This window comes from Martes martes, assembly GCF_963455335.1.
Source record: "Martes martes genome assembly, chromosome: 10".
NCBI lineage: Eukaryota > Metazoa > Chordata > Mammalia > Carnivora > Mustelidae > Martes > Martes martes.
In genome coordinates this window covers 5,758,173-5,817,257 of record NC_137898.1, presented here as the reverse complement: position 1 = coordinate 5,817,257, position 59,085 = coordinate 5,758,173, and the positions used below count along the sequence as shown (strand labels likewise).

At 53.2% G+C, this 59,085-nt stretch overlaps 2 protein-coding genes across 7 annotated transcripts; both read right to left on the bottom strand.

The window, feature by feature from the left end:
• Positions 1–11,782: 11,782 nt before the first annotated feature.
• On the bottom strand, positions 11,783–22,244 carry LOC308351247 (RNA-binding protein 4B). 5 transcript variants are annotated; one of them, XR_013967570.1, is made up of 5 exons: positions 22,058–22,244; positions 20,949–21,372; positions 14,897–15,573; positions 13,121–13,282; positions 11,787–12,400 (listed from the first exon to the last, which is right to left on the bottom strand). XR_013967570.1 is itself a non-coding variant. In XM_080816762.1 (5 exons), exons 2-4 carry the CDS (start codon positions 21,358–21,360, stop codon positions 14,906–14,908), a joined length of 1,176 nt encoding a protein of 391 aa, XP_080672888.1. In that variant the 5' UTR covers positions 21,361–21,372; positions 22,058–22,196; the 3' UTR covers positions 11,787–13,282; positions 14,897–14,905. The 5 variants fall into 5 exon arrangements, 4 of the variants coding, with proteins under 4 accessions (XP_080672889.1, XP_080672888.1, XP_080672890.1 ...); XM_080816762.1 differs by adding an exon at positions 16,743–16,838 and having other exon boundaries at positions 11,787–13,282; positions 22,058–22,196; XM_080816761.1 differs by lacking the exon at positions 13,121–13,282 and adding an exon at positions 16,743–16,838 and having other exon boundaries at positions 11,790–12,400; positions 22,058–22,196.
• Positions 22,245–24,568: 2,324 nt separating this feature from the next.
• Positions 24,569–57,697, bottom strand: SPTBN2 (spectrin beta, non-erythrocytic 2; the record flags this gene model as incomplete). Of its 2 annotated transcripts, none has more annotated exons than XM_080817631.1 (36): positions 24,569–28,240; positions 28,437–28,479; positions 29,013–29,186; positions 29,485–29,705; positions 29,960–30,010; positions 30,102–30,177; positions 30,266–30,408; positions 30,737–30,933; positions 31,185–31,269; positions 31,542–31,680; positions 31,777–32,021; positions 32,718–33,092; positions 33,590–33,794; positions 34,078–34,208; positions 34,293–34,553; positions 34,875–34,964; positions 35,273–35,497; positions 36,631–36,894; positions 39,045–39,191; positions 39,431–39,521; positions 39,898–40,100; positions 40,751–41,507; positions 41,877–42,014; positions 43,796–44,666; positions 44,862–45,015; positions 45,970–46,272; positions 46,624–46,782; positions 47,155–47,272; positions 48,498–48,685; positions 48,821–48,933; positions 50,726–50,841; positions 51,168–51,248; positions 51,412–51,503; positions 52,341–52,514; positions 52,962–53,113; positions 57,541–57,697. In XM_080817631.1, the coding sequence occupies 36 exons, from the start codon at positions 57,695–57,697 to the stop codon at positions 28,007–28,009; spliced, it is 7,173 nt and encodes a 2,390-aa protein (XP_080673757.1). In that variant the 3' UTR covers positions 24,569–28,006. The 2 variants fall into 2 exon arrangements, with proteins under 2 accessions (XP_080673757.1, XP_080673756.1); XM_080817630.1 differs by lacking the exon at positions 57,541–57,697 and adding an exon at positions 55,107–55,284.
• Positions 57,698–59,085: the final 1,388 nt, after the last annotated feature.

Below are 59,085 nucleotides of genomic sequence, written 5' to 3'. Positions count from 1 at the left end.
AACTTGTGTAAATTTGATCTTCTGATAAGTATCTTATCAGAAGATCAAATTATCTTATCTCTTATCCCTTATCTCTGTTGCTGGAGACTCCATACTTCAGTTATTCTGGCCAAGAACTTGGTTACACCCACATTCAGTCCATTAGGAATCTTGCTGGTTTTATTTCTCACAATCTTCCGGACTGTTGGTCCTCTAGTAAGAGCCACCATCTCCTCTCCCATGGATTTCCTAAGTTCTTTCCCAGTTGATGTCCCTGCTTCTACATTATCTACTGTCTGTTCACAATATAGCAACCAGAGTGTTCCTTTAATCTGCCATCTGTTCACAGCGTAGCAACCAGAGTGGTCCTTTTTTTCAATTTTATTTTATTATTATCATTGTTATTTTAGTTAAGTAGGCCGCATGCCTAATGTGGGGCTTGAACTTAGGACCTGGAGATCAAGAGTTCCATGGTCTACTGGCTGAGCTCTCCAGGTGGCTCTCAGAGTGATGCTTTTATTTTTATTTTTTTAATATATTTATTTGACACAGAGAGAGAGAGAGACATACAGCGAGAGAGGGAACACAAGCAGGGGAGTGGGAGAGGGAGAAGCAGGTTCCCCACCAAGCAGGGAGCCGGATGCGGGCCTTGATCCCAGGACCTTGGGATCATAACCTGAGCCAAAGGCAGCCACTTAACCGACTGAGCCACCCAGGCACCCCCAGAGTGAAGTTTTTAAAGTGGAAATCAGATAGTATAAAACACCCCACCCCTCAATCCCCCTACCCCATCTAAGGGCTCTTCCTTTCATTCAGTCAGAGTCAGAATCCAGTGAAAGACCTGTAAAGCCCTACATGATCTGCCCCACTTCTCACCTTAGCTCTCTATCCTACTCCTTTGCTCACTGGGCTTCAGCTGTACCATATCCTGGACTTTTTTTTTTTTTTTTAACACTTTAAGATCCTTTTTTTTTTTTTTTAAGATTTTATTTATTTATTTGACAGAGATCACAAGTAGGCAGAGAGAGGAAGGGAAGCAGGCTCCCCACTGAGCAGAGAGCCCGATGCGGGGCTCCATCCCAGGACCCTGAGATCATGACCTGAACTGAAGGCAGAGGCTTTAATCCACTGAGCCACCCAGGTGCCCCATATCCTGGACCTTTTACAGCCAGGCCTCTTCTCCCTTAGCATTTACACTGGCTGTTCTCTACATGTTCCTTAAAGTACCCCCCCCCCCCTGCTTTTTTTAAAACAGCAGATTTGAGTTTTCAAGGTGAAAGGAAGCTGATAAGTTTTCAGGGCAGAGAAAATGAAACTGGGGCTCTGTTCTCTCTTTTCTCCATGCTCTCCATTTTAGTGGTATCACCAATTCCCTTGGCTTTTTACGTATCATCTGTATTCTGAAGTTTCCCAGATGTGCATCTCCAGCGCCCGAATTTTCTTCTCTATGCTCAAGCAGGCTGTTTGTCCAAAAGGCAATGGAAGTGTGACTCGAATTTATTCCTGTGGTTTCCTCTAATTTGGATAACTGCCGCTCTCTCCAAAAGGGTAGATGGTTTTTCTTGAGGACAATCAGTTGTCCTTGATACGTGCTTTTGAAACTCCATGGGTATTCCTTGGTCTAGATGGAAAGGGTCAGAAAAGAGGAGAAAAACTTGATTCTCACCAGTGATGGTGGGGAAAGACTTCTTGATGTAGCTATTAGAGAGACATTATGTGCTGGAAACTGGATCTCTCAGGTCTTCAGGTGAAATCACCAGTACCCCTTCCTTCCTTTTTGTTCCTTTTAATTCCTCTATGTAAACTACCTAAGGTGGATGCTAAATCTGGATGTTCCCAGAGTTCTCTTGGACCCTCTTCTGTCTACAGTCTCTCTCTGGGTTCCCTTCTCTGCTCCCCACCCTCTGCTGGGACATTGGGCAGTGTGAAGTTTTTAATTGTCAGAACTGGGGGGATGCTCCTGGTATCTAGTAGGCAGGGTCCAGGGATGCTGCCAAGTATCCTACAATGCACGGGAAAGAATTCCTCCCCCCAAAGAATGACCTAGCCCCAGATCTCAATAGTGCCAAGGTTGAAACCCTGTTCTAGGCAATTATGAATTCCTTTGGTTTTGTATACCAGTTGAAGTCGTGCTGAGCCATAGAATAGCCACACACCGATAGGGTGCTGTGCTGTGAGCATAAAATACCCAGGGGGGCTCAGAAGCTTAGTATGAAATATAATGTAAGACATTCATATTTAAGTGCTCATATCAAATTATATGAAATAATATATTGGATATATGGGTTAAATTATTAAATAGTTAATTTAACCTGTTTCTTTTTACTTTTCTAAATGTGGCTGTTAGGGCACCTGATGGCTCAGTTGGTTAAGCGACTGCCTTCAGCTCAGGTCATGATCCTGGAGTCCCAGGATCAAGTCTCACGTTGGACTCCCTGCTCAGTGGGGAGTCTGCTTCTCCCTCCGACCCTCCCCCTTCTCATGGTCTCTCTCGCGCTTTCTCTCTCAAATAAAGTCTTAAAAAAAAATAAATGTGGCTGGCTGTTAGAAGTGTTCAAATTACAGTTGACCCTTGAACCATATGCATTTGAACTGTGTGGATTCACTTATATGTAGGTTTTTTCCAGTACATACAGTACAGTACTGTAACTGTGTTTTCTCGTCCTTACAGATTTTCTTAGTATTTTCCTAGCTACTTTATTGTAAGGATACGATATGGATCATGTAAAGCATACAGAATACATGTTAATCAACTGGTTTATGTTATCAGTAAGGCTTCCAGTCAACAGTAGGCTTATTAGTAGTTAAGCTTTTGGGACTCAAAAGTTGTATGTGGATTTTTGGCTACACAGGGTCTCAGTGCCCCAACCCCCATCTTGTTCAAGGGTCAACTGCATATGTAGCTTGCATTTGTGGCTCATGTTATTTCTGTTGGATTACACTGATCTGGCTGCTGAAGAATGAAATTTACTTCTCTTGTCCCAAACCTCTCTTCTGTGCTCGGAGTTCAGGGATCCAGAGACCTACAGAGTCTTCTCCGTGGTTGTTGTCTTCTTTTTTTTTTTTTTTAAGATTTATTTTTTCAGGTATTATTTATTTGAGAGAACGAACAGGGAGAGTCAGAGGGAGAGGGAGAGGGAGAAGGAGACTCCCACTGATTGCTCGGAGCCTGACACGGGTCTCCCTCCCAGGACCCTTGGGATCATGACCTGAGCCGAAGTCAGATGCTTAACCCACTGAGCCATCCAGGCAGCCCCAGAGATTTATTTATTTATTTGAGTGAGGGTGTATGAGCGGGGGCGGGGTCAGCGGGAGAAAGAATCTCAGGCCGACTCTGTGCTGATTGTGGAGCCTGACCCGGGGCTCTATTGTCAACCCGAGATGATCTGAGCCAAAACCAAAAGTTGGTTGCTTAACCAGCTGAGCCACCCAGGCATCCCTCCGTGGTTGTCTTAATACGCTCAGATTCGATATGTCTGAAATAGAATTCCTGAGTCTCCCCACTCTGAAAGTGATTTTTCCTCCAGTCTTCCCTGTATCTTTATTTCTTACTTCTTAAAATTTTTTTTAAAGATTTCTATTTATTTGACAGCACAGTCAGGGGAAGCCAGCAGGCAGTGGGAGATGGAGAAGCAGGCTCCCCATGGAGTAGGGAGCCTGATGCAGGGTTCCATCTCAGGACCCTTGGGATCATGACCTGAGCCAAAGACAGACGCTTAACCAGCTGAGCCACCCAGGTGCCCCTCCCATATCTTTAAATAGTGTTTCCATTCACTGACTTGCTCCAAGGAGATTTCTGGTAGTCATCCTTGATTCTTCCCTTGTTTCTCATTTCTTATGTTTTTTAGCACATTTTGTATCAAATGTTGTCACTTGTGTCCGTGTCTGTGCCACAGTGATAGTCAAGACCATATGCTCATCTACCCACCACTACTACATACAGTAGTAACCTTTGCCTGGTTTGTCTTCTGTCTTCCTGTTTGTTCTCTTCAATTAATTGATTAATTAATTTTTAAAAGATTTTATTTTATTTTTTTTTTAAGATTTTATTTATTTATTGACAGAGATTATAGCAGGCAGAGAGAGAGAGGAGGAAGCAGACTCACCGCTGAGCAGAGAGCCCGATGCAGGGCTCAATCCCAGGACCCTGAGATCATGACCTGAGCTGAAGGCAGAGGCTTTAACCCACCAAGCCACACAGGGGCCCCTTTAAAAGATTTTTTAAAAAATTTATTTATTTGACAGCGAGAGAGAGAACACAAGCAGGGGGAGTGGGAGAAGGAGAAGCAGGCTTCCCACCAAGCAGAGAGCCAGACATGGGGCTCATCCCAGGACCCTGGGATCATGAGCTGAAGGCAGATGCTTAATGCCTGAGTGACATAGTCACCTCCCCCCACTTCAATTTAATTTCCATTCAGTAGCTGGGATGATCTTGTTCAATATAAATCTGATTGTTACTCCACAACTTTGAACCTTTCAGCAGTTTTCCATTTGCTTTGGAATAATGCCAGTCCTCTACTTCAGCCTAAAATGCTTTGAAATGTCTGGCCTCAACCTGACTCTAATCTCGGGACCTTTCCCCCTCACCCACCTTTTTTCTTTCTTTCCTTTTTTTTAGATTTATTTTTAGAGAGTACGCAAGTAGGAGGAGCAGCAGAGGGGGAGAAAATCTTGCTCAAGCAGACTCCCCACTGAGTGTGAAGCCCAAAGAGGAGGACAGCTTGATTCTAGGACCCCAAGATCGTGACCTGGGCCGAAATCAAGAGCTAGCCGCTCACCTGCCTGAGCCACCCAGGCGCCCCCTCACCCATCTTGTTCTAACCACACTGGCCTTCCTTTCAGGTCCTAGTTCACTGAACACTTCCTCCCTCGGGGCCTTCTTTCTGTCTGGAAGGATTTTCCCTTTGACCACTTTAAGGCTAATTTCTTATCCTTAAGATCGTATCTTCAGGATCAAGCATCAGAGAATCCTCCCTGTCAACCTCTAAGTAGATGCCCCCTTCCATTTTTCCCTACCATTGTGCCCAGTTTATGTATTTCGTGCTTAGCCCACTTTTTTTGCTTATTTATTGAACATTTTCCTCACAAAATTATAAGGTAGGGAACAGGGAGTTGCCCCTGTGCCAGGCAACAGTGCCTGATACATAACAGACGTTTAATAGTAAATGTATATGTGCAAGCTAGCATTTGAATTACGTGCTCTCGAGAACATAATACCTTCTGCCCTTGTCCCCTCCGTTCATTGCCTTAGCAGTCATAGTCACTCAGGAAACAAGTGCGCGCATAGAACCGGACCTTGGAGTAGGACCGGAGGATTGCTGGATACCTACTTTTAGGGCTGGAGTTGTGCCCTATCCCGTAAGAGTTCAGTCAGCAAAAAGCAGAGAAGGTTGAACTCTTTGATAACCTCGGCGGGCCCTTTGAGCTTTGAGATTTGATGATCCCTAAGGTCTGAGCAAGTGGGTCTGTCTTTGGGTCTCAGAGCTGGGTAAGGAATGGAAGGAGGAGTTGGAATCCTCGAAGGACTAGAGAGAGCATGATGTCCGCTCTCGTTCCTTACCTTTCTGCATGTATCGCTCTCTTGGTAGTTTGTCATTATAGATTGTGTCTTTGAGATTACGTCTACTCCGCTAATTGGTGAGCTCCAGAAGGGGTGCAACCTTCTCTTGCTCGCCCACATCACAGTTCATCTGTGATAGGAACGGCCAGTTGAGTGCTTTACATGTATTCCAAACAGCTCTTTTTCTTTTTTCTAAGGATTTTATTTATTTATTTGACAGAGCACACAAGTAGGGGGAGCGGCAGGGAGCAGGAGAAGCAGGCTCCCCAGGAAGCAGAGAGCCTGGCTTGGGGCTCGATCTCAGGACCCCGGGGATCATGACCTGAGCCGAAGGCAGATGCTTAACCATCTGAGCCACCCAGGCGCACCCTCCAAACAGCTCTTAAAAGGAAGGTGGTTATTCCCATTTTCTGCTGAAACAGGCTCAGAGGCACCTGGATGGCTCAGTTGGTTGAGCGTCTGCCTTCAGCTCACGTCATGATCCCCAGGGTCTTGGGATCGAGCCCCACATCAGGTTCTGCGCTCCTGGGGAGCCTGCTTCTCCCTTTCCTCCCCACTCATGTGCTCTCTTGCTTTCTCTGTCTCTCTCTCAAATAAATATGTAAAAATCTTTTTAAAAAAGGCTCAGAGAGGTTAAGTAACATGCGTAAGGCACAGAAAGGGGTAATATCTCAGTTTGGCGCTCCAGTTCTAGAGCCCGAATTGCAGGCTTCAGTGAGTGTGTTGAGGCTTGTGGCAGTGCACCCAGCTCTGCTCTTGGGTGAGCTCTATTGTGAGTTGCACCCAGGATTTTGGCTTCCTTGTGGGGCCCAGGGTTCTGTGCCTGTCTGATGCAAGCCTGGTTGGCCCAGCCCTCTCCCGTGCAGTGCTTCCAGGTGGGGACACGTACGAGCAGCAGTGTGGTCCCTGGAGCGCTGGCCAGCTGCCCAACTTCAACGGTCTTGTCGAAAATTCTTCGGTGTGTCTGTGGTGGAGCGGGGGACAGTTCACGCAGCCGCTGAAGCACGCCACACCCCAAGGTGGTGGGAATAGAACGGTAACTCGGGTGGGGAGAACCCTTGCCCTAACCACGCATTTTCCTAGTTCTCATGGCCAGTGCCTGGCTTCAGATACCGGAGCCAAGGGCAGTTTAGAGGCACCATCTCTGGGGTCTAGTTCACCTTGCCAAATGAAGAGGCTCAGAAACCTCCCACTGTTCCTCCTCCATGTGGATAGGATCTGCCCCTAAGACTGCTGTGTCCGTTTGCCAGCTCCTCCTCTCTAGTAGCTTCTCACTGTGGCTTTCTGCTGCAGAGCAAGCACTGGGAATCCCAAGTCTTTCCCTCAGCGCTGTGTTGGGGGAGAGGAGCCAAGTCATTTAACCTTATAAACCTCGGTTGCGTTCATTACCAGGGCAGCCCAGGATGCTACCTCACTGGGTTCTTACGGACTAGCAGAGACGATGGATAAGTCATCAAATCTTTAGGGCCATTGTGCAGTTTGAATTTGGCTGGGCTCTTCAAAGGGCCTGCAAAACTAAGGTACTGCTGATTAAAATCATCTCACCAGACCTTAACAACTCTTCCCTCGTCGGCTCCTGGGGCTAATGTCCTTTCTGGGTACTTTAGTTCTCCTCAGCAGTAGAACACAGCCCAGACCTTGAAGCCCCGAGATGGGTTATTCTGACAAGTTGACAGTTTTTCGCAGGAAAGCGTTTTGATCTCTGCTTTCCTTCCTCCAAATCTCTTAGGGCAAGGACCAGATTTGTGAACCAAATCCTGACAAGCCATGAAGCCAACCTTGGGCAAGTGGCTTCTCTTTTCTGGGCTCTCTTGCAGCCTGCCAACCCTTTCTTGCCTTTCAGACCAGCTCTGGGCGATGCGTCGAGTGCTGAGGGCCTGGTATCTTGCCGTGCCACGTTGTGTGGCTCTGCGATGCTGCTGGCCTACAGGGTGGAGGCCTTGGGGTGTACAGTTGACTGTTGCCAGCTAGAAGCCATGGCAGGTCTGTCTCTCCCCTCCCACCCCAGGGAAGGTGTTGCCGTAGAACTCAGGGAGTTCTCAACCACCACCACCTTTCTTCTGGGGAGCAACATTTAAGTCAGGCTAGGATTGATTTTGCTACATTTGTACTTGAAGTGCCTTAGGCTGCTGCTGGCGTGGCTGGGCCTTGCGTGGGTAGATGCTCAGAATCCCACCCCGAACAGTGGACCTCTCAGGAAGAAATTCATGGAGATGAACACTGGGCTATTCCTCCTTCCCTTTCCTCACGCCCATGTCGGGTCAGGGATATCCTTTGGCCTTCATTATCCCTCCATTTTCACTGTCTCTGTAAACTGCCCAGTTTATTTGTTCCAAAGGAGAGAGGTCTTAAGGCACAAAGTATAAGCAGTAATTTTGGTAGGATTGCAGAAGTAATTGCCCTTCTCTGAACCGCACCCAGTGCTTTTACCTGTCTCCTAGCAATTCACGTTCATCGTACCATCCTCTCGGCTGAGACCTTACCTCATTCATCTTCTCTGCCCCTCAGTGGGGCCTTGTGCAGAGCCCTTAGGGTCTGGTCAACAACAGGTGCTCAGCAGATGTTAGGGTGGGAGAGGCACAGCTCATTCTGTTATTTAGGGATTGGTTAACCTCAGGGATTTAAACTCTACCCCTTTGAGTGCCCCTTGAATCACATGTCCTTATGAATGATCCTCTTCTATGTTCTTTCTCCTTTTAAAATGTCACTTTTGGCTTCATGATTAGGGCAGAGACCTCTTTTGTATCACATAAATTTCACATTTATAATGCTATTCATTTTTTTTTCTTTTCCAGAGTGATTTTTTTTTTTAATAATTTTATTTATTTATTTGACAGAGGAAAGATCACAAGTAGGCAGAGAGGCAGGCAGAGAGAGGAGGAAGCAGGCCCCCCGCTGAGCAGAGAACCCGACTCGGGGCTCGATCCCAGGACCCTGAGATCATGACCTGAGCTGAAGGCAGAGGCTTTAATCCACTAAGCCACCCAGGCGCCCCCAGAGTGATTTTTTAATAAGAGAAATGAGTCTGGTCCTGTTAACCCCCCAATTTAAAACCCTTTAATGGCTTCCAGTTAGTCTTGAAGACGAAATTCCTAACAGCCTGTAAGGCTCTAATGAGCTGTGCCTGTAACGCACCTCCTTCAGATGCCTACTGCTGTTTCTTCTGCCACAGAGCTCCCTTCCTGGTTCCTCGTGGGTGCCACGCTCGGCCTGATCAGGGGGTCTTCACGCGCACTGCTTCCTCACTTGGACTAGCAACTGCCCCACTCCCCCAACCTCCCGAATCAGTCACTTTTGTTTTCCTGGTATCCTGCACTCAACCCTCCACAGTACCGATCAGAGGTACTGTAATTCAGGTACTGTAATTCAGGTTTGTCTCTCTGCTAGGAACCACATAGGCTGCCTTCATCACCCCAATCCTGACCCACAGTAGGAATTCAGTCACTGATAGATGAATTCACAGGCGCTTTTAGTGTGAGAGGCCTCATGGGACTCTGAAGTGGTCTATAATGCGAAACCTGGTCTTAGTGAATAAAAGGGATTTATGGCCACAACATGCAATTTCTCATGGTAGTAACAGATTTAGAAATAAACACATTTGTTCCTACTCAACAGTCTTCTTATATTGGCTGGAAATTAATCCCTTTCCCAGTATACCTATTTGGGGGGGGGAATGAAAGGATTTTTTAAAAAGTGATATTATTTACTTTAGAGAGAATGAGCTGGGGGGAGCAGCAAAGAGAGAGGGAGAAGCAGACTCCCTGTTGAGCGGGGAGGCCGATTCGGGGCTCGATCCCAGGACCCTGGAATCATGACCTGAGCCAAAGACAGATGCTTAGCTAACTGAGCCACCCAGGCACCCCATGAAAGGTGTTCTTCTCCCGCCCCCCAAGATTTTATTTGTCAGAACACAAGCAGGGGGAGAGACAGAGGGAGAAACAGACTCCCTGCTGAGCAAGGAGCCTGATATGGGACAGGATCATGTCCTGAGCAGAAGGCAGGCGCTTAACCGACTCAGGCATCCCGTGAAAGGTTTTTTGTTTTTTTGTTTTTTTTATAAAGATTTTATTTGTCAGAGAGAGCACAAGAAGGAAAGTGGCAGACATAGGTAGAGGAAGAAGCAGGAGCAGGCTCCCCCCCTGAGCAAGAAGCCTGATGTGGGACTCCATCCCAGGACCCTCGGATCATGACCTGAGCCAAAGGTAGCCGCTTAACCGAATGAGCCACTCAGGAGTCCCAAAAGGTTTTTTTTTTTTAAGGGAAAAATATTTTGTAGGATTCTGCAAGGCTCCCCCCACAACCCAAAGGAACTTATTTACCATCTAAACTGTGCTATACAGTATAGTAGCCACTGGCCACTTGTGGCTAATAACTAAAATAAAAAACTGAGGGACGCCTGGGTGGCTCATTTGGTTAAGTGGCTGCCTTCGGCTCAGGTCATGATCCCAGCGTCCTGGGATCAAGGCCCACATCGGGCTCCTTGCTCGGCGGGGAGGCTGCTTCTCCCTGTCTCTGCCTGCCACTCTGTCGCCTGTGCTCACTCGCTCTAACAAATAAATAATTTAAAAAAAATAAAAAAATAAAATAAAAAACTGAGTTTCTCAGCTTCATGGGCCACATTCAGTACTTAACAGGCACATGTAGCTGATGGCTATAAACTGAGGACAGCACAAATCTAGAACACTTCCAACACTGCCAAGTTTTATTGGACAGAGCTGATGCAGAACTATTTCGCAGACTCCCATTTTTTTGTCTTGCCAGCAAGACAGAAATCAAAGAATGTTAAACCGTTACTTTAGAAGTTAGCGCTCATGCACACGCGCGCGCGCACACACACACACACACACAAACCACAGAAGAGGTACCTGAGATTTTGAGGCGGCCAATAAAACCTGTACATATTTCTGTTTTGCCTGGTGCCTTGTACATTAATTACAAGGAAATCCCAGTACCTCTGTCTTTTTTTTCCTTTACGTAAAACAGACAGCCCTGCCTCTTAGGGAATGTTAAAGCTAACGTGGGCCTTGTATACTTTTACCACTTGTTGCAATGGTGCACGGACAGGTTAACCTCTTCACTGTTGTATCCTACCCTCGAAACACCAGGGAAAATTTTGCTTCACCTATGTCAGAATTTTTTTTTAAAGTAGGCTCCAAGCCCAGCATGGAGCCCAGTATTGGGGTTGAACTCATGACCCTGAGATCAAGACCTGAGCTGAGATCGAGAGTTGGATGCTTAACTGACTGAGCCACCGAGGTGCCCCTATGTCAGGATTATTTTAAGTATAAAATATGTGGGGAAAGTGCTAATAAAATTAGGTTGACATTCACAGGTAGTCAGAATTTACACACTAGTGTTTCCATACAGGTTTCAATAAATACAGCTTAAGTAGGATTGAGTCCATCACTAAACTTGTTTTTATGGGGAACTAAGCAATGATAAAATGTCCACAAATCTTTAAAAAAAAATCTATAGACACACTTAATTGCAGAATATTGTCACTGCTGATCATTTCTTAAAAAAAGATTTTATTTATTTGACAGAGAGAGATCACAAGTAGGCAGAGGGGCAGGCAAAGGGGATGGGGAGGAAGCAGGCTGCCACTGAGCTAGAGAGCCTGATGCAGGGCTCGATCCCAGGACCCGGAGATCATCACCTGAGCCACTGAGGCGCCCACTGCTAATCACTAATACCCTAATTTTCTGCTAAAAAAATATCACCTGTTCTCCCTCTTTGATGTCTCATAATGATTATTCATTTTAGCCACAGTCTACACCTAGCAGAGTATTACCACCACAGGAGACCTCTTTAAGTAGTTCGTAAGTGAATTTAATTGACTATGTGCTATGAAGTCAAACTAAGTCAACCCGATAGGTCCTTGGCAATATTCTGACTTAACTTTTTCCTGACACATGGGTTCTAACCTGGGTCTGCTAGCCTGTAAAGTGGAAAGAGTAGCTCTGGTTATAGAAAGAAGGAACCGGACCGTGAGCAGCAGCATACTTACCAATGTCTCGAGACGCTGCATGATTTTTCCTCTACCCATTGCTGAGGCCTATTACTTAGATCACACTAAATCCTTCCTTGTACATCAAAATTTCCGGTATGTAGTTAGATCACACTAAATCCTTCCTTGTACATCAAAATTTCCGGTATGTAGTCGTTCAAATTTTAGAGTTTCAACACAACTGAGAACGAACCAGAGATACTGGTGGTAAATAACAGTCAACACAAACACAAAAAGGTACTTAAGTGTTAGAAACGTTTATTTGTCAAAATATTAAAAAAAAAAAAAAAGTGGGAGGAGTGGAGTAAAACAAGGCTAAATTTCAGCTAATGCTGTACCACGATCACAGGTCAGACATAAAAAAAACAAAACAAACAAAACAACAACAACCCCCACCCCCAAAACCCCAATGGTCCTAGCAGTTTCAGAAGATTAGCTTCAATGTTAGAGTCCAGAGCTAACAGAGAAGAGTAAAAGGTCGCTTGCCACTACATGGTCATTTTAAAGGGAAAGGAGATGTTGCAGGTAGACAGGGAGAAGGGTTCAACTCCTAAGGAAAGCAAGATAAGAGGGGTTCCACTGTACAGGAAAAAGGGGATGCCAGCATAATCCTTACCTAGGGCCGCTCAGAGGCTGAGAATGTAAGGAACAGAGTGAAAGGCTACAGAAACTAGTATCAGGAGGAAAGAAAAGTCAACTTAGAAGAATTAAATTAAGAAAGAAAACATAGTTGGTCACAAACTCCTTTGTTTACTGAAACATGAAGCAATGGAAACATCCCGGCAAAGGGGACCGCGCGGAGCAAGTTCTCATATATGACCGCAGCCCGAGGGTTCAGTCCGCAATTATCCTACCTGAAAGAGAGCACAACACAAGAGGCTTACACAATGCCTGGAGAGCAGCTTGGCTCCGAGTACAAGGGCCCTGGTCCCGTCCTGTATTCCAGGGGGAAAAGAACAAAGAACAAAACAAAACCAAGTCAGACTGGATCAAACTTACATCCTGTGTCGTTACCAAGGGATCTACTCACAGCTATGTGCAGAACGAGCAGCAGAGTCTCTCTGGAAGACTGCTGTGCTGCCGATAAAATCTATCTTTCTCATCTTTTAATCCATCTTTTAGGCAAGACAACCTCTGTGATACAAGGCTACTGTCACTGCAACAAAGGGTATACACGACAGTATCAAAAACCATTAATTTAGTTGTGTCCCGAAAAAGCAGATGATGCCAAGATCTCAAATATTGCCAACGGCACTACTCTAAGTTTGTTTCATGTCACTGTTTCGTAGTAGACAGGTTTTCAGAAATGGCAATCACAAAGGGTTATCATTTATCCTGCAACATACCTACATGTCCTACTGTCCCAGAGTTAGAGCCGTAACTGCAGTAGTTCCCCTACGTGGTCAAATCTCCCTTAACCAAATCAAAAGAAGAAATCCTAAAATTCTCTAATTCTTCCACTGATGATGGGAACTCCAGACACCAATGGCTGGGGGAAAAAGAAGTTAACTCACACCAAGTTCCTCTACTTATTACAGACAAAGGGCCAAATCTTGGTCTTGATCTGTACCAACCGACTTCAAAAGTTGTGACGTTCTTGAATCAGTTCTGCTAGGGTGAGACCCAAATTCAGATCCCCAACAGTTCTGGAGTATTTCCTCCTGGCAGCCTCATTAACATCAGGCTCCTGGGACTGCAACCAACTCAGGGTTATTCAGTCCATTTGAGGTTCACACCTGGAAGGTAAGTTTCTTTAAAAGTCATCACTAAAAAGAGGTTAGTTAAACAACCACGGCTTGCAGTCAAAATTCACTTTAAAATACCTTAGCGATACCCTTAAAGACTGTAATACACTAATTTAACTGTAAAACACATTCGAGGAAAACAAGTTATCTGGTAGGTGATACCACCTTCAGAGAAATATCCCACTTCGTGGCAGATCCAGCTGCATTAAAAGTAAAAATTAAGGCAATCTACACGAGCTTTAAGATTGTGTACTTTATACACATTAACACGCTGCTGCTACACAATGGTCTCAGGAGATCGCAGTCTTGTCATGGGCATCTAGGACATAATTTACCACAGGTTCAAACCATTGTTTGCTTCTCACTACATAAAAGGGCAAATTCCTATTGCTTTAGTTTCTTCTACACATATATACCAGCGGGCTAAGTGAGGAACCCTGGAAACTCCATTTAACTTCCTGAGTAGGTTCTTGAGCAGGCCTCCTAGTCGAGTGATGCTCAATTTCAAGGTACAAGGAAAACCATGAGAAGAGAAAGTTGTCACGATGCCATTTCCACTCAGATGAAATTCATCCAGATCCTACTAATTATCCTTGCCATTGCAACATCTTTGGTGTACATTTTCTAAAGTAGGAGAAATTAAATTTCTGGGGTCAGCACCAGTGGGATTTTATACACATTCACAAATTACCTGTTTTATCTAGACCCTTACGTGTTCCTCCTGAACAAAAACCAAAACAAAAATTGCTGGGGAAAAAGAAAAGGGTTGGGGCTCTAAATGACAGTAACAGGGTATGCCGAAATACGGTTTCAAGGGCTCAGGCAGGTAAGGTGCTCTGGATTACTAATAAGGAAAGGACTCCATGGGACAGGGGCACCGAAACATTTTGCTTTCAAGGGTCTTAGAACACAACACCAAAAGCTTACAGGGCTTTATCTGGCTTATAGATCTAGGATATTAGAAGAGTTTCCTCTGATCAAAACTAATGACCTAAGTAGCAGCTCTATTAGCAAGTGAGAAGTCTAAAGCTGTAGTTAAAATTCTCACTGTGACGTTCATGACCAACTCCTGCACCTGTATTCTCCCACTACATCACAATGACTTTTCTAGTGGGAAGAGAATGGTTTTGGAGCCCACCTCGCCTGAGTTTGAATTCTGACAGCCTCTCAATTATCACATGACTTCAGGCAAAGTACTTAACCTCTCTGAGCCTCTGTTTCCTTCTCTGTAAAAGAGAAAATATCTTAAAGGCTTTTTGTGTAGATTAAATGCTGTAACAGACGAGGGCACTCAATAAATGTTCTCTTAACTATGTTTCTGTAACCCAGATGGCTTACATTTGATTAAATAATAATCTCACTAACCGAGTTTGTTGTTGTTCTCTCCGAAGGAGCCAGCAGGTCGGAGTCATACACTAAAAAACCTCAACAGGCCAAACGAACCTCTGGCCTAAGTTAGAGAAATATTTAAGACTAAAATGTAAATTTCTATCTCGTGGCTACTGTCCTGCCAGCAAACAAACAGGTGGCTTTAGCCTCCTCTATGCAGCACAGATCTCTTTCAAGGAAACTCGAGTCTCTTAACCACACCGACCCCACTCTCACCTCCAGTTTTTAAAAGGCTGAGTACCGCGCTCGGTCCACATACTGCTCCCGCTCATACCGGGCCATGTCATACAGAGAATTCCGTGCAGCGGCTGAAGCCTGAGACAGCTCACTCTCTGGCCCGTAACCGTAGCCCTCTCCAACTGTGGGGAGCACAGCGGCAGCGCGACGCAGGGGGCTCCTGTCCCTTCCGTAATAGGAGGACGTGTTGGCAGCGGCGGCAGCCATAGCAGCCGAGGTGGCGGCGGCACCTGAGTTCGGCAACAGGTGTCTGTCGTAGGGATCAACAGAAGTGGAGTTGAGGTGACTGGTCACAGCCGTGTTCTGGACTTGAGGCAGATGGGACATGGTCTGCTCCGCGTAGTTGTACGCAGAAGCCGCCGCCGCCGCCGCCACCGCCTCGTAAGAGCGGACCCGGTAGCGCTTATAGTAGTCGAGGGCTCCGTACGCGTCGTTGTAATACATGGACTCCCCGTAGCCCATGGTGTAAGGCGTGCGCACCGCTCCGTACTGTTCATTATACTGCTCGGTGAAGTCCGCCACTCGGCCCGTACGATCTACCGGACACTCTTTGGACCAGTGCCCCTCTTTCCCGCACCGGTAGCAGCCGCTCTGGTCTCCCATCCCGGGGGCAGTCCGAAGCCGGCTGGTGGACAACTGCACGTGCATTCGTTTGCCTTGAGGAAACAGACGTAAGAAGATTTATTATAACTCACTGACGTTCTTTAATCCTCCCCCACATGAAAGCCAGCTGGTGGAAGACACGCAGACATACACGCGCTCCGGCAACCCTAGGTCAGCAGTCCCCTCCGAGAGCAGGTGAAGTTGTGATGCGGATGACAGCTAGAAACTGAGTCCTCAGAGACCAGGCAACACTATTTCCATCAGGGAGCCGGATTCCCTACTTCTGTGTCCACAACTTCCCCTTCCTTTCCTCTGGCCCCCAACACAGAAACTGAAAACTTTCCCACTTACCACTGCTAAGACTGATTACAACTGTCATGACTCAAGACCTGCCAATTCCTCCAAAGCAAACAGTCAACAAAACCTCAGTTATGCCACATTTGAAAAGCATCTTACCAGCCTCTCACTGATTTACTCAGGGCAGCATAAGGCCCCAGCATTTACTGTAGCTTAAAAACCACGGCAACCTGTCCATCTCGTTTCCTCCAGCCATTTTGACAGGTGTCACCGGAAGGCTATGCTGGATACACATACCATACACTGCTTCCCCTCAGTCCCTCTAGGAGTTTATGCAACCCTCCGGATTTCAACCCCACCCCTGTGTTTTTCAGCAAGGGCGATCCATGCCTATGTGGAAAAGAAAACTTGACCAAGGTCTCTCAACAGCAAGAATTAGGAAGATACTGAAGCAGTACTACTGGGTTTTTTTAGGGACAATGTGTACCCACGTAATTCAGCATTTCATCCTGCCATGTAACTTACAATCCTTCATAGGGGATTATCTTGTTAGAAAAATGCAGCATTTGCCCTAAGAGCCTCTGGGCACCCATACAAACAAGCAACATCCATTCTTCCAGAAAATGGCCAGCACCACGAACAGCTAAGAGAAGAAACAATCTCTGCCCTGGGCTTGTGCCCAGGGACCCTTACTGATCAAAGCACCCAAGGTCTTTAAAAGCAGTTTGAGGAAAGGAATCTTTTTGGCAGGATTCAGTCCCAAACTGCCTAAGACTTTGGAGATCAAGTCAGTAGTTCTTGAACTGCATGTAGCCAAAAGACAGCCACTCCAGATGCAGAGAACAGGGACTTCAGGTCACTCTTGAGGGCTGCTCAGAACAAATCCCCCCTCCGCGATCAGCAAGTTGCTCTCTCTTTAACAGACCTTGTTCTGGATGCAGTTCTGGAGGCCTCGTGCTCCACCATCCTGTTGGAAACGCCCGATTCAGGACGGCAGCCAGAACAGCGCCATGCACTGACCCTGAGAGGGGAGCGGGTTAGTGCAGTAGTATCACTTTAGTCAAACGCAGTTCTGCCCAACGTCTAAGATTCCTACCACCCCAGTTTCTAGTAGTTGCCACCTCCAACTTAAAACCCCTTCTTTAGCAGAAACGAAAGTGTTCAGGTTTTTACTTCTAGCTGTCAGCAGAGAGGCGGCGTCCACCATCATGACTGGTAGTCAACAGATAACAAATCTCGGAATGCAGCATTTAGCCACCCATTGTTTCCAGAGATTTAAATACTCCCATCCTCATTCTTAGAAGTTATTGGGCCGCCTGGGTGGCTCAGTCATTAAGCGCCTGCCTTCGGCTCAGGTCATGATCCCAGGGTCCTGGGATGGAGCCCCACATCGGGCTCCCTGCTCAGCGGGAGGCCTGCTTTTCCCTCTCCCATTCCCCCTGCTTGTGTTCCCTCTCTCGCGGTCTCTCTCTCTGTCAAATAAATAAATAAATAAATAAATCTTTTAAAAAACAAAAAGTTTATTAAGGGTCACATGCTAACTATGCTTAGAACAGAAACACAGGGTTTTTGCCCCAATTTCTATCTCTAATGTAGAGTTTCCTATGATATAGACTGGAAGACCAACAGTTACTTGGTTTTCAAACATGCACAGTGACTTTAACCTCTGTGATAGACACAACCTGTTCCCATTCTGAAGTCGGAGGAATTCTGCCAATCTAAAAAGCAGAGACCTAGAAGTACATCTAAAAAAATTTTTCAATTTAATTTGCTTTTTACTTTTATAGATTCTGGCCCAGTTTTCGTTCTTGTTGTTGTTGTTGACAGACAAAGCCCAGTGATTTTTCTTTGGTATTTGTTACTACATCCAATCTTCATTTCAATTTTACTGAGAGAACGCCTAAGTTTATAAACATCTATGTTTATAATCTACCTCTGTAGCAGCTGTGAAAAGGATTCAGGTAAAAGAAATTTTTAACTAGAACTAAAAAAAATCTGTAATAGAAGTGATAGTTGCCCCCCCCATCTCTCCTAGGTTGTAACTAGGTTTTTAATTTAAATCCGCTTAAGTTATTATAACTGAAAAATACTGTGCTTCAATTACTCTATTACCTTAAGGAACCAGGGCAAAGAAAATTGAAAGATTAAATTCCAACACTCTGCTACACTTGGAGAGGACAAAAGTTTAAAGATTTTCTGAGACCTCAAAAGTTACTGAAATATAATACATTATATGTTTATTAAAATAAAAAAATTAAAAAAAAAGTTACTGAACTATGTTGCCAACATTTCCCAGAAAAGCAGCCTAATAGAAGTGTTTTCTTTTGAAAGCTGGGACAGAAAAGATTATTAAAATGCTGAGAGATGGGCAACCTGGGGTCCTCTAAGTGCTGGGCTCCTAGCATGTGCCGGGACCCCAAGAAGGCTGGGGGCGTAGTTGCTCCCCAACAGCACTCCAGCTTAGTGCCTGTTTGTGTATGGGGAAAACCAAGACACCTGACCTCTTACACATCATTTCCCAATTCAGTTGCTTGAACTGTTACTTGGGAACAGCTTTTTTAGTTAGGGTGTTCCAATGCAAACTGTTTGCCAACTCAACAGTGGTTCAGTTCACTGCTGCTTGTGGACAGGAAACAGGTCTTGAAGGACCCAGGTTAACTCAGGTTCTGCTGCTTCCTTTGATAAGTCCTTTGATAAGGACTCCTTCCTCTGATAAGATAAATGCAGAAGCCTAAATGGCAACAATTAATAAAGGTTCGGGGCGCCTGGGTGGCTCAGTGGCTTAAGCCTCTGCCTTCGGCTCAGGTCATGATCTCAAGGTCCTGGGATCGAGCCCTCATCGGGCTCTCTGCTCAGCTTCCCCCTCTCTCTCTGTCTACTTGTGATCTCTGTCAAATAAATAAATAAAATCTTTTTAAAAAAAATAAATAAAGGTTCAGAAGACGTTCAAAGTGGCACTTTTAAGAGGCCGCCTTCATTGGCAGCTGACTAAAAAAGCTTTACAGACAAAGGTGACAAGCTGGTATCTTGATTATATTTTCTGTAAAACTGCAACATATTATCCTATGCTAAACTTTCTCTGGTCAGCTGGAAAAAAAACAGAGCTGGTTATAAAAAATATCTATATGTATAACTCCGAGTAGGGTGCCTTCTCCAGAGTGGACAGGCTAAGAACATGAAGACCAAATCAAGGATTCTTCTTTTCCAACGATGACATTTTAAAGGATTTCATGGATTGCTGTCACTCCAACATCCCCCTCCCAGAGTAATTAAACTTGCTTTATTAAAACACACTCTTCCCAAGCCAACTCCCCCCAGTTAACTAACTTCTGTATGCACACTTTTGCCCTTATCCTTTTACTCAGTTGTTGTTAAAAAGGTAAGGACATGCAGTACTACATTACTGTGACGTCTCTGCAGAGTCTGGACCCGGCTTTAACTGCATTCTTCCCACATTTTGTTACCTGTCAAGAGAGAACCTCTATTTCCCCCCAACACTGTCCATTCATGATCCCATCGCCGTCAAGTGAGCAATAATTAAGAATATTCTTAAATCTGTTTGAGGTGCAACAGCTTTCCAAAATAATAAAAGAAAAACAAAGAGAGGTAAGTGAGGAAAGCTAACTATCACATTTTTCAGTAAGCTTCCAACCATAACGGAAACACTCTCCAGTTGTTGCAAACAACACTCGCCTTTCATCACGGAGTACTTCCCGTCCCTCTACTTTCACATCTATTACCTCAGTCTAGCCTCACTACCATCCCGTGAGGGAGGTACTGCAGGGATCATTAATTCTACTTCGTAAGTGGCGAAAATGAAGCACAGAGAGATTAAAACACTGGTCCGAAGTCGCACACCTCGTTAATGGTAGCAAGTCATCTGTGACTTTTGCCCTATGCTTTAGAGAAGAGCTAAAGGCCAGGACACCACTGGCTGAGCCCAAAGAGATCTGACACGCTCTTTGTAATCTACACTATTTGCAAACTTTCTTACCCTTTTCTAGTCAACTTTTCCTCTTCTGGCATTTCTTTTTTGATTGTTTTCTAGGTTTAGCAGAGCACGCTTAAGTACTTCTCAACGAACCTTTTAGCGGCACTCGGAAAAAATGGTATTAACTCATGAACCCGAGAAGTGGCTGGAAATGCGGGGCTCAAGATGAAACGGTCAGCAAAAAACTGTAGAACCTCGCTGTCCAACAGAACTTTCTATAATGATGGGAATGTTCCCTCTTTACACTAACACGGTCACCAACAGACTCATGTGACTTCTGGGTGCTTCAAACGTGCGTCCAACTGAAAAATTGAAATTTAAAATGTATTTAATAGCCACATGTGCCTAGGGGCTACCATATCAGACGGCTCAGTTGTAGTCTTCCGACAACCTCGAAGTATTAAATTATAACCTGTGGAGCTTTATAATTGGTAAAATTATATAATAGGCTCCATAACACCCTTACTGGAAACTTTCAGAAGCAGGACCATCATCTCATTCAACCTAGTATTTGTAAAAATGTTCTTTTTCTTCCATTAGGGTTAAATAATAGTAGATAGAAGAGAACAGTCCAGTGCATGGCTTTGGGCTGACAGACTGAACAAATCTGAGCCCTCAAAAGATACTTCCCCAAATTCAGGTTCACCATCCAGATTTATAATATAGGGATCCCTCTAGATGTCTCTGTTCCTCTTTCCCACAACAACCTATCACCCCAGGCTGTAAAGAGTATAAATCCTAAGCACTTAAACTCTCAATATAAGGCTTTTTGATGGTAAAAGCAGATAATCCACAGACTTTTATCCTCTCTTCTCCCATGAGGTAGGGACACATTTGCCTAGGCAGGTTAAACTTCCAACAGCACTCAAATGAATGAAGACTGCGGGATTAAGTAACCCAGTTTGTGCCTCCACACAGTTGTTGAGGAACATCTTGGCAAGTAAATCTGCAAAGGGGGTGTTTGCTTCTCCAAGAGTAAACTGTACTTAACTGGGGGTAAACGCGCAATCTTTCCATTACATCCAGCTAAAACAGATTGGAAGACACCTCCCCGCCAGCCTCCTGGTCCTGTGTTCTTGTCTCTGTCTCGTCCTAGACCCCACTACTCAGTTCTGCCACCCAGACCCCAGAGCAGTTCACCTTGAAACTCTGTGTTGTCAAGGCCCCTGATGGCCTCCACTGCATCCTCCGCCCGCTCCATGTGTACGAAGGCATAATCTTTCACGATGTCACACTCGATGACCGGACCATACTCCTCAAACTTGGCCCGAAGCTCCTGGTTGGTACAAGTAGGACTGATGTTGCCCACATGTAACTTGGTTGAGGCTTTGCTCTTATTCTTGCTGGCTTCCACGTTGATGTTCACCCCGTGCAGCTTGTAGTGGTGCAGGTTGCGGATGGCATCCTCGGCCGCCGTCTTGTCCTCTATGTGCACAAAGCCGTAGTTCTTAATGATGTCACATTCCAGCACCTTCCCATACTGCTCGAAGAGGGAGCGGATCTCCTGCTCTGTGGCCTCCCGGGGCAGGTTTCCGATGAACAGCTTCACCATCCTGACAAGAGCCTGGGAGGGAACAAATAAGATGTCCAAAAGTTAGGGGTGGAGTGGGACATTTCAGTGCATTGCATTTTGGTTTAATTCTCCAAAAAAGTTCTTGGCACCTTCAAGATTCAAGACCCCCCACATAAACGTTCATTATTTTTCTCTTAATGGAGACGAAAGGTTTGTACATGAACAGGTAGTGTGAGACGTGTGTGACACCCCAACGGGAGGCTGGGATCAGCAGGCATCGCACCGTCTATCATCTCCGTGAAATGAGCATTTAAACAACAAGGTTGGCTGTTTTAGGTCTTAAAATACTCTCTTTGGGGGGCAGGAAAGAGAAGACCTCAAGGAGAGGGCAAGACCCGTCTATCTCGAGTGTCCCCGGTAACGAGGTTTTGGAGGGAAATCGGTGTCCCTCTCCTCCGTGCGGTATTACCTTCCACGATACTCGAAGAATAAAGAGGCTTCCTTGGCCCCAATCCGGGACCCCCCCAGCGACCCAACCTCCAGCTTTTTCGCCCCAACAAAGACTCGACCCGACCCCTGCCCCGCCCCCTCCGGAGACCCGGCCCCGCCTCCTCCCGTTGTCTTCCCCGGACCTCCCGCAGCAAGAGAATCCCACACCTTAGGCTGGCCCCGTCCGCCAGAGGCCCAGCCCGACCCGCCCTCCGGCTCCCCACACACCCAGAAGACCCCCTCGTACCTCCGGGTGAGGGCGGCGGTGGCGGCGGCTCCCGCGTCAGAGAGAACCCTACAAAATGGCGACGGCCGCTCGAGCCTCGGCGCGACCGGGCCCTTTCTCGCGCGCCAGCTCACGCACGCGCGAGTGCGCGCTGCCTCCTTCCCCTCCCCCTCGCGGGAGCCGGGCGACCAATCCCGCGGCCGCATACAAATGGCTGCTCCAGGCTAGGCTCCCAGCCGCCCCGACACGGGGGCGGGGCCAGCCGGTGACGCCGCTGCGGAGCGGAGGTCAGCCCGCCCCCAGCCCCGGCTAGCCAATCAGCACTCTGGAAGCCGGGTGGGGGGGGGTGGGGGCCGGCGCTCAAGCGTCAGAAGGGCTCCGGACGCAACCACTACCTTGGCGTAATCAGAAGCCCGGGGAGTCGCTAACCATCACAATGGATCGTGCTATTGGGCCCGCTGGGGCGGGGGGGTAGCTAATGACAAAGGGTTATCTCACTGGGTCCTCTAAATGGGGGTTTTCTGAGCAGGCTGGCCAGCCACTTCGGTAGCTTGGGTCAGCATTTTAGAGACACAGAAGAGCCACATTTTAAGCAAACGTAGTCCATGTTTGTAGAGCTGTAAATGTAACTCAGCGTTTCATTGCAAGCCTCTTACTGGTGAGGCAGCAGAACCAAAGATGGCAGAGCTGGGATAGCTCTAAGAGGCGTCGTATCCAGGCTGCATTTATCGGTCACATGTTGTTTGCTCACGGATATGTGTGGGCTGTTTTTCTCTCTCTAGTTACACTATTAGCTCTAATTGTGTGTCCTTCACAGTTCCCGGTCCGTGGTGACTACACCAAGGGAACACTTGGTGCAGAGGCCCAGAGAAGTTCTTTGTTTGGGGCGGGGCGGAGGGACTGCGGTGAAAAAGGGTCTCCAGGTCTACACCAAGCGGCTGGAGGTCTAGGCAGCTGGGACTCCGGGCGCTTTCTAGCATTCAAAATTCTGCTGTGGTCCAAGGGCGCCTCCTGGTGGCAATAGAGGAGCTATTAGGTGGATTAGTCACTGTCACCCTTGAACAAAGAATAGACGTTTATAGAGATTGATGGATCCAGCTTATCTCTGAGTGGAGCATGCTGGGGTGGTTGTCAGTCACCATTCTTCATTGTGGTGGCTCCATAGAAGCTTTTCTGATACCATCGGGCACAATTTCCCCAGGCTTCCCTCCTCCTCCCCAGCTACTCTGATACGTTGCTTTCACTGAATTCTTTTTGTTTCCCAGCCATTTTAGAAGAGGCACCGTCCTTCCAATTTTAATACAACTCACGATTTCTCCCACCTAATTCGATCTACTTCTCCCTTTTCTCCTCCTCTTGGTCATTTCCAGTTTCTCTCTACACTCGGACTTCTAAAACAAGTATAGGGACCTCCTTACCCATTTCTGAAATAGCTTCCACTCACCTTCGCTATTAATGTTTTCTATCTTGGGGTCCCTCCTTGTGTTCCAGGTCAGAGGCTTTGCAAATGGGGCGTCTGAACCAACTATTGCCCACCTTTGTACACGGTTTTGGCTTCTGTCCACCTCTTCCAATGCCCCAAACTTTCTTAGGTCACCAAAGCTAATGTCCTTTTAAGTTTTCACCCTTCTAAAGTTTTCATTTCGTTCAGCATTTTCTTCTCCCGTGTTTTTATACTGCTCCTTGTAGCTCTGACTGTACCGTTCTGTCTCCCTCCCCCCTTCTATTTCCCTACTCTTATTTATTCCCTTTTATCTCACTTCCCCTTCCCTCATAGGCAACCACACTAATGAGATTAATATGTATTATTTTGTTTGTGTTCTTGCCTGACATATCTTTTCAGTGCGCATTTGCTTTATCCATTTTAAAAAATGTTTTATTGTGGGGGCGCCTGGGTGGCTCAGTGTTAAGCATCTGCCTTCGGCTCAGGTCATGATCCCAGGGTCCTGAGATAGAGCCCCACATCAGGCTCCCTGGACGGCAGGGAGCCTGCTTCACCCTCTCCCACTACCCCCTACTTGTGTTTCCTCTCTTGGTGTATCTCTGTCAAATAAATAAATAAAATCTAAAAGAAAAAAATAAGACATCAGGACTACACTAATACTATCTAATCTTTATAATAAAATTTCCCCTAGGTTGTTGCAAATGCTTTTTTGCAGTTGTCTTCTAATGTGGATCATAACAAGGCCCATCGGCTGTACATTTGGGTAAATTATGTAGATATTTATGTAAATTGTGTTGCAGGGCTCATTGTTTTAGTTTTTCCACTAAATACCCGTGTCGCTGCGCATTATGTAACCAGTGGAACTAACTCGTCTAAGTAGTGCCGGGTTGTTTTCTGGAAAAACTGTACCCGTCAACCCTCACACCTGCAGCACGTGAGGGGGTCTGTGTATCAATAACTCCACCAGTGTTGGACATTGTCCAGTTTTCTAATTTCTGCTAGTGTAATGAAGTGATATAGCACTTGTTTCAATTTGCATGATTACTAATGATTTTAAGGACCTCCTCTTATTAGGTTTTTTTAAAAAATTTTTTTAATTATTTATTTGTTAGAGAGAGAGAGCGAGCGAGCACAGGCAGACAGAGTGGCAGGCAGAGACAGAGGGAGAAGCAGCCTCCCCGCCGAGCAAGGAGCCCGATGTGGGACTCGATCCCAGGACACCGGGATCATGACCTGAGCCGAAGGCAGCCGCTTAACCAACTGAGCCACCCAGGCATCCCCTCTTATTAGTTTTTTTGGGTTTTCTCTTCTGTAAATTTCCTGTTCATATCTTTTGCTCAACTTTCTTAGTGGTTGCAATCTCCTCTTTGTTGTTATTTGCAGGATTTTCTTGTATATTCTAGACAGTGATCTCTTTAAATATTTTCCATCATTCCACTAACTTATTAACTTTGTCCATGGTGCCATTCCTTGAACAGAAATTCTTAATTTTTTATGGTATCTAATTAATTTTTGTCTTAGGAGTGTGTGCTTTTGCAGTTTTGTATAAGCCATTCTTTTCTACGCCCCGAGTCACAAATGTATTCTCCTACACTTTCCTCTATTAACAGTAATGGTTTTTTTTAACTATCCACATTTAGATCAGTAGTCAGTTCAAAGTGGTGCCATCCTGGGGTGCCTGGCTGATTCAGTAGGTGGAGCTTGTGGCTCAGGGTTGTGAGTTCGAGCCCTACGTCGGGTGTAGAGATGACTTAAAAAATAAAATGTTAAAAAGAAAAACAAAAGCAGGGCTGTCCAGACAAATACAAGGTCAGCCATTTATGTAATTTAAAATTTTCCAGTAAAGACATTTAAAAAGTAAAACGAAACAGCTGAAGTTCATTTTAATACTTTGGAAACCCAATAAAGCTAAAATATTGCAACATATAATTAATATAAACAGTATTAATGAAATACTTTAAGTTCTTCTTTTCCTCTTCGGTTTTTGAAGTTGGCGAGCATTTTACACGTACAGCACATTTCGCTCTGGATTTGCCCCATTACGAGTGCTCAGCAGCCGCATGTGGCCCATGGCTACTATCTCGGACAGCGCAGCTCTAGAGTTCGCCCTCAGAGGCCATGTTTGGTGAGAAGGCAAATTCGTTTTTCTCCAAATAATCCATGTTTAGCTGTCCATATTTCGGACTTGTGGTGCCTGCACAGACTGTATTTTTGTGTTCTAATCTATCTCGTAGCCCATTTCATTCCATCTCTTTCTGGAACTTTCTTTTTCTTCCACTCGCATCTGAAGGGGTCTCTCAAGACTTACTTCCTGACCTTATGTTTATCCTTATCTGTGTCCGGTCGCCTGGATGATGCTCAAAGCACCTCTTCATGACGTGTCCGTTCGCAGTGACTGACTCCATCCTCCCGGACGGCGGTACTTGGCTGCCCTATTTCCATTCACATTTTACACACTAAAATGAGCCTTTCTTCATTTATTTCTCACTCCCATATACATTTCCTTCTAAAATGTCCCATTATCGCTTCTCCTCCCAACTCCCTGGCTTACCACATTGCAGTGGAAAACCTGTTTCCCTGGGCACTCTACAACGTTATGTCTCTTTCCTCCTTCGCACCGTTGGACCAGAAGGACAAGAGAAGCTGATGGGTCATCCTGTGTAGTCCCATGACAGATTGTTCCAGGGACATCTCCCCAACATGCCGACCGTGGAGTACTTCTGAATCTGCTTGTCTTAAGAGGAAGGGAGAACTATTCTGTGGGCTGTCTGGTCTACCAGATCTCATGTTTGGAGACCATGCTGGTTTGGGCTGTGTTGTGTGAGTCCTGGGCCTGCACACACCTGACCCTTTGTCATGATGATGGTCAGGGATCTACTCGGCCAGGGCCCTTGGCCACTTGTGCTAAAGATAGGGCTGCTTAGGGGAGGAGGTGCGGGGATGGGTGAAATAGGTGATGGGGGTTAAGGGGTGCGTCTGTCATGAGGAGCATCAGGTGATGCGTGGAAGTGTTGAATCACTATGTCGTACGCCCAAAACTAATATAATGCTGTATGTTAACTGTACTGGAATTTAAACTTAAAAAATATATATAAGTAGGGCTACTTCTCTGGAGAGATCTCCTCTGAGCCCTCTGAGGGCTCAGATACTCCTCTGAGTATGTTTCTGGGAAACAACGAAAGAACAAAGCTTTTCCTGTAGGAGACCACCAAGGCAATAATACTCTTGCCGTCCAATTGCCAAGCCAGAGACAAGGGAGAAAGCTAATTTTTTTTTTTAATACTTCACCAGATCTAGAATATATTCTGTGTTTTTGTGTGTTTACACACTTTGGATGTACCTGGTGGCTTCCCAGAGTGATGTCATCCTATGGGTCAGTGGACTGGGAACTTGCCACTTCTCTGATCCCTGTCTGACCCCCCCCTTGATCCTCTCTATTGGGCAGGAGACGGAAGATGGGGTCAGTCCTCACCCCCATGCGCTCCACTCTCCACTGTCGGGCTGAGCGGTGGCTGACACTTGCTTGGGCAATTCAGTCTTCCGTTTTTGAAAAACAGTTGAGAGAGTCACGAGTAAAGAAAGTTGTGTACCAGGGAAGGAGTTGTTCGCTGCCTTTTAACATCGATAGTGCTTGTCACCATCACCCTGACCCACGGTGAACTTCTTTGGTCTAAAAACAGGCTTGTCGTTGGTCAGCCTAGCAGACTGGAGGTCCTCATCACGGGGAGAGGAGACCAGGGTAGGGAGGCTCTCAAAATAATGTGGCTTGTTGAGGGCTGGGAGGCTGGTGGCAGAGTGGAAACCCGACATACAGGAGACCAGAGCCAAAGGCAAGAATGTGGGCACAGGCAGGGAGGCTTGTGGTCGGGAAAGCAAAGACACCCGGAAGCAGTGAGAGAAGCTGAGCTGTTTAATCACCTCCTTGGCCAGGCTCCAGGCTGTGGCTGCCCTGAACAACTCACACCGGGAAGCCACGGAGCGAGCGTCGCTGGAGATGGAGTGGCCGCTCGAGTCAGAGGAGGAGTCAGGGCGGGAAGGGGGAGCTGCAGGGGCTCTGACTCGGCTGTCTGGCAATCTCGCCCCCAGGTCCTGCCTCAGCTCTGACAGGTTCCTGGCTGGTCCCCAGGGGCAAGGGACTGCGGGAAGTGCCCTCGCTGCCACCGTGGGAGCGTGACCTGAGGCAGGGGCAGCCGTTCCCACATGGCCTACGTGGAGGGTGCAGCGCGGCCCGCACCCGGATCGGGATTGGGGCACAGGGCTGGGGGGAGAGGGAAGAACTCGGGAGGCGGGAGTGGAATTGGGGGTCGCCCGGGTCCCACCACCAGTCTGGAATTAAATAGCAGGAGAGGAGCGTTGCCCTGGGGAACACTGACTTGTCCTCCGAGACAGTTCCTGGTGATGGGCTGCCCTTGGCAATAGACCCTAGCAGCAGGCAGTTGTCCTGACAAGAGGGTGGTCCCTGTTGGCCGTCCCTGGCAGTTTCCTGAATCGAGCGAAGAAGCCGGGCCTGGGAGTCTCGCCCCCCACTACTTGTTCTTCTTGAAGAAGCTGAAGCGTTTTTCTCTCTCTCGTTCTCTGCCGTCCTTGCCGCGGAGGACGACAGGCCCCTCCGCCCCGACCGGTGACACTGGGGGCATGGTCATGGCCCGGGTCATGCCCCGGGCGGCGCTGGGCGGCGCTGGCTCTTCAGGCTCTCCGGAGGCAGAGGACGCGGTGGCGATGGCGGCATTGACCACCCGCAGCCACGAGCTCATCTCCGCCTGCACGGGGCACAGGGGGCAGGGGCTCAGCCGCAAGGCCGCTGCGGGGCTGGGCCGGCGGCGGACGGCAGGGCAGGCCTCCGAGGAGCGGGCAGAGAAAAAGGGAGGAGAGGGAAGAAAGGGGGAACCCGCAACTGGAATGTTCGGAGAAGGGCGTGGAAAGATGGGAGCGTGGGAGGAGAAGGGGCCAGCTCACCTCATCCTTGGCCTGGAATAAATACTCTTTTCCATCCTGTAAGCTGTCGGGAGAAAAAGAAACGTCCGGGCAGAGCTGAGAATGGGGGAGCCAGGGAGGGCTCAGGTGTCAGGCCGAGGAACGGGCGGCCGCGGCCCTCAGCGCCGGACCAGACACGCTCTGCACATTCTTCAGATTCCCAGGACCGCGCAGAAGCGAACCCTTCCAGTCCGGCTGCCGGGGAGCGTGGTGAGCTCACCTGCACCCCAGGCCATGCCTCTTGCTGGCAGGCAGGGGCAGGCCCTGGGAGGTCCCCGGCAGCGGGGCAGCACCAGCCCCTGCCTTCAGAGTTCCCATCCGGGATCTCGTTTTGGCTTGCCATCGTCGGCAGGCAGGCCTGCATCTTGGGGCTCCTGCTCCCCCTTAGCGTGGATTACAACCAGAACCCCCCACCTTTCCCTTATCTCCATCGCTGGCCCCAAACACCCAGCCCTTTAACTCTTTGCCTCTGCTCCTAGCTCGTGGCTTCGCTTTGCTTTGTATCCCCGCGCCCCCTGCCACCTCCCCTCCCACCCCGAGGGCACCTCGCACTCCTACCCCAGCTTGAAGACATGTTTGCGCTTTCGATAATCAAAGGCGACGCTGCCCTGGGCCCTGGCCAGGCTGACAGGCACCTCTCCGTGGTACGGCACTCCCGCGCTGGCTGCCTTTGCGTCCTTATAAAAGCCGAGGCTCCCGCGCCGGAGGACGCAGTACACGTTTTGCCACGACCTGGGAGGGACCGTGGTGCAGGTGAGGCGGGTGGCCGGTCTCTGTGGGGCCTAGAACCCCGGGACGAGCTCGGGTGTCCGAGGACTGCCAGTGCCACCCCTGTCTTTGTGCTCCTTGTCTTTCCCCACTCCAAACCCTCGCCCGAGGCCCCGCTCTCCTCCTGGGTCCTCTCCCGGTCCCCGAGGTCCCTCCTCCTCCAGGGCACCCCCTACCCATCTTCGGAGGAGGGGTTTGCGGGGACGCCTCTTCAGAAGGCGGGAACGGGAGAGGCCACCAGTGCTGGGTGGCAGCCCGGTACCTGTTGGCAGCCTTCTTGCCAAAGGCCTCCATCTCCTGTTTGCGACACAGCACCCCCTCCATCTGCTCCTGGGCAGAGAGCTCGGGGCCTCGGGGTGGCAGAGTGGCAACCCGGGCTGACTCAGACGACCTGCTCTGGGGCATGGCGGGAGGGGCTGGGCCCCGCGTCCGGCTCTGCTTCTCTCCCCGGGGCCCATTGGCCTCGTCCCCAGGGCCAGACCCCTGTGGGGAACATGGAAAACGGTCGGCCTCATAGGAAGAGATGGGAAATACCTCGCCTGAAGGTCACGAGGCTTGACCTCCAGGAGCTGGTCTGCCCGGCCCCCGCGTGTCCCTGGGGCCCCCGGCGTCTCCCGTACCCAGCATCGCCACCGCCTGGCTCATGCCCCCGTGCGCTCCCTCCCCCCCCCCCCCCCCCCCCCCCCCCCGGCCCCATCTCCCGGTTGTTCACACCCAAACCTCTGGGAGAAACTCACAGGTCCTTCTGCGAAGGTGCCCTGCTCCAGTCTCTGCTGCTCCGACAGGGGCTACAAGGACGAGAAGCTGTAAGAAGACCAGCCCGGGGAGGGGGTGGTGTGCTGAGGTCCTGATGGGGGTGCACGGGGCAGCAGGGCTCACCTGTGGGGACTCTGCGTCTGCGCAGACTCCGTTGACGCTGGCCTGCTGGGTGGACGCCGGGAGCCGGGGGTGGGTTCTGGAACAGCAGGAGGCGACACAGACGGTGAAGCCCATGGGCGGCTCAGACTCCGCCTCCTTTCTCCCCCGAGTGTCCCAGCTCTCACCCGTCCCAGGCTGCGCCGGGAGCTGTCTGGCTGTCCACCAGGTCCCCGGCAGGCCGAGCGGCGGTGGGCTCTGGGGCAGGGGGCTGTTTCCTCCGTTCCTCCTCCTCCCTCTTTCTTTTCCGCTCCTTCTCCTGCTCTTCCAGCTGTCAAAACATTCTGGGATCAGAGCATAGAAGTTCTCACTTAAGAGGACCAGGGCACGGGGGAAAGCTGACATGCCTCAGCTCTAGCCTGATGAAACAGAAAGGACTGGAAACAGAATTCCGGAAGGTGCGATTGGAAACAACGGGGGAGACGGTGTCGCTCAGCGTCCCCCGGGGCCGGGCTGGTGGGGGTGGTGGAGTGATGGGTCCAGTTGTGCTGACAAGGGGGACCGTTGGCTCACATTCCGGAGAGGCTGGCGCAGGGGGGAGAGGAGGGGCCTGGGGCAGTGGGAGGGGGCGGGCAGCCCTGGGGTCCCACAGCCCTCACCGCTGTGAGCTTCTCCAGCGCGCTGAAACGCTCCTCCCAGGCCACCGCTGACTTCTGGAAGGCCTCGTGCCGCTTGATGAGGCTTTCAACTTCGTCGACCGTGCAGCCCAGCTCAGCGCTGCGCACCAGCGGCTCTTGGCTGCACAGCCAGGCCTCCGCCATACCCGCGTCTCTCCCAAACACGAGCACCTCCAAAACTGCAGGGGTTGGGGGGGGTCGCAGGGAGAGGGCAGGTCAGAGCACCAGCAGGGCGCTGCAGCCGCAGCCCTTCGAGAACAGAGACCTGGAGGCAGTCAGTGCCCCAGAGCAGGAGCACGGCACGAGCCGGGCAGTGCCAAGAGCGGGCACCTTGAGTTCCATGCCCAGGCCTCTTGGTCTTGCCTACTCTGGTCTACTTGGTCTTATCTACCTGCCCTTCTCTTGAGCCCTGGCCCCCACGGCAGCTCACCAAGCTGGAGCCAGTCCATCTTCTCCTGCCACTTGTCTGCTGTCTCCTGGCGCCGCGCCTGCAGCTGGGACAGCTTCTCTGAGATCTGGGGGTGGCGGGGGCAGAGACATGAGTTAGCACCCAGTGGGACCTTTCCAGGATCCCTGGAGGACTCACACAGGGAACTAGCGAATTCTGATGTCAGGAGGCAGACGGATCGGGGGGTAAGTTGGAATGGGGAAATCCCTGAACAGCACTGAGGCGGGAGAGTTTCTCCGAAGGAAGAATGAGAGCAAGGAGGGAGACTCAGAGGAGACATCGGCACTCGGGCCTCCCCACCCCGAGGGGATGACCCAGCGGCGCACACACATCACCCACCTCCTCGGCTGCGTAGTGGCTCCTGGCAAGCAGCCCCTGGCCCATGTCGATGCACGAGGAGAAGCGGTCGGCCCTGGCCTCTATCTCCGCCTTGATGCCCTGATGGTTCTTGATGACCAGGTCTGCGGAGGACACATCCCTGGGGGCACAGAGACCACGTTACTGCTGGGCCCACGACCCCCTCCTGGCCGCCCGTCCACACCCCGTAGAGGCCGCGGGGCACCGGGGGCCTCACCGGGGCCGCTCCTGGGCGTCCATCTGCAGGTTCACGCCATCCATCCACAGCATCAGCTCCCGGACAGCCTTGAGGAAGCGGAACTTGTCCGTGGTGTCCAGCAGCAGCTGGCGGCGGGCGGCAGAACTTCCCTGCAGCTGGGTCCAGGCCTCGGCCACGGCCTGCATGTGACGGCCGATCTCCTCGGCCTTGTCCCCGGCATAGGCCTTCTGGAGCCGGTGGCCATCGTCCTGCACCTGCTGGACCTGCGGGGCCCCGGCTCAGAGTGAGGTAGAGCCGGCGGGGAGGACTCTGAGGAGCTGGGGTCTCCCAGTCCTGGTCTCTGGTGTCCGTTCTCGCCCTCCTGTCCATTGTACCAGCCAGAGAAGCAGGAGGCGGCGCAGAGGGTTGGGGTCTGGGAAGAACGGAGGCTGGTGCCCAGCGTAAGCCTTGTCACACCCCGCCCTGCTGGGTCTCAGGACGGGGCCTGGGGGTGTGAGGGAGCAGGGCTTTATGGGACCACTGGCCGCCTGAGCTTTCAGAGGCCTGTCTGGGACATGGGGGACCTCAACGATTGCTAGAATGAGATTTCCAGCCAAGAACGGACATGGGTAGTGGCTGATTGGGTTTAAACAGTGGGAGGGAGAACCCATGCTTATCAGGCGGAGGTCTAGAGCACTAAGCTGGGCAGGACCCACGGGCAGATTTTAGTGCAATACGAAAAACCTAATCATTGGGACCATCTGAAAATGTCACGGGCCCTCAAGAAGGCTGTGGACGGCGTGGCTTGACATCCCCTGGCCAGAGACGTTTTCCTGGAACTGGTCTAACCTCATCCCTAAGTGTCCCTCCAGAGGATGCCCCCCTCCCTGCATTTCCGCGACGCCCCCCCCCCCCGCCCCCACTGTTTCCCACCAAGTCTTCCCCAAGCCAGCCCCCATCTCGCCGCACGGGGTGCAGACCTGGGTGCTGAGGGCCTGGATGTCGTGCTCGAAGGCACAGTGTCGGCGCTGCAGGGCCTCAGCCGCGTTGAGGTCACGGCCGGTGCCATCGGGAAGCTGCTGCTGCTTGTGCTGGACCCGCACCAGGGCCTGGCGGGCCCCGTGCAGGAAGCGCTGCAGCTCGTGGGCCGCGGCCAGCACCTGACCCCGCGTGTCCAGCAGCTCGAGCAGGTCAGCCCAGGCCTCATTGAGACTGTCCTTCCACTCGGCCACGGTGGCCCGGGCGGCGTGACCCCCGGCGATGAGCCCATTGGCCAGAGCATTGGCGCTGTCCACGCGCTCCTGACCGATGGTGCTCGTGTCCCGGGAAAACTCTCGGAATTTGTCCCGGAGCATCTGGAGGAGACACGGATAGGGCCGTCACGCCGGTGGACATGGTCCCTGCCTGACCAGTGAGTCTTCTCGCCCCAAACCAAGAGCCCACTTCTCTCCCTGGGCCCCATGGGGCAAAACAGGTTTCTTCCGCGGGGCGACTGGTTTCCATTTACCCCAGATGCGACTGTTGCCCCCAGGCCCCAGCAAAAGCACTGGGGGTGCCTGGGACCTTCGGCCTTCAGGCAAGGATACCCTAATTATGGTCCATATATCTGCACTCATGAGGATTCAAGCCCCCAAACTCTGCAGAGGAACCTCAAAGCCCCCATGCTGGTGAGTTCTGTTGGGAAAGAAGGATTGGAAATTTCCTTTTTGCCCCATCTACATGCGGCCCCATGACCTCCATTCTGCACAATTCTTCAGATACCCAAGGATGGTTCCCCTCAGCCTGGTCTCATACCCCCTGCCCCCAGCCCTCCCCGGGGTAGCTCTGCGGCTGGTGTCCAGCCCGCACTCACAGTCACGTGCTCATAGTCCTGGCCCAGCTCGTGGGAGGCTGCCACCACCTCGCGCTCCTGGACCCACTGCTCCAGGTCGTCCAGCTCCCGGCGGAGCTGGCAAAGCCGCAGGTGCTCCTGCAGCCCCTCCCGCCGCTCCCCGGCCAGCTCCTTGAGGCTGGCGTACAGCTTGTCCACCTGGGCTTGGCGGATCGATATCCGTGTGCTGCGGAGGCAGGACAGGCACCGCGGGGCTTAGGGTGCCGGGCTCTGAGAGCCCCCTTCGGTTCCGTAGAGTCCTGGCCCCTCGGGCGCCCCCCCACCCCAACTGCCTGCCAGGTCTCTGTTCTCCAGCTCTCTAGACAGGTCCGCACACGTGTAGTCCCGGAGGCTCCCCCGTCCCCGCACGGCCCCAGAACCGGCCCCCGGCCCCGTGTCTTACCCCCACCCACCCCCGACCCCCATTCCATCCCCGGGGCGGTTCTCCCTTGGTTGCGCGCTCTGCCCACCTCTCCGGGTGGTTGTGGTCGATCATGTCCTGGCTGCTGGCGGCCAGCTGGCGGACGGTCTGAGCGTAGTCGGCCAGCGCCTGCTCCAGCCCCTGATGCTTCTTCACGGCCGCCTGGGCGCTGAGCTCGTCCTGGGGACGACAGCGGGCGTCAGGGAGCAGCCCGTGCGGGGAGAGAGCGGCAGCCCCGCAGCCTGGCTCCGCCCGGCCTCTCACCTTGGCCTTCTCCTGGCCCATCATGTGCAGCTCCTGCTCACCCATCCAGGCCTCCGCCTCGGCGGCATCGCGGTAGAACTGCTGGGCCCGCAGGGCGTCCTCCAGTCGCTTGCCTCGAAGCTCCAGCTCGCGGCCCAGGCGTTTCCACATCTCCTGCAGCTCGGCCGGCTCGGGGCCCGCCGCCGCGGCGCCCAGGGCTCGCTGCCGCTCCGTGAGGTCCGCGATCCGCGGCTCATGGCCGTGTATCTCCTTCTGAAGGGTCTGTCCCCAGGGGCAGAAGAGGGTACTCTGACAGGGGACCCCTCATCCTCCCGTTCCCCCTCACCCCTGCTCCACACCCAGCTCCTTAGTCCCAGGCCTCGTTCTCCCTCCGTCCTCCTCACTCGCACCCTTTGAGTGCACCTGGTCTGCTTCGGAGGGAACCCACCCTCCCGCGGTGAGGGAAGGCCCACCCCTGAGGTGTGCGATCCCACACAGCCTCGAGGGGAGCCGGGGAAACCCCAAGGTTTTTTAAGAAAACACAAACTTCCGGGTCTGGGAGGCTCCTGGGACCTTTTCTTTTGCCCTTAGACTTGGCCTCACCTGGTTTTTCTTCATGAGAAGCTGGACACTGGGCAGGTCCTTGCCGTGCTCCATGGAGCTAGCCATGGGCAGCCGCTCTGTCACCCACAACTGCATGAGAAAGAGGGGGTCAGTGGAGGTCCGGAGGGCAAAGCAGGAGGAGGGGTTGGACGGTGGGGAGACCTGCGGGGAGGTTTTTCTAGGTCTCCCGGTAAGTGTGTGCTGGGAATAGCCATCTCGGAGTCTGGCGTGAAGGGCGTCCCCAAGAGTCCCTCGAGGGTCCCCGTTCGGCGCCAGAGGGAAGAGAGAACAGTGCTGCTGGCAACGCCCCAGCATCCAGGAAGGAGACCAGAAAGCGACTGGCAGGGCGCAACTCGCCAGGATGACGACGCGACCCCATCGCAGCCCTAGTGACTCACGATCTCATCCTCCACGTCCCGGTGGAACTGGTGCTGCTCGCGAGAGGCCTGCAGGCGCTGGCAGCGCTCCTTCATGGGCTGGCACAGGGCCCGGAACTTCTCCTCCACGGCCCTCGAGGTCCTCTCCACCTCCCCTGCTCCCTGGTCCTCCTGGGCCAGCGCTGTCGCCTGGGTCTGGATGGCCTCCACCTCCTTCTCTCGCACAGCCATCTCCCGTTCCAGCATCTGCCACCCGGGGAGGAAGGAGCAGTGGTCAGCACGCGCACGGCTTATGCAGCCAACGGAGATTTCTCATCCCCAGGGTTCACCCCAGGGAGAGAGCATCTCCGCAGGGCATCGCTCGGTGGAGCTCAACCTGTAACACACGAGTCCAGGGCTGTGTGATAACTGGGCCACCCACCCGTTTATTGCCTCTCGGACCCAAATTCACCTCCGTGCCAGGTACACCTAACCCTGTTTTGAGACCTTGTGTCGGAACCCTGTCAACACTTGCCAGTGTTGGTGCAATGCTAGGCCTTGTGAGTAGGGGGCGCCAGAGGGACACCACAAGGCGCAGGAAGGGAGGCTGCTAAACTGCCCATCATGTGTAGGAAATCCAGGGGCTCCCGCCCTCCAGCAAGTTTGGTGGCATCCCAGTGGCAGCTTCCTAGTGGCCCGTTTTGGCCTGCTGGCTTCAGACCTGCTTGGTCCCATGATACCCCGGCAAAGTTCTACAACAACCAGCGGGCCTCGGCCCTCTCCACGGAGGTCTGAAACACCGCCTTGGGGTGGTGGCGGGCGGGGGGGGCGCCTTGTTCCTCCTTGGGTGCCCCTCCTCAGCCCTGGAGGTAGTAGCTGCTACTCCTGTACTCTTTATCGCAGGGACCAGCAAATCCTGCCCCCTGCCTGTTTTTGTAAATAAAGTTTTATTGGCAGAGCCCCACCCATTACACATATAATTTTACATTTTGCCCATGGCAGCTTTTACGCTACAAGAACAGAGTTCTTGTGATGGACACCATATGACCTAAAGGAGCCAAACTGTTACTGTCTGTCTCCTTATAGTTTTCTGATGCCTGCTTTTGAATTCTCTTTACCCTTTTTGGTAGTTAGGCACCTTTTACTAATTGATACTTCTTTTTCTTAAAGGTTCCTTGTTCAAGTTAGAGTGTGGGTTCTGTCTCCTGACTTTGTTCCGACTGATACGCATTTCCGGAGATTCTGATACAGTGGCCCACGGACCTCGCTTTGAGGAATACCAGGAAAAATGTTGTCTGTGAGGCCTTAGAATGACCTCCCAAGTCTCGGGAGCCATAGACCCCCTCCTCCTTTCTGCCTTGGTTCACCGTCCCCATCGCAATCACGGGCCTGCAGAGCACCTGTTGCTTTTTGAGCAGAATGTTGACGCTGGTGAGGTCCTTGCCGTAGTCGTCAGAGTGCAGCTGGGCCTGCAGGCTCTCCAGCCAGCTCTCCAGGGCGGAGCAGCTCTGGGCAAACAGCTCGGCCCGGTTGGCGTCGAAGAGGCTGCGGGCCTTGGCCTGGGTGGTGCTCTCCAGTCTGTCCCAGCGCTTGTGCAGGTCGTCCAGCTTCTCGGACACCAAAGCTTTCAGCTCTGGCTTCTCGAGGGTCAACTCCCGCCCTTCCTGGGGGGTGGGGACACAGACGGGGTCAGTGTCAGAATTAGATGCCACTAAACTTTATGGGTCAGTAGCGGCCCAGGGAGCTAAAGGGCAGTAGGAACCTGAGGTGTAGGCCACAAGTCCAAGTTCTCGGGTATTCTCTGCAACACACTCGTCTCAAAGGTTTCAAATCTCTCCTAAACCACGCCTCCCGCTGCTGATTACACCCCACTTGTTCAAGGGCCAGCTCAAACCTCATATCAACGAAGAAGCCACAGAGACCTTTCCTTTGTCGGGCTCCCTCATGCTTACGGCTTCTGGGGCTCTGCACACGTGGTCTTGTGTATTTGCCATCCTCTCCCGTTTCTCAGCGAGTCACCCCTCACCTGAGTTATGTACACGCGAGTCCCACCCGCTCTCCCCTCTCCCAGCCTTTCTGCTTGAGGACTTTGGTTGCTGGGGAGGTGGGGGAAGCATGGTCTCTTGACCTGGGTGCAAGGCAGACCGGAAGTGTCCCAGAGTTCATGCCCTGGGAAGCAGCCCTCAACCGGTGACAGACCGGGAGCTGGCGGACAAACACTCAGCATCCTCGTGCCTTGGTTGGGATAACACTGATGCGTGTTCTACACTGTCTCCCGAGGTGCCTCGTTAGGACTGAGTGCCAGCTGCCCCCTGGGGTGACTGGCATGGCAGAGGACCCATTATCGAATGCCTTTCCTTTTCTATCCCAGCTCCCCACTCCCCTACGGGTGTTTTCAGTGCTCGTCTCCGATATAAGTGGCCTGCACTGGAAGTCTTGTTTCGGGGTCCGCTTCTAGAACACAAACCAAGGTGCTGCCTTGAGGCTGTCTTATGCCTGGCTGCCAGGATGAAGAGCTAGTGCTTAGCACTGCTTGGGCAACTCCGTGAGCCTACGGCACAGTCCACACATCGACGCACAGTCCTTACGTATGATCAAGGCCTTCCGTGACCTGGCTGAACAGGCTTTTCCCACATTTTCTTCCATGGGGCCCCTTTCCCCATTCTGTGTTCCTGCCAGACTGACTTACCCCCTTGTTCCCATACAGGCACCCCACTTCCACACCTCGGGTTTCCTGTTCGTGCTGTTTGCTCTACCTAAAAATATCATTCCTCCAATATCTCTGCTTGTCCACAATCTACTCATCCTTCAGGGACTGCCCTAGAGGCTCTGGGCCCCTAGGATTCCTCTACCTCCTCTCTCCTTGTAAACAGAGTTTTATTGGCACAGAGCTTTACAGGCACACGCAGAGGGACCAGGCTTTATCAGGCCCTCTCTTAACTGCATCTGTCATGTTCTGCTTTGGATGTAACTTTGGTGTTTGCGGATCTGTCTCAAATCCTGGCGGTAGCGTCATTTCTCAACGGTGCAGCCGGCAGTACGATCTCCTTCATTCCCCCTCTCGGTGCCCTGTACAATGCTTCGCATATAGTAGCGCCAAGTAAATATTTGCTGAACAAACGGAAACACCAGACATACACTGGTCTCCTCCTCTCCCCAGCCCTGCCCTTGAGGGAAGGAGAGTGTCTTTGCACATACACATAATGCACACATAATGTCGCCTGCCCAGGCATACTTGCTGAGTTGAAATAAAGTTTTACCTATGCTCGGCTCTAGAGGAAGTGGTAGGTTTGGAGACTAAGCACCAGGAACAATAAGACTCATAAGCAAGGGTTGGTAAACTGTGCTCTGCGGGCCAAATGCGGCCCCCACCTGTTTTTATAAATAAAGTTTCATTGGAACACAGCTACGCTCAACCCTTATGTATTCTCTATGGCTGCTTTTGCGGAGAGTTGAGTAGTCACAGCGGAAACCGTGTGGCCCGCAAAGCCGAAAATATTTACCACCTGGCCCTTGGCAGAAGTTTGCTGACCTCTGCTGAAGAGTGTCACCCTCGTCCCGACCCAGGGATAGTTACCACGTTGATGCAAAGCTGCAGTTTGGCTCCCTACTGATTTGCACTTTTCCAAAGTCCTGGAATCACTGTCTCCGAGACCTAAGACTTTTGTTCCCCAGAACTTGAGTTTCCATCTTGGAGGTTGGGCACCAGAGACCCCATGACCTCTGACCCTGAAAGCACCCCAGCCCGAAGCCAGGATCCCGTCCCGAGGAGGCCCCGGGGCTCTCTTCTTGCTGCTGCTGTCCCCCCACTCACCTTGTCCACTTTGTCCAACCAGTCTTTGTTGGCGGCCAGCTCGGCCATGAACGCCTGGTGCTTCTGCCACTTGGTGTGCAGGTTGCGGGCCTCGTCGTAGGACACGTCCTGGGCTGTCAGCATCTTCTCGTCAATCCAGAGCCTCAGCTGGACCAAGCACAGAGCGGGGGTGGAGAAGGGCAGAGTACACGTCAGATGCGCTGAGGCACAAGGGGGGGAGGCGAGCTAGGAGAAGAGGTGGCTGCGGGGAGAAGCCAGGCGGGGGTCCATCCTCTTACCCAGGTGCTACTGCAATGGTCTTACTCTAGGTTCAGCAAGCCAGGGCATGTCAGCAAACAGATGGCTGGGAAATGCGGGAGGGGACATGGGGGAATAGGGAGCCTTACCTCCTGACAGTCTTGCAGGAAATGCTGCTGCTCTCGGTTGTCCCGAAGACGGCCCAGAAGCTGCTGCACTGCTTCTTGATTTTTTTTGTGTCTGTAATGACAGGCCCTTGTGAGGCCCTCGAACTTGCCGTCAAAGGGTTATGACCCTCTAACTAACCTAGAAGCCTGCAGTCCTCCTGCTGCGGGCACGATGCCTTCCGGGAGCACTAACCCGGGATTCCTGATGTCCGGCATCCAGCTAGGCGAGGGGACGTCGCCTCCCCTGGTTGGGGGGAGGCAGAGATTCCCAGCTCACGGCCTAGTCCCTCTCTGGCCACTAACTTCTTCCTCCTCTGCTTTTCGTCAGCCCCCACCGCCATCCGTCTGTCCGCGCTGCGTTCTCCAGCTTCTCCATCAGCGGAACAGGCCGGGCTGCTCTCGCTTGCTTCCCCATCGGGGCTCCCATTTACCCACTGTCCTCACCATACCTCCTCTCGATGGAGTCGGCTTTCTCCTGGATCTTCTCGGCGTGGATGTTGCCCCCAGACACGAGCTGGCGCCCAGCCTCCAGCAGCCCGCGGATCCGCTCTCCGTTGGCATCCATGGTGCTCATGAAATCTTCCAGTTTTTTTATGGCGGCATCCGCAGCTTGGAGCGTCCCCGGCATCTCCGTGTGGGACAAAACGTAGTCCTGTGTGGGAGGAGAGGGACGCAGCTCACTTCTCAAAAGTACTCATCGACCTTTCGGAAGGGACCTACCACGAGGACACATTGGACGTGGCGGCCAGCTGGGGAGGGGAGGGTGGATGGTCTGGCTCGAAGACCACTTGGGGGGGGTGCCCCGTTACCCCACGGGCTTGCAAAGTAACAGGGGAGCTGGGCCACAGGAACTCCACAGCACAAAACCTGTTTCAAATTATTTCTGGCCACCGATTTGATTCAACAGCTACACAAGTCAGGTTTTCTATTTCTTCTCAAGTCAGTTTTGGCAAATTATATTTACATCTTTTTTTTTTTTAAATTCTGTTCAGTTTTTTTTGTTGTTGGTTTTTTTTTTTTTTTTTTTTTTTTAAGTAAGCTCTACACCCAGCGTGGGCTTTGAACCCATGATCCTGAGATCAAGAGTCACATGTCCTACTGACTAAGCCAGTTGGGCACCTACATCTTTTTTTTTTTTTTTAACATCCGTATTTTTCTTGCACGGTCTCCCTGTCCATCCTGGTTTCTCAGTTACTCCACCTGCTGCCATTTCGTGCCCATCCACCTCCCTCGTCCACATTTCCCTGTCCCTAGTCCCTTCTTCGGGGGGGGCGGGGGGTCTCTGTGTCCCCGGGCTCTCACCTGGCTGCTGAGCACGCCCTCGGCCTGGCGCGCGTCCCGCAGAAAGCCTTGGAGGCCATGGGCCTGGGCCAGGCGGCCTTGCCGGCTCTCCCACATGCGGCCCAGCTCCTCCCAGCCGGTGCCCAGGGCTTCCAGCCGCTGCCGCAGGAAGAGGCACTGTGGGTCAGCCTGGTCCCTGGTCACCTCCTCTCCCAGGGCCCGGAGCCGGCTGTACTCGCCGCGGGCCCGCTCCACCTCTCCCCGCAGGCCTGCGTGTTGGGCCAGGAGGGCCTCCGCCTCCGGCAGGGTGGCTGGCCCTTCTTCCGAGGCCACGGAGGTCTGCGTGCGACCGAGCCACGCCTGGAAGTCATCCAAGCTGCGCAGGAAGTCCTGCAGCCGCCGCGCCTCGCCCAGTGACTCTTCTCGGCGCCGCATGGTGGCCCTCAGGTCTTCCCAGCCGGCCTGGACCTCTCCCAGGCGGGTGTGGATGGCAGGGGCTTGGGTGGGGTGGCCGGCGGCCAGGGCGTCGGCCTCTCGGGCCAGTTCGCCCACCCGCGCGGCGATGGCCTCCAGGTCCCGCTCGGTGCCGGCCAGCTTCCGCTGCAGGGCCAGCACCCCGGCCAGGTCATTGCCCAGGCCCTGGGTGGACTCGATGACCTTGGTCTTTTCTCTCATCCAGGCCTGGGTCTCCGTGCACTCGAGGTGGTAGTTCTGGATGCTCAGGGCTGACGTCAGAGCTGCCTTCTTGCCGTCGGCCAGGGTCCGGAACTGTTGCCACCTGAAGGTGGAGGGAGGGTCTGGTGACCGGAGCCACTCAGCTGCCCTGTGCTGTCCGGGTCTATCGGGAATCTTCTTCCCTGCCTCCCTCTCCTTTGGGATATTCTACCCCCTGCTCTGCTGTGTTAAAGAGGCCACTCCTGGCTCCTCCTCCCCCGACCCCCTGATTGCTCCCCGTCCAGGCACAAGCCTGTTTGGACTACCTTCACCCCCTTTCACTCCTTCCCTCATTTCCCACCTCTGCCCCACAACGTATACCAGAGGGCCTTCCTGCCTCGTTTTTAGTCTCCGTACCATGCCCTCCAGGACTCCCCTGTGGCTGCCATCCCCATCTGCTGCCCCCTTCCTTGGCTCTCCTCCCCAAGCCCACCTGTGGTTGAGCTGCTGCTGGGTAGTGACGATGCTGTCCTTGCCCGGGGGCTTAGCCTTCAGCAGCTGCTCGGCAATGTCGTTCACGGCAGTAATCCGGGCTGCGAGGGCGTTCATCTCGGGCTCCAGGGTCTCGAACCTGAGCAGGAGGAAGAGGGTACAAGAGGTGGCCGTGGGCCGTGGAAGTGGTGGTGCACCAGCCCACCTCCCCCAGATGCCCAGGAAAATGTCCCTCTGTCAACATGTGGCTGATTTATAGGACATCTGCACATCTTAACCTATGAGGTCTGCAGTATCTGTGGGTCAGGTGGGGAGCCCCACGTCCCCCCAGACAAGTAGAAGAGCAGTCACCTCTAGAGTGACTCAAGTAGATGATGGTAGTTAAATATCGGGAACAGGTGCACAAACCAATGTAAGGCCTGGCCCAGTACCTCGTTCTTTATTAGATCCTCCCTATTCCTCCTGGGACTGACCCCTTAGCCGCCTAGCTGGGTCCCATCCTACTACCAGGTGTTAAAAAGTAAATTGATAACCAAAAATATTTGAGTGATAAGGGTGTGAAGCACAGCTTCTGTGATATTCTCACAGTCTGCAAACGGTTTCTATAAAGGGCCAGAGAGCAAATATTTCAGGCTGTGTGGGCCATAAGGTCCTTGTCACGAGTATTTAGCTCTGCTGTTGTAGTTCAAAAGCAGCCAGGGATGATATGGAAATGAATGAGCCTGGCTCTGTTCCAATAAAGCTTTATTTAAAAAAAAAAAAAAAGGCAACAGGCTGGATTTGGCCCCAGAATTATAGTATGCTGATCCCTGTCATAGCATATCTTGGAAACTTAAAAAAAAAAATCCTTAGATACATTTTTAAAACCATCAGGAAATTTGCCTATAGGATGAGTAATAGATGATATCAAGGAATTGCTAATTCCATTCTATGTGATATTTAACAGTAGGGTGATTCTATACGAAAAATTTCTGGGGCACCTGGGTGGCTCAGTGGGTTAAAGCCTCTGCCTTCGGCTCAGGTCATGATCCCAGGGTCCTGGGATCAAGCCCCGCACTGGGCTCTCTGCTTAGCAGGGAGACTGCTTCCTCCTCTCTCTCTCTCTCTGCCTGCCTCTCTGCCTACTTGTGATCTCTGTCTGTCAAATAAATAATAAAATAAAACCTTTAAAAAAAAAAAAGAAAAATTTCCTTTCTCACGGATTTTAAGATGTATTATCCTGTAAATACAGCCACTTGATGAGGTGAATCAGTGTACCTATCTAAAGGTCTATAACATCAAAGCCTCCGCTATTTTAAGTCCACACAATTAAAAAATAATTTATTATATATTATACATTCTTCCTAATTCTTGGAGGACACATCGTGGGGCACACAGAAGTGAAATGATATTCTGAAAATCTGCTAATTTTTAAAACGAAAAATAATCAAATACAGCAAGACGATGACTATCGCTGAATCAGGTGATGGTGATGTAGGAGTTTGTGGTAGGTTTTCTCCCTTTGAGTATGTTTGACTTTTTTCAAGAAAACAAAACCCAGACCACTGTTAAGACACAAAGGGTTGGAGGCGCCTGGGTAGCTCAGCTGGTTGAGTGTCTGCCTTCAGCTCAAGTCATGACCCCACGGTCCAGGTCATGACCCCAGGGTCCTGGGATCGAGCCCTGCATGGGGCTCCCTGCTCAGCGGGAAGCCTGCTTCTCCCTCTCCCTCTGCAGCTCTCCCTGCTTGCGCTCTCTTGCTCCCTGTCTCAAATAAATAAATAAAATCGTAAAAAGGAAAAAAAAAAAAGACACAAAGGGTCGTAGCAAGAGCAGGCGGTTTATGGTAGGGCCCGTGGCCCCCACATGGGCGGCCCCACTTGCCTGGCCTGCAGTGGTGGGGCTGGGGAGAGGTCTGCGGGGGGGGGGGGGGGGGCCTACCTCTGCTGCACCACCTCCAGGTCCTCCAGGCGCTCGGGCAGGGCCAGCCCGTTGAGCCACTGCTCCTTCTCCTCCACCCACAGGCCGCAGGCCCCGGCCTCGCTGAGCATGGTGTAGAGCGCCAGGCCCGCCTCCAGGGCCCGCGCGCGCTCGCCTGCCCGGGCCTGCAGCTCCTCGTAGTGCCGCTCCAGGCTGGGCACCCTGCCCTGCACCTCGGGTGTGCGGCTCAGCGCAGGGGGCAGGGCAGCGGCCTGGTCCCTCAGGGCATCCAGGGCTGGCCGGTGGCTGCGGATCTCCTCCTCCAGGGCCCGGTGCTGTCGGGCCAGGGCCTGCGTGGAGAACTCGTCGTGCCCCAGTTCGGGGCTGGACACCAGGCGCAGCGCGTCCACCAGCCAGGCCTCCATGTCGTTCGCGTCGGCCTGGAACTGGTAGAGGCTGGCGGCCTGGGCGAGCCGCTGGGCGCGCTCCTCGGCCAGCGCCTCCAGCCGCTCCCACTGGGCCTGCAGCTCGGCGGTGCGGGCGGCGGCCTGGCCGGCGCCGGGGTGGCCCTCGGTGACCAGCTGCCGGCCCTGTTCCAGCGTCAGCTTCAAGGGCCCCAGCCGGCCGCTCATCTCGCCCCGCAGGGCCGTGTGTTTGTTGAGCAGGCGGAGGGCGCCGGTCAGGTCCCGGCCGGTGTCGGCGGAGGCCAGGAGGTGCTGCTGCTCCCGCACCCAGGCCTCGGCCTCACCCGCCTCCCAGAGGAAACGCCAGAGGCGCCGGGACTCCTCCAGTCGCGCCCGCCGCGTGGCGGCCAGCTCGCACAGCGCCTCGTAGCTCTGCTCCAGGGAGGCGACCCGCTCCGCCACGAGTTGGGGGTCGCAGGGTTTGTACTCTGAAAAGGTTGGAGTGGAGGGTTGAGAGCTGAAGCCCAGCCAGCCCGCTGCCCCCACCAGTCCTTGGTTATGAATCTCCACCCCCCCCCATCCCCTTAGTCCTCCCTCCCCAGCTCCATCACCTCCCATCTGCCCCTCACCCTTCCCGTCCGGGCTTTTTCCCTTGGGCCCGTCTTCCTTCCCCCAGGGTTCACCTTTGCCTGGGTCGCAGAAGCGCAGGGCCGAGGCGCTGACCGCCCGCACCCGCTCGGCCTGCGCGGCGATGTCGGCTTCCACCAGCTCGTGCAGCTGCAGCAGGTCCTCCACTCCGGCCAGGTGCTTGCCCAGGTCGTGAGACTGCAGCCGGCCCTGCGGGGACAGGCGGCATGTCGGTGCCCACCCAAGGGCCTCCCACCCAACCTCCTTGGGTGGCTGCGGGGGTCACACCCCGAGGAGCACTGCCGCGCCTGTCCGTCGGCTCCTACTCACACATGCAGTGACACCCCAGCTCTGGTCGCCTTGTATTCAACTGCCCTCCTATGGAACGACCGACTTTCTTACTAAATCTTGCCCCCCAAATCTCTGTTCCGACTCATCTTCTCAGCCCCGGAATTCTCACCACCCTCCTGCGGGTCACTGCGCAGCCCCCGGCACCCCAGCAAGTCCAGGGTCTCTCCAGACCCACCGTCCTCTCCGTCCCTCGCCTAGATCACCGCCCAGCATCTAACTGCCCCTTGGGCTGTCCACGGCCCTCCTGCACATCGTGGTCACAGTGACCTTTAAAAACATGAAGGCAGAATCATGTCTCTCCTTTCCAGAAATTTCTGATCATGCTCAGTGCTCCATGCTACTCTAAATAAGACCCAAAGCCTGAGCAGGCCTGGCAGGCCCGGGGAGGTGGACGGGGGTGGGGGGGGGCGCTGGCTGCTCCCACCCTTACCTCATCCACGGCCCCTCCCGTTCTTCCAGTGCCCCTGGCCCTCCTTCCTACGCGGCACACAGCACGTCTGTGCAGGCCCAGGGCTGTTCCTTCTGCCGGCGACACTCCCTGCTCACACCGCCCCACGCCGGCTCCCTGTGGGTCTGCGGGTCCTCAGCGGCCTTCCCAGACCACCTCACCCCGCGATCCTGTTCTGTGTCCCCGGAGGCTCTGGGTCCGCCTGCTGTTCTGTTTCACGACAGGCCCAGGGCTTCCCTGAGCGGCCTCCTTCCACTAGAAGGTGAGCCCCGCGAGGGCAGGGCCCGTTTGCTCCGCATACAAGGCCCGGCGCGGAGACCTACTCCCCCGAGATGCTCCCCCGCGCGCCCTGAGCTCGCGGTTACCTTCATCTCCTCCATCCAGTCCATGAGGTAGAGCAAGTCCTGAAACACCTTCTGCAGCTCCAGGGTGAGGAGGAGCCGCTCCCGCCGGGCCGCCACCATCTGCCGCAGGAAGTCCCAGAGCCGCGCCACGTTGTGCTGCCGCGCAGCGATGCGCCTGATGTCGTGGTAGCGCTCGGCCGCCAGCTCCGCGGCCACGGCGTCCACGGCCTGCACCCGGCCGCTGTAGGCCACGATGTCCGTCTCGATGGCCTCGTGCTTGCGCACGGCCGCCTCGACGGCCGCCAGCTCCAGCCCGAAGTTGTCCTGGGGCAGAGGGCAGGCAGGGGGAAGTGGGGGAGCGCAGGCCCCCCAGCTCGGCCCACCCGCCGCATCTGCCGTCCAGGGCACTCCCGCCGCGAGACGCCAACTCCACAAGGTGGCCCGTCTCCTCTCTATCCTGTCCCAGCCTGGCTCCCTTTCCCCTGTTCAAGCCTCCGGCCCCTGGTGCCCCCCGGTTCCGGGGACTCTGGGTTGTCTTCTGTGTGATGGACTCCTTGTTTCTTTAGCTCCCCTACATGGCAGGGCTCCTAACCCACCTCCCTCCCTCTCCCTCTCTCTCCCTGTACCTCCTGCCCAGCCTGCACAGGCCAAGAGCCCCCGCCCCCCTCGCTCTACCTGGGACACGAGGCGCTGGTTCTCGCTAAGCCAGGTCTCCCGCATGGCCGCTTTGCGGTCGAAGCGGGCGGCCAGCTGCTCCAGCTTCTCCTGGCGGATCAGCTCGGTGCGCAGGGCCAGCTCGCGCTCGTGCTCCGCTTTCTCCAGCCGCTCCCAAGCCTGCGAGGTGGGGGGACAGGGTTGGTGAGGAGGGGTCATCGGGACCGGCGGGCACACCATGAGTCCCAGAGGAGCTCCGTCTGGCGGGTCTGCCGGATGCGGTCAGTGAGACACTTGTGCGTGGAAGCAGGAGAAACGGACAGCATGAGGGCCACGCGACCACGTGAAAGCACTTCCGCTTACTGATGAGGACCGGAAGGGGACAGGGAACAATAAAGACCACTGGATTTGTCTGTGGTGGTGGGACTATAGCTGAACCTTATTACTTATATTAATCTTATGCAGGAGGCCAGGACAAGCCTTCCGGTCAGGGCAGTGGGGGGCTGGTGCCAAGGATGGGACATCTGTGGGGCGGGGAGGGGGGCCGGGCACCTTGTTGATGTCAGAGATGAGCCGGCCCTCGCGGGGCGTGTAGACCTTCTGATTGTTGGCCCGCAGCTTGCTCTGGATGGTGAAGAGCAGAACTTCCAAGTTCCCCTTCTCGGTGAACCTGAGGCAGGAGGCGGTGTCGGGGTCAGAGTCAAAGGCCACACAGGCACAAGGACTCTACGTTTCGAAACGAAAGGTCCTGTGGTGCTTGTCTTCTCATGATCTCAGTGCAAAAGCCAGAAAATATGGGCAAGCAAAAAGAACATCATTTTAAAACAAATGAAAACTGGACAGAAATGACCAGTTACACTTCGGCATGCGTGTATTTCCTTTTCTTCCTTTTTTTTTGGTTACACAGACGGGATTATTTAAGAACGACGGCTGACCATCACCAAGGACTCATCCACCGCGAGCCAGGTCCTGCTCATGTCTGGCTCTCACTGTCACCCGCATTCTCTTATCGCTTTCATTTTCCAGATGGGAAAACAGAGGCACGGAGAGGCCGAATAAGCTGCCCAGCGCTCATGACTGCTTGACGGCAGAGGCAGGATTTGAATTCAGGTACTTTGAACCTGACCACTTAGCCACGTGCTCTCTGCCGCCTACAAATAAGCGGTTCTGTAAACTGCTTCCTCGTTTCCCTTTCATGAACATCTTTTCATGCCAGTAAGTGCATTTCTTCAACACGATCTCTAGTGGCTCTCCCCTGACTTATTTTTCTTTTACAAAGGTCAGGTGAGTGAACATCCTGGAAGCTCTACCTTCCAGAAAGCAGAGGGCTTTCTGGGTCACAGGGTGCACCTCAAACCATTCTTGGAATGTGTAGGAACAGACGTTTTCTGGATTAGTATTAGTTTTGGAGCTAAACGTATTAACTGCGGAAGAGCTCAAAACTGGGCAAGCGGAGGCCGTAGCATGTGCTGTACAGAGCTGCCTCCTGGCGATCCCATTTAGAAAGTCCATTTCTAAAGCAGGCCAACAGAGCCTTTGCAGTGTGCGCAGAAGCAGCCACACTCCCGTGTTACTGGTGATGATCTGCCCGTCAGATCCAGTCCGCCTGGCCCGAAGCTGGCATTGGGTTCTGGGACACTCCGGCCAGTAATCTCATCTGAGTGGATTGCACTGACTTTACCTACCACAGTAAGCATTTCCCCAGCGTGATTTTTTTTTTTTTTTAATGGATCATCATTTTAAAAATTTATCTTGGAATTGCTTCTGGCACTTTCAACTGGGGGAAATGAGCCTTCCCTGCATTTATGTTCTGCCAAATCTCCCTCCCAAAAGGCCACCCTAATTTAGGCTCAGGGCTGGCATGCTGCAGCAGGGGGCGGCCCAGGGACACGTACTTGGGTGGCTTCTCCACGGTGCGGTAAGAATTGAAGGACTGCAGCTGGTTCTGGACCCCGCTCAGGGAGTTGGCCAGCTGCCGGTCATTGAGGGTCACAATCGTTTGCTCGATCCACTGCAGCAGCTCTGAGGCCAGGGACTCATACTTCTCCACGAGGCGCTCGGCCTCCATGGCATGATCCAGCACCTGCGAGACAGCAACAAGGGGGTCCTGCCCACGGGGTCCCTGGCCCAGCACAGCAGCTCCCCACTGTCTCTGCTTTTGGGGAGGAAGACCCGTAGGCCCGAGCTCTGTCCCGCCGGCCTCACGGCAGAGGGGTACCTTGCCAATCCTTTTGCCTTCCACGGCCAGAGCCTTCATCTTGGAGAAGTAGTGATAGTAAGTAGCCACGTAAGTGATGATCGATTTCTCGTCTGGTTGGTCCACATTCACATCTGAGAAGAAGGAACACTCAGGTCAGGCCCTGATGTTTAGAGATTAGAAACCTGCCTCCCAGAAGTACACCTGCAACTTGGATCGCTTGCCCCAATCCCAGGGCCCCCACCTCAGCCCTCCGAAACTGACATCCTTCCTGCTCCTCTCAGGGCAAAAAGACAAGTACATCATTTGGACTAAAAGGACGTGAGAAAGCGAAGTTTCTCCCCACCCCCCACCTCCTCTAGAAATAAGCAGAGGACAAAATGCAGAGGCCCAAGGAGATTTTTACTCAGTGTTTCCAAGGGAGGCCAAAATTAGCTGTTGAGGGCAGGAAAGGCAAGAAAAGAAACTGCATTCCTGTTTGGGGATGGATCTTGTACTTAGGGGCTGGAAAGCTGTCTAAGGAATCAATGGATTTGGGGGCAGCAACACGGAAGATAAAAACCAAGCTTCCTGAACCCGGGATGTTCAGAGGGATGGGCCCAGGGAGCCCCAGCTGTTCTCAGGGGCATCTCGGGGCTCGGTCATGGCTATTTCTGACCTCAGTCCCAAAGTTCAGCTGTGAGTCTAAGGAGGTGAGTGTCCTCTGGGCAAATCAGCTTCTACCACAGAGACCAAGACTGGGACTTGAAATGCCTGGGTTCTACGCCCACAATCGGCAGATTCTATCCTACCTACAGGGAACACTATAGGGCTGGTCCCTATAGGCAGGTCCCCTCTGAAAGTCCATAGACAAGAAGGACCCATCGAAGTCATGTCATAAAGTTACAGGAGACTTTGTTTTACTTAAATGTTCTTTATTATAACTGTGCCTCTCAAATGCTTTCCCAGGAACCTACGTGCAAGACTTCCATCACTAGATGGCTGAGGAGTGTCGCTCTGGACTGAGATGGGTTTATGGTGGGACAGAAAACAGGGAGAAAAATACCGAGACCCCAGTCTGCCCAGTGAGCTTAGGGAGGAGCGTTTCCAGCAGGGAAGCCCCTTGGCCCTCCTCTGCCTCCCTTTTCTGGCAGCACTTGAGACTGCTCTCCCTGAGAACTGGCTGAGGAAGCAGGTCTGGAGTTTGGATCTCTGCCCCACCCGCTGTACGACCTCAGGAAAATCACTTAACCCGGTGGATAGGTCCCCATCTTCTCTTCCATAAACTGAGGACAGTAATGGCCCCGATTTCCAGAGCGTGTAGTGAGGACTGAGTTGAGTGAAGCAGGTCGAGTGCAGGGCCAGGTCTGAAATAAGAGCCAGGGACCACTGCCTCTCTCACCAACATCAAGATCAGAACCAGAGGGGCCAGTCAGCAGGGCCCGCTGACCGTAAGGCCAGAGCTGGGTGAGATCTCAGCGTCACGAAGCTTAATTTAGAACCCTAGAATGTTAGAGTAAGACGGACCCTTCGAGACCTCAGAGACCAATCTTCTCATTTTAGAGATGAAGAAAATGAGCCACAGAGAGGCTAAGCGACTGGCTCTAAGTCACAGAGCTGCTCCGTGGCAGGGCTGGCATAGAACCACATTCGAGGGCTCTTTCTGCCACAGGGCTGCCCCTCTCCCTACATCCTTTTTTTTGGAGGAGGGATACATACAATTCACCCTTTTACAGGGGACGATTCGGCAGCTTTTAGTACCTTCACAAAGTGGTACAGCCCTCACCACGATCTGTTCCAGGACATTCTTATCGCCCCCTGCCCAGAGGAAACTCCGTACCCATTAGCAGTCACCTGCCCCCAGCCCCCGGCCCTCAGCCCCTGGCCCCCACTCATCTGCCTTCTGCCTCTATCCCACAGCACTTTCTTTCCGTCACTCTGCCCCACCTTCGGGATCCAGCAACTTCGTGAGCCCCAGCTCCTTCTCAGCCAGATTGAAAGCGTTTTGCAGGTTGTAATGTGCATTGCATTTCTTCAGCGACTCAAAATCCAGCAGATCCGGCCTACAAGGGGAGGGGATAGAGAAGGGATCAAGAGCACGTGAGCCCCTAAAGAGGAAAAGTGAAGCCACCCTTGTCTTTATCCCTGCCACCAACTCCATTTTGTCCCGAACCAGGCACCCCAAACCCACGCCCACTGCTCCCACCCACCCTGGCTCCCATCACTGCCCTCTGTGCAGCGTGGTGCCCCCACATCCCAGCTCTTGTCTGAACGTTCACTCCTCGTAACTGCCGTGTAGCCCATCTCATGGTCCACGTGGGCGTGTGTGTGCCCGAGGGCCATGAGCCCATCCAGCCGCCCGGCAGGCTCGCCAACCCCAGCCCCTCACCGGTGCTTGTGCACAATGGCGTTGAAGGCCAGCCCGTCCCTCCAGCTGGTCGTGAAGTTGTGCACGTTGACATTGGGATACCTATAAATGGAGACCGGGAAGAACAGTGAGTAGGGCCTAGCCCTGGTCTGTGACTCAAGGATGGATCCCCAGGTCGCGGGTCCGGGCGGGAGCCCATCCCTCCTTTACCGCACAGCCTCGGTGCGGCCAACCCTCCAAGGCCACGGGCCCTGGGCAGCCTCACCCCGCCGTCTTCATCTGGCACCACAGCAGTAGGGCGTCCTTGGCCGACTTCTTCTCCTTGTTGTCTTCTGTTTCCACACTGATGTCTTGGATCTAAGAAGGAAAGAAGGGAGAGCCTCAGTCCCTGAACAGGGGCTCCTGGAGTTATCGGAGATACTCGGCGAAGCGCAGCAGAAAACTGCTCTTTAAAGACTCCCGGAAGAAGGGTGCTGGGACAGAGCTGGGGGACTTTTCCTCCTGGGGTAGTGACCACAAAACATCAGTTCAAAAGGATTTGAGGCAGCAGGATGGGGTTGGAAGTCAGAAGAGTGGAAGGGCCTCCGTGAAGGATATGCTGGCTCCTCGGAGTAGGCAGTGGCGGCGAGTGGCTGGGTGAGCGCTGCCTGGGAGCTGGGTTTCCAAGGGGGCACTGATGGAGCTCTGCTCCAGGCTGGGAGGAGGACTGGGGAGTAAGGGGACAACCCAGAGAACTGTGATGGTATGGGGACATTGGGCTGCCTATGCTCAGAGCATAAGAAGCAATAGGGTGACTGTTTTAGGGAGGCAAGCAGAGTTGGAAGCAGATGAGTGGACCAATGACCAGGCCCCAGGCAGAGTTCTCAAACTCTCAGGGGTGAAGGTCAGTTCAGTTTGTACAATCTCTGGTCCCTTGTGGACCAACATGTGGTCCTACCACCTGTTGTGGCCAGTAAACAGACCAGGCCACGGGGGACCTGCTACAGAAGTCTGACAACACCCACACTGGTCTCTACCCCGAGGGAGGGGGGAAGCTGTCTGGGTCTGGTGCTTGGATATCACAGCAACCTCAAACTGCTCTATGAAGTTCTAGATCCGCATGTTTTTGTCGGTCACGCTGTGGACTGGCGGTGCCCGTTCGCCGTACAGCACCGATGTGTGAAGCCCACTCTGCGAGACGCTGTGCCGGGCTACCTGGAACCGAAGGATGATGGTCCAGACCAGCCCAAGGGTCAGACGGTGGTTTCCGTCCACAATGTCGTGGGAGCCCATGTTTTCCAAGTGCACTTTCTGCTCCTTCAGGAACTGGAGGGCCTTGTCCACATTCTCCAGGCAGTGGATCCGCATGCGGCCTTTGGTGGGCTTTGGCTGTTAAGGGACAGGGGACACAACAACATGGGGTTGTGGGTCTCCTCCTCTTTCCCCTCTCAGCCTTCTCAGGACCCTGCTCTATGCGCCTTCCCCGTGACCCCCGTCGGGAACGCGGGTACAGCCCTCAAGCCTGGGCCCAAGTTCAGCAGCCAAAGGGCAGTTTCCAGAGGTGGCTCGGGCAGATTAAGATTCCCAAGGGAATTAATTGCACCCACAGTGGGTGGGAAAAGAAAAGTTTTCAATGGGGCCACTGTTCCTGTCTCCGTGAAGCAATGCTCTTATTGAATCCAGGTGGCAAAGCCTCTCAAAACGAAAGCATCCTCTGAGCAGAGGGCAGCCAACTGCTTCCCGCTCTGCGCCGTCACTCTTCTAAGGGCGACACCCAGCTTGTCCCCCTGACTACTGTTTCTTGGGCTCCCTCCTCCCTCTGTGACCACAGCTCACCAGTGTCTCTCCCGAGAGCACCTCGAGGAGCCTCAGGAGGTTACGTCCATCCCGGAGGTCACTGTACAGGTCTCCCACCCGGCATGTCACCCGGGCCAGGTGCGAGTTCACCCACTTGGTGAAGGTTTTCTTCTGCACAGCTTCTCGCTCATCTGTGGCGGCAACAAGGGGTCATTTCTGTCCTTCAAGTACAGTGCACCTGCTTCTAAACACCAACTGACGGGGTTGGGGGGCTGGGGGGTGCTTGAGGACCCGGAAGTGAGGTCTAGGAAGGAGGAGGGGCAGGAAAACGCCTGAGACAAAATCCCTGACTTAAAAAGCAGGGAATAAAGAAATTGGGATGAGCTCATAGGGGAAAAAAGAGAAATGAGCAAACAGGCTTTGCGAAGAAAGGAGGAAAGAAATTAGAAGCAGTGAGACATGCGGGGAAGGGCTGGGATCTGGGATCAGGGCCGTCCTGTAACAGCGGAGAGACACTGTTATCATCATCAGAGTCTTGCTGTCCTCATCTGTTAAATGGGCATACTGCCTGACTTTCTACTTCAACCTGTGACTGTTGACGAAATGAGACAATGTACGTCAGCTGCCCCGCACACATGATGGGCTGCTCCTTGATGAGTTACAGTTATCCGGGCGTGATCTAACCCGAAGCAGAGACCCAGAGCTCTGAGAAGCAGCAGGAGGCGTGGCCATTCTCTTTGCTGCCGGACAGGGCGTGGACTTAAATGACACCAGCCGCTCTTCCAAGTGGTCATTAGAAGGACAAGACATTACAGAGGCTCTAGCCTCCTGAGTCAGCTTGTTCTCCTGGGATAATTTAAAGAAAAGATGGGGCTCCTCTACTTCTGGGGTGGGTTCATTCAGTTCATTCGGGACTACAGTGGGATCCAGTCCTGGGACAGCAACATCCCAACGCTAAGACGGAAAACAATCTTGAAGGTTGGGAATAGGGAAAACACTGACCCCAGGACACACAGCGGGGGGTAAAACTGGCAGAGTTGGGTGTGGATCTCCAAGAAGGTGAGCAAATGCCTTGCTGCCTGGTCCATAGGACAGGCTGCCGATGAAGGCCTGCTTTGTAGGTTCCACAAGAAAATTTAACACTTTAGACGTTATAAATGACAAAGTAAGGGAAAAGGCTCTGGCCACTCGGATTTCTGCCCGTTTTCCCCAGAGGAGCCCAGTGCGAGGACCCAATCCAAGGGGCTGGGGCCTGAAGAGTCAGTTTTATTTCCCTTCTCAGCACCAGCATCTCAGAAACCAAAAGGACCCATCCCTGAATTTCACATTCCTGTGCACCTCACCCATAAAACATAACGACACACCCACGTCTATTCCTGTCTCTCTTACCTCCAAGCCCCGTACCTAAGCCAGCCTCCGGGTCCTAACACCTACACCGGCAGGCCCTGCTCTGTGGGCCTCCTTTCAGGGTCTCCAGGCCCTGCCTGAGCCCGGCACTGCCCAGAGCACCGGCCATCGCTGGAGGCGTGAAGACAGCCCTGATGCCAGGCACACTGGGGTGAGGCCATTCTGGCCTACAGGTAGAAAAAGAGAGGAAGACCGAATCCGTAGCAGCTAGGAGAAAACTGGCCAAAGCCAAGGCCCAGAGATAAAGCATCACTTTACAAGGTGTCCGCAACATCCACAGGCACCCCCCACCCCAAACTCGGTGGTCCTGGAAATACACTGAAATATCGGTTCCAGGATGAACACAGGCCTGCCCATCCGCACCAACTCCCTTTGACACACTCCCTGGTTTACACACACACACACACACACACACACAGAGCGCCTCACACAGGTTTAGACACCCACTCAGAAAGCCATGGCCACAGGGACAAGTCCTGGGTGGCTCGGCCTCCCGGGTGACCGCAGTCTCTCCTAACAGCCATCCCAGCAGGTGCTTCTCCTCCAAACCCTCCGCGGGGACAGAGGACAGGCTCGGCGCTGTCGCGGGCGCTGCCACCAGGCTCACGTCCCTTCTTCCAGGGGGGCCCAAGCCTTTCCCGACTCCGCGGGCGCCCATGGGTTGGGCCCCTCGTAGTCAGTCCCCGCGCACACGGTCTCCCGACACAGACGGCGGGTGCCTCCCCGGCTTTGCTCCGGCCCCTCCGTCCCGGGGGGCCCCTGGGCGCGGCCGCTCACCTTGAAGCTGTTTGAAGCGGCCTTCCAGCACGCTGGCGTACTGCGCCGGGTTGATGAAGGCGGCCGGCGACAGCAGGAGGCCCCCCGGGCTCTGAGCCCCTTCCACGGCCTCATAGTAGAAGTCGCCCGCGCCGTTGAGGCCGGGCCCGTGCGCCCCGCTCACCCCGTTCCCATTCATGCCGCCCGCTGCCTCTCACGCGGCCCGGGGCCCGCCGTCCATGCCCTGCTCCGCTCCGCGCCTCCCCCCTGCCCCACCGCAGCGCGGGGTCCCGAGCGCCCGGGCTCCCGGCGGGGCGTCCGTCCGAAGGCCGGCGACGGGTCGCGGAGCGGCGGGAAGCCGAGCGCCGGCCGTCTGAGCGCGCGAGCTCCGGGGCGCGCGGGCAGAGCACACCTGGCTGCGGCGAGGGGAGACCGAGGCGGCTCCCGACAAACAGGTCGGACGGTGCCGGGGGAGGGGCGGGAGGCGGGGCGCGGCTCGCGGCGGCGGCGGGCCCGGCCCTGCGCGGCGAACAGGGAACCGCCGGCGCCTGGCGGACCGGCCCCCCGCCCCCCCCGGGCCCCCAGCTGCTCAGCGCGGGGCCCCCGAAGCAAACTCCTGCCTCCCGAAGGTGTGCAGGTGGGACAAGGATGGTCCCCTCTTGGGGTGACGGTAGGAGGTCCCCCCCTTTAGGACCCGAGCTCTGGTCCCCAGCTCGGAGGGCAGAGAAAGAGAAATCCCTGGAGAGGTGAGACCAGCTCCGCAGGCGCGGGGCACTCTGCTGGGCGGTTGCTCAAGTTGTCTTATCTGTGAAATTGGTGCTCAGTCTTCCCCACTTGTTTGTCACCGCCTCCAGTTCCCGTCCCTTCCCTGGCGCGAGGCTCACCAAGCCCTCCTCAGCCAGGCCATCCCTGGCCCCCAATGCATCCCACTGCCGGGACATCTGCCAGATTCTCTTCCGATCTCTCCCTGGGCTTCAGCTCATGTCCCTTACAGGCCACTCTCAGTCTCTCCTGTCTTCATTCATTATTTCTCTGACACCTGCTGGTGCGAGGGGCCGTGCTAGGTGAAGCCCACACAGGAGAGCCCGGTTTGGTGGTGGAGAAATGACACCTCAAGGTGGCATGTGTCACTTGGGCTATAAACATGGGGACAGTCCTGGGTGGCATGTGGCATGTGCACAGACATCATGACCCCAAAACCTGGGTGGCAGGGAAACTTCTCAAACAGGTGACATTGTCCACAACCCACTGTTCTGGCTTCTCTCGCCTATAGAAACACTGAAGTGAGTATTTCACAAGCCAGCCTGAGACTCAACCCAGAAGGGCAGAGAGGTTGGGGAGAAAATACACGATGAGGGCTTCCTAGACCTAAGGCCACCACGCAAGGGTCCTGGGATGCTGTGCTGCCAGAGAAGAACTACCTGGAGAGCTTTTTTAAAAATCCTAATTTCTGGACCATATATGGGTCCAATGATCCTAATTCGGTGTGTCTAGGAGGGGGCTTCGGGACGTGTCTTTGTAAAACTGTCCCTGGGTGATCCTGTAAAAAGTGCTGCCCGGTTTGGGAACCACCCCCTCAGTGTCTCCCTTCTCCCAGCAGGCCACCCACTCATGCTGGGGGCACTGCCTGCGATGACAGGGAGTGGTTGTGGCATCCTCCCTGGCATGGGGCTGGGAGGCCAGCAGGTCGGTGGAAGAGATGAAGGTGGGACGGAGCGGGGAAGCCAGACGGGGTGGGTGGCCTTAGGGTGTGTGGGTGACTCAGCCCCACGCCAGCCAGCCGCTGATGGTGTCAGGTGGCAGCTGCACTCTTGTTGCCATGACAACTCCTCCCCGGAACGCAGGGAGGCCCGTCAGACGGGTTTGTTTGTGCTCAGCGGAGCTGAGGGAAGAGCCCAGGCCGTAGGGGAGGGCAGAGGAAGAGGCGGGCTGAGAACGAGCGCCGGAGAATGGGCGGCTGCAGAAACCAGCGGCGGGTGGAGGAAACCTGCTTCGGGGAACAGGTAGACGAAATAATGGGAGGAACAGGAGGCAGGTGGAAGGAACAGGTGGGGAAGGAAGGGGGAGGGTAATGGACTGGGAGAGATAACAGGTGTGAGAGGTGACAGGGAAAACCAAGGAAGGCCCAACAAGGGGATGAAAGGTAAGGGGCAGGCGGGGGGGGGAGGGGGAGATGGCAGGACTAAATGCGAAAGAGTTAAAGACCATGACTCAGGGACAGAGGGGAACAGAGCTGAGTCCTGTGCTTGGGGAAGGGAAGACGGGGAACATTCTGGACTGTATGAAGTTTGTTCTCGGCGCTGCAGTTGGGGACCAGGGGCTTGACGGGGTAATCTGGATCAGCTGGCAGCTTAGAAAGAAAGTTGGTCTTCCAACTTGACATTGGAGGATCCTCCCTGACTAGCTTCTCTCCCCAGCCTCCTCAGCATCTCCCGTGGCCGGCCCCTGACCTCACCTGCCAGGGCCTTAATGCGAGACCTCTCAAAGAGGCGGGCTGAGCTGCTGTCATTGTCCCAGTCCGAGTCGGGCAGGTCCCAGCGGTTGTTGATGTCGCTGTATTGGCCCTGGATCTCCAAGCTGTCGAAGTCTGTGGGTGACAGGGTGCTGCTCATGGTGGTAGGTGGCCTCCTGCTCCTGCAAGGGGGAACGTGGCTGGTGAGGGGCGTCTTAGGACCACTGAGCCCACTACTCACCATGTCCTTCTCTCCTCTTGCCCTAGATCTGCTCCACGCTCCTGAGGGCCAGAGGCTGTGGTTGGTTTCTCTGTCCATGGAGATCAGCCCCTAGTGGGAGACGGGAAGCCACGGTGGGGAAACAGAGGGACAGGAACCCATGAGATGAACGTGGAGGGGGACGGGAAGGCAAGAGTGTCTCAGAATGCGGTGGCAGAGAGAAGGGGCTCCAGGGAGGGACAGTGGGCGAAGCTGGGGACTGAAAATGACGACGGCTAACAGCATGGCTTGGGAGGGCGGTGCACAAACCAGGGTACCAGAGGAAGCAGATGTAGGACCCCAGTCTAAACTGGAGTTCTTTCATTTCATGGTTCCACAAACTGCTCTGAGCTCCCACTCCACAGAAGACAACCTCTTATACCCAGTACGTGATCTGAGATGAAAAGACCCTAATCCTGCTCTCCAGCTGAGATGGATTTAGGATACACCAGGAAGCCTGTGATGCACTCTTAAATAAGTATAGACAAAGTGCCCAGGAGTTCAGAGGAGGATATGGTATGGTTCTCTCCCCCTTTGTTTCCTTTTGTTTGCTACAGGGAATATCTGACAGGTGCTAGGGAAATGTCAGCTGTGAGATGTGGCCCTGCTATGTACATGTGTCACCTCACCACAACCCTTATGGGGCAAGGGTTCATTGTCATCCCCACTCATAGAGGAAGCTGCACAGTGAAAGTTAAGTCATGGTTCAAGGTCACGCAGCTGGAAGGAGCAGAGCTGGGTTTCAAAGAGAGGTTCTTTCTGACTTTGGGGAACAAGCTCCCAATCGTAACACATGTTCCTCGAGCATCCTGGAGCCCTTCGGAGCTCCCTGGGAAGCATCAGCAGCTGGGGCTCCCTTCAAGGGCCCAGGCTAGGGAAATTAGGACCACATATGCTTGCCAGCACTACTCATGGGTCTACGTTATGCAAACTCTGTCCTTCTCAAAACTAACAAATGAGCTTCAGATTAGCTGCTCGGGATTTAAAAAACCCCTCTACTGGGCACCTGGGTGGCTCAGTGGGTTAAGCCTCTGCCTTCGGCTCAGGTCATGATCCCAGGGTCCTGGGATCGAGCCCCACATCGGGCTCTCTGCTCAGCAGGGAGCCTGCTTCTCCCTTCCTATCTGCCTGCCTCTCTGCCTACTTGTGATTTCTCTGTCAAATAAAAAATTAAATAATTTAAAAAAAAACCCCTCTACTGTCCAATGTCTTGTGTATTTCAGCATTCAGCAGCCATTCAAGGGAATGGAGGGGGCTGGGTCTGCAACTTCATTAGAACCCCAAGTCTG

Bases quoted from the DNA above. Each gene is read 5' to 3' on its own strand.
- LOC308351247 (XM_080816762.1), bottom strand. From the start codon at position 21,360: ATGGTGAAGCTGTTCATCGGAAACCTGCCCCGGGAGGCCACAGAGCAG. The intron at 16,839-20,948 runs GTGAACTGCTCT...CTCCCCTCTCAG, and splicing joins TGACAACACAGAGTTTCAAG to GGTCAGTGCATGGCGCTGTT. The intron at 15,574-16,742 runs GTCTGTTAAAGA...TGTTTCCTCAAG, and splicing joins AGAACTGCATCCAGAACAAG to GCAAACGAATGCACGTGCAG.